The following is a 72,089-nucleotide window of genomic DNA, read 5'->3' on the forward strand; positions in this document are numbered from 1 at the left end:
TTTGAAAAAAATTTAGAGTCTACATTCAGAAGGGATATCGGTCTGTATGATGCACAATCAGTAGGATCTTTATTCTTTTTATGAATTAAGGAAATAGAGGCTTTGTAAAACGATTGTGGTAATTTACCTAAACTAATTGCTTCCTTAAATATTCTAGACAACTTAGAAGAAAGAATGGAGGAAAAAAATTTTAAAAATTCCACTGTAAACCCATCCGGACCGGGTGGTTTACCGGAATTCAATAATGAGATTGCAGTTATTATTTCTTACTCCGAAATGGAAGTTTATAATGATAGGGGCTCTTCGGGTGATAATTTCGGAAAACTCAATTTACTTAAAAAATCATGCATGAAATTAGAATCATGAGGAAAATCAGAGTGATATAAAGAGGTATAAAATTCTTGAAAGGTTTGGTTTATCCCAGCATGATCAACTGTGAAAGTATCATCCTGTTTGCGAATCTTAGTAATTTGACGTTTAACTGAATCAAATTTCAGTTGGTTAGCCAGTAATTTACCCGATTTATCGCTATGAATATAAAAATCACTTCTAGTTCTCATTAATTGATTTTCGATCGAGGATGTTAATAATAAGCTATGTTCCAATTGGAGTTCAACTCTGTGTTTGTACAGCTCCTTACTGGGAGAAATAGCATATTTTTTATTGACTTCTTTAATTTTATCAACCAACAAAAGTATTTCATTGTTAACACGTCTTTTCAAACCAGCCGAATAGGAAATAATCTGACCACGGATATAAGCTTTAAAGGCGTCCCAAACAGTTCCATTGGAAACTTCTTCCGTAGTATTAGTTGAAAAGAAGAAATCAATCTGCTCCTTTATAAATTTGACAAAGTTCTGATCTTGAAGCAAAATAGGGTTAAATCGCCATTGTCTGCTAGTACAAGAGGTGTCCATTAACTTGATGGAAAGTTTCATTGGAGCATGATCTGAAATAGCAATAATGTCATAATTACGATCAACTACGTATGGAATCAAACGAGAGTCAATCAAGAAATAATCAATTCGGGAAAAAGAACGATGAACATGTGAAAAAAAGGAGAATTCCTTATCATTTGGATGTAGAAATCTCCAAATTACTGAAATCCCAGAATCCAACATAAAAGAGTTAATAATAGTAGCCGACTTATTCGGTAAAGCCGGACTAGCTATAGATCTGTCCAACATGGGATTCAAACATAAATTAAAATCACTGCCCATTATCAACACATACTCGTTTAAGTTAGGAAAGGAAGTGAATAAGTGTTTAAAAAATTCAGGATAATCCACATTCGGAGCGTAAACATTAACCATAGCGACCTTTTTATTAAAAAGTACCCCAGTAATTAAGAGAAATCTGCCATTAGGATCTGAAATAATGTCTTGATGAATAAATGTAATTGAAGGATCAATAAAAATTGAATCGCCTTTAATTTTGGCTTGAGCATTTGAGTGGTATTGTTGGTCTTTCCAAAACTTAAAGAAGCCTTGATTGTCCTCTTTCCTTACATGAGTCTCTTGTGCAAAAATAATATGAGCATTCAGTCTTTGAAACACTTTGCAAACCTTTTTCCGTTTATTGGATGGATTAAACCATTTGTATTCCAAGAGACAAAATTAATAGTATGAGCCATAATTGAGAATTAACCCTTTGGTGAGTAAGGGGTTAACCATAATGTGAGCTCATGAAATCGGAAGAGGAATACATGATTAGAGAGGAACGGGAAATCTCGACCCTGCGGACATCTTTGTAGTTCTGAATCAGCCCAATAGAAAAAATTAGAAAAGAAAAAGACTATCCCATCCCCCAACCCCAAGAACCCCGAACTAAGCCAAAGGCGGCTGAAGAAAGCTCTAACTAAAACTAACTCTAACCCCATTTCTGCAGGGGGCAACTCTAAAAATATATGTTAAATAGGTGACCTCCCAGAGACTAATATATGTAAAAAATAACCAGTATAATAATGTCTACATAGTAAAAATTACTAAAATATATGAAATTTAAAAAACTTAGTCAACACGTATAATTAGTTATAGACGAGTAAATAAAAAATCGCTTCCAAAAGGAAAAAAAAAGGATTATGGGAAGAAGAAGCATAAGAACATGGCGTCCCGAAAAAAACAAAGGAGGTTATACAAAAAGAAAGACAAGTCGCCATTTTAATTATGCGAAAACCAAAAATAGGAAACATATAACTAAAAATGATCGTCGGATCAGATCATTAATGATAACGAAAAAGGAAAAGTTAAAACAAAAGATTAACTAAAGGGAAATGATATTATTCACGGGAGATAAGTATTCTATATAAGTTATAGAATAACAACTATAGTATTAAACAAAGAACAAAAATCTTGGACTTATAAAAAACCTTCATCACACGGTAGTAAAAGGTTTTTTTTTAAAAAAACACCAGAAAGAAAAAAAAATTGGTGCTGGAAGCACCCGACACAGATGAAGAGAGGGTGTCTGTATCAGATGGGAAATTACCATCCAAAACGCTTCGAGCGGCAGTTGTAGAGTGGAAAACACGACCATTTCCATCGGGAAGAGAGATTCTGAGTCGTGCAGGATACAATAGTGCCGGTTTGAGATTTTTTTGATAACATTCCGACATTAGAGGTTTAAAAGTCAGTCGTTCCTTCATCACTTCAGGACTGTAGTCTTGAACTATCCTGAAGGAATGCTAGCGATACTTGATCATCCCTTGTCGACGAGCAGTCTGGAGAAGTTGTTCTTTAACATTGACATAATGGAAACGAAGATTAACTGGTCTGGGTTTGGAAACAGCCGCTGCCGGCTTTATCCACGGTATACGATGGGCGCGGTCGAGTAATGGAGGATCGTTGGGAAAAACTGAACGGACCGAATCCTTTAAAAGTTGAGCAAAGAATATTGCAGGGTCTCCAACCTCAACATACTCGGGTAAGCCAACTAAACTCAACTTTTGTCTTCCCGATCGATTCTAAAGATCAATAACTTTGGATTTAAGTTGTTGGAGTTGTTTAGTAGTCGAAGCTAGATTCTTCTCTAAGATCTCAACTTTTGTATCCGTCTTCTGAGATTTAGTATCCAGTTCAGAAATTTTTGCATCGTGTTTTTGAACATCAGAATCCAGGGATTTCAAAGAGTCCGTGATTGATTTTAAATCTTCATTGAGGCTTTGGCGATGTTGTTCAAATTGAGCAGTTAAACTTTCAGATAGTTTTATCCGATGCTGCTCAAACATTTGCTCCATAACTTCGTAAGTTAATTCCGTTTGTTTGGAAGCCCCTTTCTTCTTTCCTCCGTTCCCATCAGCATCTTTCCCATCTTTAGTTCTAGATCTCAACTCATTTCTCTAAGCTCGAGAGTTACAGTTGACAAAAGGAAATCAATTAATCAGTAAATCAAGAAGATAAAGTAAATCTTCTGGTGTACTTAAAGTTGATTAAATCAAGGAGATCATAGGTTAAAAAAAAGGATAACGGGAATGGAGCGAAGCCAAAGAGACGACCTCACTCCATGAGCGCTCCCTGCAGAATCCCGAGGAAGGGCATCATCACCCTCATCTACAAGCAGAACGGGGAAAGGGAGGACATTAGAAATTGGAGACCCGTCTCTCTCCTGAATATCGCCAACAGGGTCAAGTCTGCTCTGGGACAGCTGATCCACCCGGACCAAACCTGTGCTGTTTCGGGCAGGAAGATCTCGGACAGCCTCGCGCTGCTGAGGGACACCATCGCCTACTTGCAGGACAGGGGGGTGAACACCTGCCTGGTCAGCTTGGACCAGAAGAAAGCCTTCAACAGGATCTCGCACACGTACATGGCGGACGTGCTCTCCAAAATGGAATTTGGGGAGGGAATCCGGAATTGGATTAGACTGCTCTACACAGATATACGTAGTGCAGTCCAAGTCAACGGGTGGGAAACAGACAGCTTCCCCATCAGGTCTGGAGTCAGGCAGGGCTGTCCCCTCTCCCCTGTTTTGTTTGTCTGCTGCATAGAACCCTTTGCGGAAGCCATCAGGAAGGATGAGGGCATAAGAGGGGTGACGCTGCCAGGCAGTGGAGGGACCCAAATGAAAACCTCCCTGTATATGGACGACGTCACTGTCTTCTGCTCTGATCCGAGGTCAGTTCGCAGGTTGATTGGCACCTGCGAACAGTTCGAGCTAGCGTCGGGGACCAGGGTCAACCGCACGAAGAGCGAAGCCATGCTCTTCGGCAACTGGCCCGACCGATCCAGCGTCCCCTTCACCATCAGGTCTGACCACGTGAAGGTGTTGGGGATCTGGTTCGGAGGGGCCGAGGCGTGCAACAAGAACTGGCAGGAGCGGACTGCCAAGGTGAAACAGAAACTGGGACTGTGGGGAGGGCGCTCCCTGTCGATAACGGGCAAGAACCTGGTCATCAGGTGTGAGGTGCTCTCAGGGCTGCTGTACTTGGCGCAGGTCTGGCCCGTCCCCCGCTCCTACAGCTTGGAAATCACCCGGGCTGTCTTCAGATTCGTCTGGGGATCCAAGATGGAGCGGGTGAGACGGACCGTCATGCACAAGTCCCTGGACAACGGGGGCAAGAACGTCCCCAATGTCGCCCTCACCCTGATGGCCAGCTTCGTATGTGGCTGCATCAGGTTGTGTGTAGAACCCAGGTATGTGGGCACCAAGTACCACTATGTGCCCAGGTTCTACCTGTCGCCCTGGCTACGAAGGATGCGTCTGGCCCCACTCCCGCGCAACGCCCCAGTCAGGTCGTCTTTGCCGGCATACCTATCCCACGTAGCAAAGTTCTTCCAGGAGAACGCCTTTGACCACAGGGCCATCAGGCAGTGGTCAGCACGTAATGTCCTGCAGGCACTGCAGGAGAAGGACGTGATGGACACAGTGGGGTGGTTCCCTGAGCAGACTGTCCAGTTCATCTGGCAAAATGCCTCATCGCCAGATCTCACCAACAGGCACCAAGATCTCGCCTGGCTGGCGGTGAGAGGGGCCCTCCCAGTCAGATCCCCCCTGTACGCCCGGAACGTCGTCTCCACACCCCACTGTCCACGGGAGGACTGCAGTGAGGAGGAGTCTGTGACCCACCTCTTTGCACACTGCCAGTTCGCAAAGAGGGTGTGGAGGAGGATGGACGGGCTAGTGTCACGTTTCATCCCCAGCAGCTGCGTAACAGAGGACTCTCTGATCTTCGGGCTGTTCCCGGGGACGCACACGGAGACCAACATCCGATGCTGCTGGCAGATCATCAACTCGCAGAAAGACGCTCTTTGGTCAACCCGAAACTTAATGATCTACCAGCACATGGAGATGTCCGTGGGAGAATGCTGCCGACTGGCACATTCTCGGCTGCAGGAGTACGTGCTGAGGGACGTACTGAAACTCGGTGCAGCCACCGCAAGGGCCCAGTGGGGAAGGACCACAGTATAGGTTTCTCCACCCGTGGGAGTGGTCGGGGGGCGGGGAGTATACCCCTCAACAATGCAATGATATGGTAAGCTGCACTACTGGAGTGCCACGTGGGTGGCTATAAATACGGATATGTACTGACTATAATGTGAACGTATGTAAAGGATTAAAAGTTATTGAATGGTTTATTGTATATATTTATTTTTGAATGAAGTATATTTTGAAATTTTAAAAAAATCACTCGTCCTCTGGGCACTTGTCTTCCTCGGAGGAGGAGGGCGGTGGGGGTGGCCAGAAACTCCGACAGAGGAAGAGGCGGGTTAATCGGGCGGAGGAAAGTCAGGGAAGAGCCAAAGTATGCTGGGCACCTCCCAGTCGCGGGGGGTGGGGGGGGGCGGTGGATCAGCAGTGTCCCTCAGCTCCGGGAATCCGGGAGCAGTAATACTTCTGGTGGTCTGCAGCCAGATGGAGGGGCAGTCCCGGAGGTTCCTTTTGGTGCCAAACCGGTGGTGCCCCTCCCTGGCGGGGAGTACCAGCAGTACCTGAACCCTCAGCAGGTGGAAGACTTCACCAGGACTATGGGTATGAGGCCTCTGGATGGCGAAGTGGACGAGGATTTATAAAGGGTGGTGGACCTTGAGCTGGCGTCCTTAAACGTCCGCAGTGTGAAGAGTACCAGGCGTTGCGTGTGGGGAGGGGCCACAGTTTAAGGTTCATCACCCGTGGGAGGGTGAGGGGTCGGGTGGAGAGGAGACTAACTCTCATCAGCGGTGTGGACAGATAATCAACATGGTGCCCCAGGAGTGGGTGGAATTGTTAAATTGGGAATTGTTAATTTGAGAAAGCATTAGAGCCAACACCTGGCTTTATTGTTGATAACTTTATTGTTAATAAGTCTTAACTCTCGACCAAGGGTTGAGAGTAAATGAAGGGTTTATTGTAAACATCTTTCATTTGTATATGAACAGAGAGTCAACGCATAATTTTGTTGTAAATAACTTTATTGAATAAGGACTCAGTCAACGAATGTTTTTTCTTAAATGTAAATAACTTTATTTTGGGAAAAAAGTATCTGTTCTTATTGGAAGGACCACGGTAAAGGTTTCTTCACCCGCGGGAGTGTGAGGGGTCGGGTGGGGAGGAGACTAACCCTCATCAGCGGTGTGGACAGATAATCAACATGGTGCCGCAGGAGTGGGTGGAATTGTTAATTTGGGAAAGCATTAGAGCCAACGCCTGCCTTTATTGTTAATAATTTTATTTTATTGTTAAATTATCAGAAGTGAGAGAAATCAATGTTTATGCCATCAAGATGGAGGTTACCCAGATGGTATATCAGTGTTGCTCCTCCAACCTGAGAGTGGCCTCACCATAGCAGAAATGGAGGTCATGGTCTGACATGTCGGAATGGGAATGCGGATTGGAATTAAAATGCATGGTCACCAGGAGATCCTACTGTTTTACGGATACAGGGAAGGTGCTCGATAGAGTGGTCCCCCCAATTGTCAGTGTACAGGAAGCCGCGTCGGCAGTACTGGACACATCCGACGACCCCAACAGATTTGCAAGCGAAGTGCTGCCTCACCTGGAAGGACTGTTTGTGACCGTGACTGGAGGTGAGAGGGGAAGTGAATGGGCAGGTGTAGCACTTCTGCTTGCTGTGGTAAATGCATGGAGAGAGATAAGTGAGCAGATTAACAAACCGCCAGACTGAGAATGCTGAGAGGGGGGGCGCGTTGGGATTATGATGAGGGTGACAGTAAGGGGTACAAGTTGTTGTAGGTGAGTGAACCAGGGCCAGGGTGCTTTGGGTGTCGAGGAAGAGAGCTGAGGGGATTGGAGACAGCGTGTGGGTTGTGTGGAATGTAGCCTGAGTGAGGCATTGAGGGCTGGAGAAGGAAAAGAGTGGGTGGGGGTCACAGGGGGTGTCGGGGATATACAGGTCATTGCGCCCATATAATAATAACATTTACAGAACACTCCTCATACAGGCGATGTGCTTTACAATGGATGGAAATTTATTGATTAATTTTAATTTATCATTATTTATTTAACAATCCAGTGTAGGATCGGCCCTCCGAGCCACACCATCCCAGCAAACCCGAGATGCCCAGTTTACCCTAACCTACTCGCAGATCTCAGGGTATTGTACCCCACGGTGCAGAGTCTCAGGGCGGAATACCCCACGGTGCAGAGTCTCAGGGCGGAATACCCCACGGTGCAGAGTCTCAGGGTGGTGAACCCCGCGGTGCAGAGTCTCAGGGCGGAGAACCCCACAGGGCCGAGTCTCAGATAATTATTATGTTGGAAGAGGGAGTGGGAAGGGAAAAAGAGTCTCAATTGGACCATAAGATGGAGTGACTGAAGCAAGCCAATCGGCCCATCGAATAGCTCAGCATTTCCAATATTGCCGATTGATTTTTCATCTCAACCCCATTCTGCTGCCTTCTCCTCATAACCTTTGATCTCCTGACTAACCAAGAACCTATTCATATCTACTTTAAATATACTCAGTGACTCGGACTCCATGACAGTCTGTGGAAATGAGCTCCAGAGATTCACCACCTTCTGACTCAGGAAATTTCTCCTCATCTCTGTTGCCCTTTGTCCCTCTATTCCGGGGCTGTGTCCTCTGGTCATAGACTCTCCCACAATCGGAAACATCCTCTCCACAGCCACTCTATCTGGGCCTTTCAATATTTGCTAGTTTCACTGAGATAAAACCGCCCCCACCCTCATCCTTATCATCTCCAGCGTGTACACCTCATACACTAAGCTTTTCATTTCTGGATCATTCTCGTGAACCTTCTCTGGACCATCTCCAATGCCAACGAAAGCCCGACCCTCACGGTAGCTCCTTGGCGCAGATCGGTATCTCAGGGTGCAGAGACTCAGGTATCACTAAGTTGGAAAAGTCGCCTCTCCATGAGAGTGTTACCGTGACTGGGGGGCTTCAGTAATATAGCACAGTTCAAGCTGGGAGCTGTTTTATTCTCATGAACGAAGTATTCTACACGCCAACCTTAGAGAGCTGAACTTAGCATCTGCTAGTACATTCCGTCCCGAATGGGTGAAAACAGAGTATGAGAGCGAATAACTGGAGCAATTCTCCCACCTGCTGGCCACGCAGGGAAGCGCACCTTCACCAGCAGTTTCTGTGATTTGTAAATGTTTGTCATGGCGGATTTTAGATTCACGTTCAGAGCAAAACTAAAACTAGGGGTAGAAAGATATCCTTAAGGATCAGTGATTGTGTTTGGAGTCATGGGGGATTGGCAGCGTCTGATTACATGCCTGTGTGGAAAGTGAAGATGGGTGTGGAAGTTGGGAAATTTGTCCGATCTGATGTTCTGCTATTTTGTAAAACGGTAGTTCATCTTTATAAATGTCCTGAATTCAGGATCCCGCCAATCCAGCTGATCGATGTGAGGAGGTTCAGTTTATGACAGTGCTGCATTCACTGTGAGGATGGGATGGGGAGCAGTCTGAAGATCAGTCCTGACGAAGGGTCTCGGCCCGAAACGTTGACTGTTCGTTTCCACGGATGCTGCCCGACCTGCTGAGTTCCACCAACGTTTTGTACGTCTTAGCCTGAAGATCAGTGCAGTTTCGCAGCGCGGCATCGCCACCTGCTGCTGGAAACCGGTACTGCAGGAAGGGCAGGCTCAAAGTGCAACTCTCTGCTGGAGCAAAGTCAAATTAGTCATAGTCATACTTTGTTGATCCCGGGGGAAATTAGTTTTCGTTACAGTTGCACCATAAATAATAAATAGTAATAGAAATAGTAGTAGTAATACTACTATTAGTAAATAGTAAATAGTAATAGTCATGGAAATAATAACTAGTAATAGAATAGTAATAGAAAAATAGTAATAAATAGTTAAATAGTAATATGTAAATTATGAAATAAATCCAGGACCAGCTTATCGGCTCAGGGTGTCTGACCCTCCAAGGGAGGAGTTGTAAAGTTTGATGGCCACAGGCAGGAATGACTTCCTATGACGCTCTGTGTTGCATCTCGGTGGAATGAGTCTCTGGCTGAATGTACTCCTGTGCCCACCCAGTACATTATGTAGTGGATGGGAGACCTTGACCAAGATGGCATGCAACTTAGACAGCATCCTCTTTTCAGACACCACCGTCAGAGAGTCCAGTTCCATCCCCACAACATCACTGGCCTTACGAATGAGTTTGTTGATTCTGTTGGTGTCTGCTACGCTCAGCCTGCTGCCCCAGCGCACAACAGCAAACATGATAGCACTGGCCACCACAGATTTATTATCAAAGTGCGTGCACGTCACGATGTACTAACTTAAAATTCATTTTCTTGTCAGCGTTCACAGTGAAGTAAGTAAAAACAATCCAATTTCGCTGGAAAATACACATAGACAAAGCAAGCAATCAATGTGCAAAAGAGGACAATTTCTGCAAATAGTCATCGAATCATAGAGCACTACAGCAGACAACAGACGCTGCTCTACCAACACAGACTGAAGCAAGACTTTCCAGCCGCAGATCCATGGTCTCTGCTGATGCCACCACCAACAGCAGAGAAACAGATCCTTCGGCCCATCTAGTCCGTGTTGAGCTGGTATTCTGCCGAGTCTCACTGACCCGCACCTGGATAATAGTCCACCATACCCTTCCCATGCATGAACTTACCCAAACTCAAGTATTGAAATCGAACCACTTCCACAGAGAGCTCGTTCAGCACTCGCACCACTCTCTCAGTAAACACGTTCCCCTCCAGCTTCCCATTAAATGTTTCACCCTTCACCCTTAACCTATGAACTCTAGTTGTGGTCCCATCCATAAACAGTGGGGATGCCTGCATAACTTCCCGATATATACCATTCCTCTCATAATCCTCCATCAAATCATTCCTCATTCACCTGAGCTTCAGGGAATTATGTCCCTGTCTATTCAACCTTTCCTTATGACTTAAGTCCTCACGTCTTGGCAACATCCTTCTAAATTTTCTTTATACTCTTTTGATATTATTAATATCTTTCCTGTTGGTTGGTGACCAGGAGGGTACACAATACTCCAAATTAAGCCTCACCAACATCTTATGCAAATTCAACATAATATCCCAACTCCAGAACTCAAAGGGTACTTTGATTTCTAAAAGGACACTGTGCCAAATACTTTCTTTAAAAACTTTGTACCTGAGACGCCACTTTCAGGGAATTCCGGATCTGTACTCCCAGATACCTCTGTTATACGACACTCCTCAGTGCACTAACATTCACCCTGTAAGTCCTAGTGACACACACAAAATGCTGGAAGAACTCAGCAGGCCAGGCAGCATCTATGGAAAAGAGTACAGTCGACGTGTCGGGCCTGCTGAGTTCCTCCAGCATTTTGTGTGTGGTGCCTGTGCAACACCTCACTTGTTTCCATTAAATTCCATCTGCCGTTTTCAGTCTATTTTTTCCAGCTGGACCAGATCTCGCTGTAAGCTTTGATATTCTTCCTCGCTGTCCACTGTGCCCCGATCTGATGACTCTGGTTGCCACACTATCATCCAGATCGTTGATATTGAAGACGAACAACAATGGACCCAGCACCGATCCCTGGGCCACATCACTAGTCACAGGCGTCCAGTCAGAGATACAAATAATAAATAAATGCTGGAGTGCTGGAAAGCTGGTGGAATCAGTTCAGAGCTGAGGAGAGTGACGTCATCCACACCAGTTCAGGGGGCACCATTGTAGGGTAAATTTATTGTCAAAGTATAAAAACGGGCAAGAATTCATTGTTTACGGAATGTGGGCATCGACAGCAGCACCAACATTTACTGCCCACCGATTGTCCTTGAAAAGAGTGGAATGAGCGTCTCCAGCTGCTACAGTCCGTGTAGAGTCATCCATTTAAATCAATTTCTGAACAATAATTTTAAATACTGTTTGTTAAGGTTAGTATTCTATCAACAGATGAAGTTATTGGATAATTAACGTGACTATTAATGCAATTGTCTCTGCTAACCTCCACACCCAAGAAAATTCTCACCGGCCAACCATTTTCCTCTCTCTCTTCCCTCGGAATCCTGGTTTGTGTTTCTCTCCTTGCCGATGCCCTCTGATCGGTGAAGGTCCCGGATATCGGAATCTGCCCTTGGCCAGATGGACTACATGTCAGAGTTCTGAAAGAGGTTGCTGAAGTGAGAGCAGATGCGTTGGTTATGATCTTTCAAGAATCACTTGATTCTGGCATGCCACACGAGGCTGCTAACAAGATAAAATCCGATGGCATTACTGGAAATATACTGGCATGAGTAGCAGAATGGCTGACAGGCAGGAGGCAGAGACTGGGAATAAAAGGGGCTTTTTCTGGTTGGCAGTCAGTGAATTGTGGTGTTCCTCGGGGGTGTTACGAACTGTAACGTTTTGAAACAAACCAGCAGCAAGAGATTTTACACTGAGTCTGGTTTTGATGTTAAAATCGCTCCTGACGAAGGGTCTCGGCCCGAAACGTCGACTGTACCCCTTCCTAGAGATGCTGCCTGGCCTGCTGTGTTCACCAGCGACTTTTATGCGTGTTGCTTGAAATTCCAGCATCTGCAGATTTCCTCGTGTTTGCATCTTTATCAGTAACTATTTATAATATAGTAACTTAACAAAGATAAACAAAAGTTAACAGTGTTATGTGTCTATATGTGTGTAAATATAACTCACGAACCATTGAGCTTAGTGGAACAAGGTTTAGAGACTTGAGATGGCACAGTAGGGAAGTTCAGTAATCCCCGTGATAAATGATGGGAGACAGATATTTGTAATCCACGGTGAAACGCAGAGACAAGGTAAGTACGAAGTATTCCACAGATTCCACGATGGTAAAACGAGATAACAGTTCCCGCAGATCCTCTCCGTCCTGCCGTTCCAAATCCACATCCGAATGATCACCGAAAGTGACCCGTCACGGGAATATCGTCTTCCAGTGGTTACCACACAACATACCCAGGCAAGGGCTACAAAAATGGTCCCACAAGATACTCCCAAACAGTGACAGTCACACATTCGTTATGCACTCCGTGCCGATGTTTCACCCACCCTTGTGGGCACAAGAGAGTTCCAAGCCCCAGCTGTGACAAGCTGAAGCTACCGGCTTCCTCAGTCTCTCGCTCTCTCTGTCTCTCCCTGTCTCTTTCTCTCTCTGTCTCTCTCTCTCTCTCTCTCTCTCTGTCTCCCTCTCCCTCTCTGTCTCTCTCCCTCTGTCTCTGTCTCTGTCTCTGTCTCTGTGTCTCTCTGTCTCTCTCTCGCTGTCTCTCTGTCTCTCTGTCTCTCTCTCTCTCTATGAGTTTAAGTTCGCAGCAGCCTGTGACTGACGTCATAGTCCCGCCTCACTCAGGCGCTCTTAAAGTGACAGTCCACAGTAAACGAAACCTGTGGGTTCGTAACAGGGGTCAGTATTGGGACCGCTACTTGTCGCATTGTCAGCGATTTAGATAATAGAATTAATGGCCTTGTGGCAAAATTTACAGATGATACAAAGATAGGTGGAGGGGTAGGTAGTCCTGAGAAAGCAATTCGATTGCAGCAGGACTTAGACAAATGGCAGAAAAATGGCAGATGGGATACACTCACAACACGCTGAAGGAACTCAGGAGGTCAGGCAGCATCCGTGGAAAAGATTGGTCGACGTTTCGGGCCGGAACCCTTCGTCAGGACTATAGAGGGAAGGGGTAGAGGCCCTATAAAGGAGGTGGGGGGAGGGTGGGAAGGAGAAGGTGTTGCTTTGATCCCAGCATCTGCAGGTGGAATACAGTGTTGGAAAATGTACGATACTACATTTTGGTAAAAGGAAAAAAGGTGCAGACTATTATCTAAATGGGGAGAAAATTTAAACATCACAGGCGCAAGCAGACCTAGGAGTCCACGTGCAAAACTACCAGAAGGTTAATTTTACAGGCTGAATCTGTGGTAAAGAAGGCAAATGCAATGTGAACATTAATTTCAAGGAGAATAGAATATGAAAACAATGAGTAATGCTGAGCCTTTATAAGACTCTCGTCAGGCTGCAGTTGACGTATTGGGCCCCTTATCTCAGAAAGGATGTGTTGTCATTGGAGAGAGTCCAGAGGAGGTTCACCAGGATGATTCCGGGAATGAAGCTGTTAACATATGAGGAGCGTTTGGCAGCTTTAGGCCTGTACTCACTGGGATTTAGAAGAATGCAAGGTGGGGAGGGTGGCGGGGGTCAAGGGCGGAACCTCACTGAAACCAACGGAATACGAACTCCATGGATTGTGACTGACCGGCTGAAAGCTTCCGGCATTTTACCCTCCTCACCCACCCTCTCCATCTGCCCATCACCTTTGTCACTGCCACCTCTCACCTCCCAGCTTCTGACACATTTCCTCACTCCACCCCTTCCTCAGGTGTCTATCACCCCCTCACCTGCCAGCTCTTACCCTGGCTTTCCTTCCACCGTCCTACACCGGTCATCTCCGCTCTCACTTTCAGTCCAGTGGAAGGACATCGAACCAAAACGTCAATTATCCATTTCCCTCTGCAGATGCTGCCTGACACGCTGAGATTCTCCAGCCTGTTACCACCGCCACCAGTCCCGTCTCCCCAAGAGTCACCCTGACCTCCCTCTCCCAGTCAGCACCACCACCACTTGTCCCACTTCACCTGTTCCGGTGCGGGTGGACTTTAGCACCCGGGGGAGCCGGGGAGCTCAGGACCCGCCGCCCGCGGCTGCTGCTGAATCCGCGGTGTTTCTGTCCCGTTGACGGATGCAGTGAACGAGTTAAAATTAATGGATCGATAATTCTCACCTCGTGTTTATTTCGCTCTCCGCACATTTATATTTACACTGACTTCCTCCTGACGCCGGTCCCGGGACCCGACCCGTTTACAGACCCGGAGCGGAACCGGAGCAGATTCTCAGACACTCGTTTTTATTCCCAGTCCAGAAGAAAGGATAAAGTTTCTCCGTGAATTTATTCCCAGTGAAGGTGTGGAGATGGGACTTGGTCTCCGCGTTGTAAAATGAAACTGTCCCGGACTGGTAACGGAGATAAACTCCCACCCTCCCGGGGATGGGACCAGCAGGGAGACGGGACTCAGGGGAGGTGAGAACCTTCATCTCGTCATCAAACCGCCTGATGGTCCAGAATCCGGTCTCCGGACTCAGTGTGAACAATCTCTTCCTCTCCACAGACTCTGCGGCGACTCCCAGATACCAGCGCCGACTCCCCGTCACCTCCACCTCCCAGTAATGTCTCCCCGATGTGAATCCCTCCGATCCCAGCACACAAGCCCAGTGTGTGAACCTCTTCCCGGTGTCAGGGAGATCCCTCCGGGTCCCGGTGTATCTCACACTCTTCCGATCCTCAGACACCTCGAGCAGCGGATGCGCCGTTTCCACATCCAGGGTGACAGAGACTGGGGGGAGAAGCAGAGAATTAGAGAGTCCCCGGGGATCGGGGTGAGACTCGGGCAGCGCGGCCCCGGGACAGGACCGGGGGAGAGGCCGCTCGGCCTCAGGCACAGTCGGGTGGCCGACAGGACCCTTTCCCGGGATTTTAACCCAAGCACAGCGAATGGACAACCAGCATCTTCCCGAGGTTTCTCATCCGGTATGGAGAACGGAGATTTCCCCGAACAACACACACAAAGTGAATGCTGCAGGGACTTAAAGAGACGGTCAGAGAAGCTCAACAGCCCAACTTGCTTTAAAGACCTAGTTGCATTTTCCCATTCTACCTTCACACCTTTCTTATCCAGGTACCTGACAAGATGTATTTTAAAACTGCACCCACCTCTACAGCCTCCTCGGCTTCAGGGAGAAAGTCCCAGCCTGTCCTGCCTCTGCTCTAAACCCAAGCTCTCCAGTCCCAGTCACATCCTTGTAAATCTGTTTTGCACCCTCTCCAGTTGAATGACATCCCTCCTGTAGCAAGGTAACCAGAACAGTACACATTGCTCCAAACGTGGCAGCACCAAGGTCTTGTACATTCGTAACAGGAAGTCCCAGCTCCTGTACTCAGTATTCTGACCAATAAAGAAAACCACTCACGCCGTCTCTCTCTGATTCTCATCGAGAGAAAATACAGAAAACATAGGTGCAAAGGGACTTAGGTGTCCTTGTAAAGAAAGGATGTAATGTTAAAATTTATAAAGCACTGGTGGGGCCTCACTTGAAGTACTGTGAGCAGGTTTAGTTTCAATATCTTAGAAAGGATGTGCTGAAACTGGAGTGTGTTCAAAAAGGGTTTCACAAAAATGATTCCAGAATTGAATGGCTTGTCATATGAAGAGTGTTTGATGGCTCTGGGTCTGTATTCACTAGAATTCAGAAGAATGATGAGAGGTCTCATTGAAACCTTTCGAATGGTTACAGTGGATGTGGAGAAGATGTGTCCCATGGTGGGAGAGTCTAACACCAGAAGACACAGCCTCAGAATAGAGGGGTGTCCTTTTAGAATGGCAATTAGGAGGAATTTCTACAGCCAACGAGTGGTGAATCTGTGGAATTCTTTGCCACAGATTGCTGTGGAGGCCAAATCTTTATGTATATTTAAGGCAGAGGTTGATAGATCCTGCGGAAGGGTATCAGCCTAAAACGCTGACTGTACTCTTTTCCATAGATGCTGCCTGGCCTGCTGAGTTCCTCCAGCCCTTTGTGTGTGCTGCTTGATAGACCCTTGATTGGTCAGGGCACCAAAGGATACGGGGAGAAGGCAGGAGAGTGGGTCTGAGAGGAAAATTGGGTCAGCATGCTGAAATAGTGGAGCTGACGATGGGCCAAATGGCCTAATTCTGGTCCTGTGTCTGATGCTCATATGGTCTGATCTGAGGAGTGAGTGTACTGAACAATGAGTGGTTGGTGTTGGAACTTGCTGCCAGAGGAGGTGATGGTATCAGATACAATCACTGTATTGAAGAGACACTCAGAAAGACACTTCAATAGGGATGGCACGGAAGGAGACAAACCTAATGCCAACCAATGGGATGAGTGTAGGTGGTTAAATACGTCAGCACAGAGATGATGGGCCGAAGAGCCCATTTCTGTGCGATACGATGATGACTCTGTGACATGAAATAGACTAAATGACTGAGACGCACAGTCCTCCGGTACAGAGAGTTCCAGATATACACTATCCTTTGAGGGTTCACACCATCCTGAGACAGTAACCTCTGACACTCGAACCCTCAGACCAGGGAAACTTCCTCCGTGCATCCTCCCTGTTGAGCCTGGGATGGGTTTTGTGTTTCCCTGAGATCTCCTCTCATTCCTCTAAACAGAGAACAGAGAACATAGAACAGTACAACACAGAAACCGGCCCTTCATTCAACATGACAGTGACATACCCTTGCCAGCATTAATTCTTCTTCTGTACCAGTTCACCAAAACCTTAATTCCTTGATCTTCCAACAGTTTTCTAACTGCACCTTAAATATATACGCAACAATCAGGACTCACACAATCAGCTGCAGGAACTCAGTGGGTCGAGCAGCGCCTGTGGAGGAAAGGGACTGCTGGCGTTTCATGTCGAAATCAGGACTGAGAGTGGGGAGGGTGATGGCTGGGAGAGAGAGGAGAAGGGGAGTGAAGCAACAGGAGTCTGAGGTGACTGTGGACTGAGGAGGGGTGAAGGTTGATGAGACGAGTCTGAGGTGACTGTGGACTGAGGAGGGGTGAAGGATGATGAGACGAGTCTGAGGTGACTGTGGACTGAGGAGGGGTGAAGGATGATGAGACGAGTCTGAGGTGACAGTGGACTGAGGAGGGGTGAAGGATGACGAGACGAGTCTGAGGTGACTGTGGACCGAGGAGGGGTGAAGGATGACGAGACGAGTCTGAGGTGACTGTGGATTGAGGAGGGGTGAAGGGTGATGAGACGAGTCTGAGGTGACTGTGGACCGAGGAGGGGTGAAAGATGACGAGACGAGTCTGAGGTGACTGTGGACTGAGGAGGGGTGAAGGATGATAAGACGAGTCTGAGGTGACTGTGGACTGAGGAGGGGTGAAGGATGATGAGACGAGTCTGAGGTGACTGCGGACTGAGGAGGGGTGAACGATGATGAGACGAGTCTGAGGTGACTGTGGACTGAGGAGGGATGAAGGATGATGAGACGAGTCTGAGGGGACTGTGGACTGAGGAGGGGTGAAAGATGACGAGATGAGTCTGAGGGGACTGTGGACTGAGGAGGGATGAAGGATAATGAGATGAGTCTGAGGGGACTGTGTACTGAGGAGGGGTGAAAGATGATGAGACGAGTCTGAGGGGACTGTGGACTGAGGAGGGGTGAAGGATGATGAGACGAGTCTGAGGGGACTGTGGACTGAGGAGGGGTGATGGATGATGAGACGAGTCTGAGGGGACTGTGGACTGAGGAGGGGTGAAGGATGATGAGCAGGTTGCCCCAGGTAGGGCGGGTTGAGGATGTGAGCTGGAGTTGGGAGACATTGGGAAGTGAATGATAGACAAAGACAGACACAGAGACAAAACGGTGAGTGGGAGATGGAGTGAAGTTTTGGGGGAGGGTGGGGAGTGTGAGCTGATAATGGGAACCATTGGGGGAGAGATGAATGACAGATGGAACCAGAACTAGGTGGGGGAGGGGTGGAAAGCCTGTGGGTGAACTGTGTGTTTCGGGGCAACTCGAAAGTGTTGGCGGATGAAGTTGGGTTGTGAGGGTCTCTTTGCCTCTTTCTGTAACCCCAACCCCCTCAGACACTCATTAGGATAGGGGATGAAATTACAGGGACCCTGGCAGATTTAGTTGCTTCACGTTTAGCCACAGCTGATGTCCCAGATGATTGGAAAGCGGCTGAGGTTGTGCATTTCATTAATAGGGCTGGAAGATGACTCCAGGGAACTCCAGGAAACTGAGCCTAACATCAGTTGTTGGAAAGTTTCTGAGAGACGGGATAGAGCAGCATTTGGAAAGGTGAGGACGACATTGTGCTCGCAAAATCACATCTCACAAATTTGACTGAGATTCTTGAAGAGGTGACAGAGAGGATTGACCAGGACATGGTGGTTGACATTGTCCACATGATCTTCACCAAGGCCGTTGACATCGATGGTAGACCACACTCGGAGTACTGTGTGCATTCCTGGTTGCCGGACTGTGGGATGGATGTCATTACACTGGACAGGAAACTTCAGGAGGATGTTACCAGGACTGGAGGGCTTGGTTTAAAATGAAAGACTGTATAAACTGGGGCTATTTCCCTGGAGTTTAGGGGTGACCCCTTGTCAAGGTATATAAAATCATGAGGGAGCAAAGGTAAGGTGCCATTTTTTTCCCAGAATAAGGTGTCCAAAACTGGAGGGTGTAGATTTAATGTGAGAGGGGAATGATTTATAAAGGATCTTTGTCCCCCTTCCCACAAACCCACTCTCCTCACAGCCCCTCATCACCCACACACTCCACTCTCTGTCCTGATGCAGGGTTTCCATCATTAATGATAAATTTATTGAGATACAGAGGGGAATCGGCCCTTCCAGCCCTTCGAACCACACCACCCAGCAATCCCCCGATTTAATCCTAGACGCATCATGGGACAATTTACAATGACCTACCAACGGGTACATCTCTGGACTGTGGCAGGAAACCCGAGCACACGGAGGAAACCCACACAGTCCAGGGAGAACGTACAAACTCCGTGCAGGCAGTGGTGGGAATTGAACCCTTGTCACCTGTACTGTGAAGCGTTGTGCTAACCACTACGCTACCGTGCCACTGCACCTGGAGCCACAGGAGATGGGAGAGGCCCTCAGTGTGTTTCCTAGAGATATGGGTATGGAAGATAATGAGTAATGAATAGACCATAGGACCATAAGATATAGGAGCAGAATTAGGCCATTCAGCCCATCGAGTATTCCATCATGGCTTATCCCAGATTCCATTCAAACCCACTATATCTGACTTCTGTCCATAAACTGACCAATCAGAAAACTATCAGTTTTCACTTTAAATATACCTACGGTCTTGGTCTCCACAGCTGTCTTTGGCAGAGCATTGAACAGATTCACTACTTTCTGGTTAAATAAATTCCTCCTTACTCTGTTGTAATGGCTCTCCCCTCAATGTTGAGTCTGTGCCTCTAGTTCTGGACACCCACACTATAGGAAACATCCTCTCGACCTCCACTTTATCTGGTTCTTTCAATATTCAGTAGGTTTCATGATATCTCCCCGCACTCTTCTAAATTCCAGTGAGTACAGACACAAAGCTGCCAAACATTCCTTATATGTTAACCCCTTCATTCCTGGAATGATCCTCGTGAACCTCTTCTGGACTCTCTCCAACGACAGCACATCCTTTCTGAGATATCAGGTCAAAACTGTGGACAGTACTCCAAGTGCAGCTTGACATGTGTCTTATAAAGACTCAGCATTATCTCATTGTTTTTATATTCGAATTCCTTTGAAATGAATGCCAACATTGCATTTGCCATTTTTAGCACAATTGTATTTCCACAATAAAATAACTTTGACCCTTGAATCATCCCTGATCGTGTCTCCTTCCAATCAGCTTTGGCCATTTAGTGTCTCATGCCTCTGTAATTCCCTTTACCCCACTGTCATGCCAATAGATCTGACTGTATCTCCTCCCTGTTCATCTGCAGGGTGAATTCTCTCATGTTATGATTACTAACTACTCAGGGTTCCTTTACCTTAAGCTCCCTAATCAAATTCGGTTCATTATACAACACTCAGTCCAGAACCCTGATCTCCTTGTATGCTCATGCACAAGCTGCTCTAAAAAGCCACCCTACAAATTCCATTTCTCAGGCTTCAGCTCAACCAGATTTTCCCAACTCACCTGCATATTGCAATTCCCCATAGTTATCAGAACAGTGCCCTTATTACATGCATTTTCTATCTCCCATTGTAACGTATATCCCATGTCCTGGCTACTGTTCAGAAGAATGCATCTAACTCCCAACAGGGTGTATTCACCTTTGCAGGCTCTTAGCTCTTCCCACAAGAATATAAACCTTCCAATCCTGTATCAGCTCTTTCTGAGGATTTGATTTCAATTTTTACCAACAGAGCCAATGCACCCACCCTGCCTACCTGCTGGTCCCTTCGATACCCTGAGTATCCTTGGATGTTAAGATCACAAGACAAAGGGGCAGAAGTAGGCCATTCGGCCCATCGAGTCTCCTCCGCCACTCCACCATGAGCTAAATTATTCTCCCATCTAGTTCCAATTTCCGGCTTTTTCCCCATATCCCTTGATAGCCCGACTAATTAGATACCTACCAATCTCCTCCTTAAACACCCTCAATGATCATGCCTCCACAGCTGTATGTGGCAACGAATTCCATAAATACACAACCCTCTGGCTAAAAAAATTTTTCCTTTTCTCTGTTTCAAATGGGTACCCTGTAATTCTAAGACTGTGGCCTCTTGTCCTGGACTCACCCACCAGGGGAAACAGCCTTTCCAGATCTGCTCTGTGCTCCCAACTATGATCTTCTTTCAGCCACTATTCAGTGATGCCCACGATGTCATACCTACCGGTCTCTAATTGTGCTACAAGATCAGCTACCTTATTCTGTGCACCTCGTGCATTCAAATATAGCACCTTCAGTCCTGTATTGGTCACTCTTTTAGACTTTGCCCCCTGTTGACTGCAACTCATCCCACCGACTGCATTTCAGTCCCATCATCTGTCTGTTCTTCCTCACCGTCCCACTACACAATGCATCAACTTGTATATCAACTGCCCCATCCTCAGCCCCATCACTCCGGTCCCCATCCCCTTCCAAATTAGGGATTTTCCCCAGAGAGGGTGTGTGAGGAACAAGAGTGCAAAGGTTTAAGATCAGAGCCGATGGATTTAAAAGGGACTTCAGAAATATTTTCTTCACACAAAAGGTGGTGCATATTTGGAATAAGCAACATTTAAAAGAATCTACAGTAGGTAGTACATGGATTGTAGAGTTTCATGGGGCTCTGGACCAAACGTAAGCAGATGGCACCAGCTCACTGGGCAACACAGACAGCATGGACATTGGGACAAATGTATGACAACCTGACTCGAACAGGTCATCCTCAGGATCAATGTGGTCATCGAGAAAAGGAGATGGGAGAGAGCATGTAAACTAAGGAACTAAGGAACATGAACAGTAGCGTCTTGGAACATATCACAGTGCAAAAGTGAAGGTGCTGGAAGTATCAGAGGTGAATGAGCCCCAGACCATGATCTACTCTGTCTGAGTACCTTAAGACTAGGGAACAAATTCAGGGCCCTGGCAGATATACTTGCTTCACATTTCACCACAGGTGAGCTGCTGGAAGTCAGGAGGGTGGCTCAGGTGTTGTCTTGAGTTAAGAGGGACTGGAAGGTCAAGCCAGGGAACTCCAGGCCGCTGAGTCTAACATCAGTGGTGGGGCAATTACTGGAATGGAGACTGAGAGACAGATTTACCAGCATTTGGAAAGGCAGGGACTGACTCAGGATAGTCAACTCTGTTTTATGCCTGGGAAATAGTGACTCATAAACTTAACTATCTTTTTGCTGAGGTGACAGAATGGACTGCTGAGAATAGGGTGATAGACATTGTCCACATGAACGTTAGAACTTTGACAAGCTTCCCTGTGAAAGGCTCGAAGCGAAGGTTTGATCACTTGGGATCCAGGGTGAGCTATCCAATTGGAAGTAAAATTGCCTGGTAGCAGGAGACAGAGGGTGGTGGTGGAGAGCTGCTGTCCAGACTGGAGCACTGTGACCAGTCGTGTACGTGGAGATCGGTTCAGGGTCCACTGTTCATTGGTACTAACGATTTGGAAGAAAATATAGATGGCATGGTTTGTAAGTTTGTAGATGATGGCAAAATTGGTCATATAGTGAACAGTGGAGGTGTTTATCTGGATTACTACAGGATCACTGAAGCATTTTTGATTATTTATAATGTTATTGATACTTCTCATTATTTATAATTATAGTATGGACAAGATGGACCGAAGGGCCTGATTCCCTGTTTATATCTCAATGACTCGAATGAGATATCGACAGAGGATGTGGGGGTGTTGCTGCCTTTGGTACTGCAGCTTTTCACTGAATGTCCTGTTTCTCAACTCGATAAAAGAGCCACCCGAGGGGAGGGAACGAGGATCTGACAACCGCAGAAACCCTGTGGATTCAGTGTAGGGAGGTGCCGGCTTCTGAAATGATCAAATCTCAGTGCAGTCAGATTTGTGGGGAGAGGAGAAATAAAGTGAACTAAAGCTGTAACTGGAGCCTCAGTGAACAACCACAGAATATTCACCGTTTACTGGCCACAAATGTGTGTTGAAATCCCTGTGAATAAACATCGGCGAAACCCATTCCCAGATCATCTTCCTGAGGAATCTCTCCCTGGAGCCTGGCTGTGTTGATGAATTCCATGGAAAGTTATAAACTTCTAACAAGGCTCGACAGGCTGGATGCAGGGAGGATGTTTCCCTTGGCCGATGAGTCTGGAACCAGAGCTCACAGACTCTGAATAAGGGAAATGTCAATTCGCATTGAGAAGAGGAGAACTTTCTTCTCGCAGAGGGGTGTGAATCTTTGGAACTCTCTATCCTGGTGGCTCTGGAATCTCAGTCACTGGGTTGATTCACAACTGGAATCTTGCCGGTCACACACACAAAATACCAGAGGAACTGGAGTCACGCACGGTTTACGGAGGGAAATGAAAGAGTTGACACTTCAGGCTGAGACCATTCACCCGGACTGGAAAGGAAGGCAACATAATGGAGAATAAGAATAAGGTGCAGAATAAGAAATAGGAGAGGGGGATGAGCAAGAGTTGTCGGTTGAGAGGTGAGTCCAGGTGAGGGAGAAGGCAGATGGAGGTGGAGAGGGGGAATGATCTGCCAATTGTTCTGTGTATGTATGTGAAGGAGCATTACCAGGCTGGTAATGATGTGTGAGCTTCTCCCGAGATGAAATCTTGACCGAGGTCAATGCTGGGAGGTGTGTCCGGGCTCAGTCTGACAATGTTTCAATGTGGGGGTTTGATAATAGTGAGACTCGCGAGTCCAGCAGGGGGCTGACGTGAGTCAGTCAGAGTCTGCAGTCACGGACAGGTCAGACAGGCTGAGTGACACAGATTTCCTTCTCTGAAGGACTCGTATGTATTTTCATGACAATCCCACTCACAGGACAGATACCAGCTTTTATTACCTGGTGATGTCTTTGCGTGATTGTACAGTGTGAGTTGGTTCAGGATTCAGTGGATAATCTAACAGTCCCGTGTATTGGGTGTAGTGTGTCCCAGTGCTGGTGTGTTCAGGGGTCGGACATGTCGAGGAACCAACCAGAGAGCAGGCTATTCTGGACTGGGTTTTGAGCAATGAGGAAGGGTTAATTAGCAATCTTGTTGTGAGAGGCCCCTTGGGTAAGAGTGACCACAATATGGTGGAATTCTTCATTAAGATGGAGAGTGACATAGTTAATTCAGAAACAAAGGTTCTGAACTTAAAGAGGGGTGACTTTGAAGGTATGAGACGTGAATTAGCTAAGATAGACTGGCAAATGACACTTAAAGGATTGACGGTGGATATGCAATGGCAAGCATTTAAAGGTTGCATGGATGAACTACAACAATTGTTCATCCCAGTTTGGCAAAAGAATAAATCAAGGAAGGTAGTGCACCCGTGGCTGACAAGAGAAATTAGGGATAGTATCAATTCCAAAGAAGAAGCATACAAATTAGCCAGAGGAAGTGGCTCACCTGAGGACTGGGAGAAATTCAGATTTCAGCAGAGGAGGACAAAGGGCTTAATTAGGAAGGGGAAAAAAGATTATGAGAGAAAACTGGCAGGGAACATAAAAACTGACTGTAAAAGCTTTTATAGATAAGTAAAAAGGAAAAGACTGGTAAAGAGAAATGTAGGTCCCCTACAGACAGAAACAGGTGAATTGATTATGGGGAGCAAGGACATGGCAGACCAATTGAATAATTACTTTGGTTCTGTCTTCACTTAGGAGGACATAAATAATCTTCCAGAAATAGTAGGGGACAGAGGGTCCAGTGAGATGGAGGAACTGAGCGAAATACATGTTAGTAGGGAAGTGGTGTTAGGTAAATTGAAGGGATTGAAGGCAGATAAATCCCCAGGGCCAGATTGTCTGCATCCTAGAGTGCTTAAGGAAGTAGCCCAAGAAATAGTGGATGCATTATGATAATTTTTCAAAACTCGTTAGATTCTGGACTAGTTCCTGAGGATTGGGGGGTGGCTAATGTAACCCCACTTTTTAAAAAAGGAGGGAGAGAGAAACCGGGGAATTATAGACCGGTTAGCCTAACGTCGGTGGTGGGGAAACTGCTGGAGTCAGTTATCAAAGATGTGATAACAGCACATTTGGAAAGCGGTGAAATCATCGGACAAAGTCAGCATGGATTTGTGAAAGGAAAATCATGTCTGACGAATCTCATAGAATTTTTTGAGGATGTAACTAGTAGAGTGGATAGGGGAGAACCAGTGGATGTGGTAAATTTGGATTTTCAAAAGGCTTTTGACAAGATCCCACACAGGAGATTAGTGTGCAAACTTAAAGCACACGGTATTGGGGGTAAGGTATTGATGTGGATGGAGAATTGGTTAGCAGACAGGAAGCAAAGAGTGGGAATAAATGGGACCTTTTCAGAATGGTAGGCGGTGACTAGTGGGGTACCGCAAGGCTCAGTGCTGGGACCCCAGTTGTTTACAATATATATTAATGACTTGGATGAGGGAATTAAATGCGGCATCTCCAAGTTTGCAGATGACACGAAGCTGGGTGGCAGTGTTAGCTGTGAGGAGGATGCTAAGAGGATGCAGAGTGACTTGGATAGGTTGGGTGAGTGGGCAAATTCATGGCAGATGCAATTTAATGTGGATAAATGTGAAGTTATCCACTTTGATGGCAAAAATAGGAAAACAGATTATTATCTGAATGGTGGCCAATTAGGAAAACGGGAGGTGCAACGAAACCTGGGTGTCATTATACACCGGTCATTGAAAGTGGGCATGCAGGTACAGCAGGCGGTGAAAAAGGCGTATGGTATGCTGGCATTTATAGAGAGAGGATTCGAGTACAGGAGCAGGGAGGTACTACCGCAGTTGTACAAGGCCTTGGTGAGACCACACCTGGAGTATTGTGTGCAGTTTTGGTCCCCTAATCTGAGGAAAGACATCCTTGCCATAGAGGGAGTACAAAGACAGTTCACCAGATTGATTCCTGGGATGGCAGGACTTTCATCTGAAGAAAGACTGGATGAACTGGGTTTGTACTCGTTGGAATTTAGAAGATTGAGGGGGGATCTGATTCAAACATATAAAATCCTAAAGGGATTGGACAGGCTAGATGCAGGAAGATTGTTCCCGATGTTGGGGAAGTCCAGAACAAGGGGTCACAGTTTGAGGATAGAGGGGAAGCCTTTTAGGACCGAGATTAGGAAAAACTTCTTCACACAGAGAGTGGTGAATCTGTGGAATTCTCTGCCACAGGAAACAGTTGAGGCCAGTTCATTGGCTACATTTAAGAGGGAGTTAGATATGGCCCTTGTGGCTTCAGGGATCAGGGGGTATGGAGGTAAGGCTGGGGCGGGGTTCTGAGTTGGATGATCAGCCATGATCATAATAAATGGCGGTGCAGGCTCAAAGGGCCGAATGGCCTACTCCTGCACCTATTTTCTATGTTTCTATGTTTCTATCTCCCCCTGACCATGTGACAGTGATGCCTTCACCCAGAGTTACAGACAGTCTTTGCGAGTAAGTATTGCTTAAAATTGTTCACAAACATGGAGAAAGGAAACTGTAAATGTTTACCTCGCTTAATTGTATCAGACATTTCTCTCAACGTTGTGTTCAACAAAAAGGGCTGATCGAATTTTTCGACAGGTAGGGTGCCATGTGTCACTGACAGCACATAGTCATCATCACTAGTCCTGTAAATATTACACAGCTGGTTATAAACTGAGCATCAGTGATATTTGAACTATTTTACAAATCCAACTGTGTTTCAGTAAAGACCATGTCCTACCTCCTCTTCCGACGAGCTTCCTCCTGAAATAAATAAAACACAGATCTCAATTCACTGACTGTGTACATTCTGACAGCAGGAATTTGAGCCAAGTTATTGAAATTTCCCACTTCTCAGCTCACACACGGAGAAAGGGGATACTGCAACAAGGGACACAGAACCCGGGAGAAAGTACAAGGAATGTTTCTGATAATTATCCCATAACTGAGAGGATGGAACTGATGGGAAAGACTGGACAGGCTGTCCAATTTTTATAGGGATATCATGTCAGGGAGGATCAGATGCCGAAATTTAAGATTAGTGGTGGATTGGATTGGGTGTGGGAACAGAACGTATCTCTGCTTGAAATGTAGTGAAGGGAATGCGGAACTCACTGCCACAGGAGTGGTTCAAGTGGAACAGCCGGGACTGAATGTAATGGGGAAGCTGGATAAACACATACAAACTCCAGTCCAACTCTGCGTGCTGTTCAGGAGAGTGAGAGTGAGTTAGTGTGTGCGTGAGGAAGAGGTTTGGTTGGTTTGCCCTGTAGCATTCTTTTGTTCTTTTTTAAATTACAGAAATGACTGCTTCTATAACTTGTGTTTGGTCACCTTACAGTGGCCACAAAGGATTTTTTATAGCCTATTCCTTGTTTTGAGAGGCCATTTTTCTCGCCTTTGCATAAGCCGTTTGCTAGCGCCCGCGGTAATAGAGGCACTTAGCGTATTTTGCAAAGAGAGAAAGCAAACCAATAATTAGAATAGTGATGAAGTTGTTGTCGGACCAACAAGGCTGGACTTACCGTTGCTTCATGGTATAGTTTACCGATTTTGGCTCAAGAAGCTTCTGTGAGGAAGCACAGTTGAGTATTGGGTAAAGCTTAAATATTGTGGTTGAATAAAAAGTCACCAGATTACAACTAATTGAATCAAGTAGGGATGATGCAGGATGAGATGGTGTGCTCTGCAGCAAGCGTTGGCTGCTGAGGAACTCAGGCTCAAAGCTGATGACCTGGAATCTGAGCTTCAAACACTGAGGCACATCAGGGAGGGGGGGAGTTACCTGGATTCTCTGTTTCGGGAGGTAGGCACACCCATTAGATTAGCTGCCTCAATTTCAGTCTGTGGTCCGGAACAAGAGGGTCTGACTGTGGGTGAGGTGGGTAGTGGGACCCAAGAGAGTACTGGAGGAGACTCAGTTCTTGAGTCTCAGGTCTGAGATTCTTGCTCCCTGTGTGGATGAGAGTGGGGGCTGTAGGAACAATGAGCAACCTAACTGTGGCACTGTGATTCAGGGAGACAATCGAGGGGATGGTGGGAGAGAAGAGAAATGTAGTGGTAATTGGGGATGGTATAGTCAGGGGAATAGACAGAGCTCTCTGTCGCAGGGATAGAGTGTCTCGAAGGCTGTGTTGTCTCCCTGGTGCCCGGGTTCAGGACATCTTATCTGACCTGCAGAGGAATTTGCACTGGGAGGGGAAAGATCCAGTTATCATGGTCCGTCTGGGTACCAACAACATAGGAAGAATGAGGAAAGAGGTTCTACTGAGGGAATTTGAGCAGCAAGCGACTAAATTAAAAAGCATAACCAAAAAGGTGGTCTTCTTTGGATTACTACCTAAGCCACGTGCAAATTGGCACAGGGTTAAGAAGGTTCAGAGAGTTCAATGTGTGGCACCACGATTGGTGTGGGAGAAGTGTGTTTGAATTCATAGGAAACTGGCACGAGTATTGGGGAAGGAGGGAGCTGTTCTAATGGGACGGGCTCCATCTGAACCATGATGGGACCCGGATCCTGGTGAATGGCAAAACCAGGGCTGTGGATAGGGCTCTAAACTAAATAGGTGGGGGGTGGGATCAACAGATTGGAGACGTCTGAATAAAGGAAAGGAGAAAAGCATGGATAAAAATATAGGAAAAGCAAAAGTGACGAAATAGAAAAGTAAGGGTGGAGTGTGGAAAAGACAAGTGCAAAAGACACAAAGATCACTAGATTGTAAGGGCACTTCACTTGAATGCCCGTAGTATTCATAACAAGGTCAGTGAAGTTGTGGCACCAGTCAGTAAAAAGGGGTTTGATTTCTTGGCCATTACAGAAACATGGTTGCATGGTGGAGAGGTTTGGGAATGAAATATCCAAGGATATCAGGTAATACGGAAGGATAGGCAGGAAGGTAAAGGAGGTGGTGTAACGCTGTTAATTAAGGATGAGATCCGGGCGATAGTGAGAGACGATATTAGATCTAAGGAGCAGAATGTAGTGATTAGGAATAGTAAAGGGAGAAAAATCACTGTTGGGAGTTGTCTATCAGCCACTGAATAATAACATTACAGTGGCACAGGCAATAAACAGGGAACTATCTGAGACATGAGCAGTTATAGTGGGTACTTTAACTGGGTGAATCATGTTGGTCGAGGCATTCTTGAGGAGGACTTCATATAATCATACATGATAGCTTTCTTGAATAGCATGTCACTGAACCTACAAGGGAATGTGCTAACTTAGATTGGGTCTTGTGCAATGAGACAGGTAAAATTAGTGATCCTGTAGTTAAGGATCCTTTTGAAAAGAGTGATCATGGTATGATTGAGTTTCTCATACAAATGGAGGGTGCAATAGTTTGATCTAAAACTAGTGTATTATGCCTAAACAAGGGAGACTGCAAAGGAATGAGGGAAGAGCTGGATGTGGTAGACTAGGAACACAGGGTATATGGTGGGACGGTTGAGCAACAGTGGAAGATTTTCAAAGAGATTTTTCATGGTGCTCAACAAAAGTATATTCCAGTTAAAAACAAGAACAGTAAGGGTGGGGAGAGCCATGAATAACTAAGGAAGTAAAGGAAGGCATCAAACTGAAAACTCATGCTTACAATGTTGCCAAGACTAGTGGGAAACTGGAAGACTGGGAAAACTTTAAAAAGTAACAAAGAACCACAAAGTGAACAATAAAGAAAGGTAAGATAGCTTATGAAAATAAACTAGCACAAAATATAAAAATGGATTGTAAAAGATTTTATAATTTTACAAAGTGGAAAAAGGTGGCCAAGGTGAACATAGGTCCCTTGTAGGATGAGAAAGGGGAATTGATATTCCGTAATGAGGAAATGGCCGAGGCTTTGAATGACTATTTTAATTTGGTCTTTGGGGTGGAGGACACATCTAACATGCCAAAGAGAAAGTATATGACTGCGATAAGAGGTGAGGACCTCAACACAATAGCGATCACTAAAGAGGTAGCGCTGTGCAAACATGTGAGCCTAAAGATCGGTAGGTTCTGGAATGCATCCCAGGATACTGAAAGAAGTGGCAAAGGCTTCGGCGATAATTTACCAAAACTCTCCAGATTCTGGGCAGGTCTCGGAGGATTGGAAGAAGGCGAAAGTTACACCACTGTTCAACAAAGGATGTAGGCAAAAGGCAGACAACTATACGCCAGTTAGTTTAATGTCTGTAACTGGGAAAATGCTTGAAGCTCTCAGTAAAAAAGAAATTGCGAAGCATCTGGAAAGAAATGGATCAACAAAGGCAGCTCCTGTGTGACAAACTTACTGGAGTTCTTTGAGATTATACTGTGTGCAGTGGATAGAAAACAGATAGAAGTTATTTACTTAGACTTCCAAAAGGCATTTGATAAGGTGCCACATAAAAGACTTATCCATAAGATAAGGATGCATAGAGTTGGGGTGATCTATTAGCATGGCTAGAGGATTAGTTAACCAACAAAAAGCAGAGAGTTGGGATACATGGGTGTTTCCATGGTTGGCAATCAGTGGTGAGCGGTGTGCTGCAGGGGTCAGTGCTGGGCCTGCAACTGTTCACGATATACACCCACAAACTGCAAGACAGAATTAGTGTATTTAATTTTGCTGATGACAGTAAATTGAGCGTAAAAGCAAATTGTGCAGAGGATACGGAGAGTCTGCAGAGAGATATAGATAGGTTAAGTGAATGGGCAAGGGCCTGGCAGATGGAGTACAATGTTGGTAAGTGTGAGGTCATCTACTTTAGAAGGAAAAGTGGAATATCAGCTTATAACTAAAATGGTAAAGGTTTTTAGCATGCTGCTGTGCAGAGGGACTTGGGAGTGTTTGTGCATGAGTCGCAAGAAGATTGCTTTGCAGGAGCAGCAGGCTGTAAAGAAGGCAAATGGGATGTTGGCCTTCATTGCTAGAGAGATTGAATTCAAAAGCAGGGAGGTTATGCTGCAACTGTACAGGGTAATGATGAGACCACATCTGGAGTGCAGCCTGCAGCTCTGATCTCCTCACTTGAGGAAGGATATACTGGCTTTGGAGGTGGTGCTAAGGAGACTCACCAGGTTGATTCCAGAGATGAGGGGGTTAGATATGAGGAGAGATTGAGTCACCTGGGACTGTATCGCTGTAATTCAGAAGGATGAGAGGAGATCTTATAGAAACATAAAATCATGAAAGAGATAGAGGCAGGAAAGTTGTTTCCACTGGTAGGTGAGACTAGAACTAGGGGGCACTGCCGCAAGATTCAGGGGAGTAAATTTAGGACAGAGATGAGGAGAAACTACTTTTCCCAGAGTGTGGTGAGATTGTGGAATTCTCTCCCCAATGAAACAGTAGAGGCCACCTCAATAAATATATTTAAGACAAGGTTGGATACATTTTGGCATAGTAGAGGAATAAAGGGTTATGGGGAAAAGGCAAGTAGGTGGAGATAAGTCCATGGTCAGATCAGCCATGATCCTATTGAATGGAGGAGCAGGCTCGATGGTCCAGATGGCCTACTCCTGCTCCTAATTTTTATGTTCTTATGGAGTTCTGGCCACTGTTGCTGGATGTGGTGATAGGTGGAAGGTTGCTTCTGAAGTGGGAAATTGAGATGAGAAGAAGGGTTGAAAGACCTGTCTATGATGTAAAATGGGATATAATCTGATGAAGAATATACCTGAAAAAGAAAGGTCTCTAAAACAATGAACCTGTTACAAGCTGATATGCAGTGTGTATAAAAAGTATTCACCCCCCTTGGAAGTTTTCATTTTTTATTGTTTTAAAAAATTGAATCACAGTGGAATTAATTCGGCTTGTTTGACACTGATCAAAAGAATAAGATTCTTTCTTGTCAAAGTGAAATCAGATCTCCACAAAGTGATCTAAATTAATTGCAAATATAAAACACAAAATAATTGATTGCATTAGAATTCACCTCCTTAAATATGACACACCAAATTATCACTAGTGCAGCCAATTGGTTTTAGAAGTCACCTGATTAGTTAAATGGAGATCCATTTCCAGAGACCTGTGTGCAGTCAAAATGTTTCAATTGATTGTAGTAAAAATACACTTGTAGCTGGAAGGTCCAACTGCTGGTGAGTCGGTATCCTGGCAAAAACTACACCATGAAGTCTGAAGAATACTCCAAGCAACTCCACCAAAAGGTTATTGAAAAGCACAAGTCAGGAGATGGACACAAGAAAATTTCCAAGTCACTGAATTAAGTCAACCATCAAGAAATGGAAACAATATGGCACAGCTGTAAATATGCCTGGAACAGGCCATCAACTGAATGACCGTGCAAGAAGGGGACTAGTCAGAGAGGCCACCAAGAGACCTATGACAACTCTGGAGGAGTTATAAGCCTCAGTGGCTGAGATGGGAGAGACTACATATTCAACAATTGTTCACCAGACACAGTTTAATGGGACAGTGGCAAAGAGAAAGCCACTGTTGAAAATGGCCAACATGAAATCTTGGCAAGAGTTTCCAGAAGGCATGTGGGTGACTCTGAAGTCAGCTGGAAGAAGGTTCTATGGTCTGTTGAAACCATAATGGAGCTTTTTGGCCATCAGACTAAACGCTATTTTAGGCGCAAGGGAAACACGGCACATAATCAAAAACACACCCTACCGTGAAGCATGGTGGCGGCTGCATAATGCTGTGGGGATGCTTCACTGTAACAGGCCCTGGAAGGCTTGTACAGCAGAAGAGCAAATGAATGCAGCAAAATACAGGGAAATCCTAGAGGAAAACCTGATGCAGTCTGCAAGAGAACTGCGACTTGGGAAAAGATTTATTTTCCAGACAATGACCCCAAGCATGAAGCCAAATCTACACAGGAATGGCTTAAAAACAACAAGGTTAATGTCCTGGAATGGCCAAGTCAGAGTCCAGACTGGAATCCATCTGAGAATTTGTGGCTGGAGTTGAAAAGTGCTGTTCACTCACAATCCCCATACATTCTGACTGATCTTGTGCATCTTGGTGAAGAAGAATGGGGAAAAATTATAGTGTCCAGATGTTTAAAGCTGACAGAGACCTATCCACACAGAATCAAGGCTGTAATTGCTGCCAAAGATGCATCTACTAAATACTGACTTCATTGGGGGGGGGTGAATTCTTATGCAATCAGTTATTTTGTGTTTTATATTTCTAATTAAATTAGACTAATGCCCAGATCTGTTTTATCTTTGAGACAATAAAACATGAAAAACATGAAAACTTCCAAGCTGGGGGAAGGGGTGGTGGTGAATACTTTTCATTGGCGCTGTCGATATTTAATCCTCGGGGTCAATATCACAAATGACCTGACTTGGTCCAACCAAGCATAGACCACTGTCAAGAAGGCCCTCCAGCACCTTTACTTCCTGAGAAAACTGAAGAAATTTGGCCTGTTCCCTAAAACGCACACAAATTTTTATAGATACACCGTAGAAACCATTCTTCCAGGGTGCATCACAACCTGGTATGGAAGTTGTCCTGTCCAAGACGGGAAGAAGCTGCAGAAGATCGTGAACACAGTGAAGCACATCACATAAACCAATCTTCCGTCCATGGACTCACTTTACACCGCACGCTGTCGGAGCAGTGCTGCCAGGATAATCAAGGACACAACCCACCCAACCAACACACTTTTCGTCCCTCTTCCCTCCGGGAGAAGGCTCAGGAGCTTGAAGACTTGTACGGCCAGACTTGGGAACAGCTTCTTTCCAACTGTGATAAGACTGCTGAACGGATCCTGACCCGGATCTGGGCCGTACCCTCCAAATATCCGACCTGCCTCTCGGTTTTTTTGCACTACCTTACTTTCCATTTTTCTATTTTCTATTTATAATTTATAAATTAAATTTTAATAATTACTATTGATTTGTAATCCAGGGAGCAGGAAGCGCAGAATCAAATATTGCTGTGATGATTGTACATTCTAGTAGCAATTGTTTAGCGAGCATAGAGTATAAAGTATAAAGTATAAGCAATTCAATCTCAATTCCCACTGGTAGACAGAGAGACCATGGAACCACCACACCAGACACACTCACAGCCTGTGACTGTAACTGGATGTTACTCTGATCTCAAGGAATATTATGTGGAAATCACAGAAACGATCAGCAGCTCAGTGCTCTGATCAGAGTAACTCATTCCCGAGAAGGTTGCAGACTGTCCTGTGACGTACAGATGTTGTGGGAGGCCGGTTTGGGGAACACAACAGTCCTGAACAGTCAAAACACCTGTCCGGTTTAAATCTGTTTACAATGATAGTTTCTGTAAATACCACATTGAGTTAAAATACATCATTTTGAGACTCTGCACTTTTACAGAACCAAACTGAAATCTCTCACCATGAGGAATGTGATACTTTCTTGTTGGTCCATCTGTTCCTGTAACTTTGAGATTTCCTCTTGGATGCTATTTAAATTCTCTTGGACCTCTCGAAGATTTTTCTCCATTGGATTTAGAATCCTCGCCTCTTCTGCCCTGAGATCTCTGAGTAAGCGCTGCTCTTTCTCAGTGATAATCCGGCGCAGTTCAGCAAACTGGGAAGTGATGTGGGACTGAACGCTGTGTGACTGTTCCTGTCAAATGAAAGGAGAGGCTACCTTATTATTTGGCTGTAAAGTATTTCCCTATCACCTGGAAGGAGGCCATTCAACCTGTTGACACTATGCTGATTCTCAGATATTCAATCCCATTCATTCAATCCCTGAAACCGATTCTTCCTCACTGACCCATTACCTCTCACCTGATTCACAGTCCACCCGCCTTCACAGGGTTAATTACAGAAGCGAATGATACATTCAACCTGGATTTCTTGGCAATGCCGGCCCACTGTGATCTCAAGGAGAACATGCAAACTCCACGCGAACAGCACCAGAGGTCAGAATCGAACCCGCGTCACTGGAGCTGAGATACTCTATTCGGCATTAAAAAGATCAAAACCACTCAACAATATTGGAAATTCTGCTCAGGAAATCCTCACCCGAACTCCGGAAATCTTCTCTTTCTGTTGCCGCTCCATTTCCTTGAGCTCGGATTTCTTTTCTGTGAGAGAGTCTAAGGCAGATTTCACCCGGACCTGGGAAGCAGAGAGTGAAGGAATTAGACAATGAAGGTGCATTGCCGATTCGGGTCAGTTTATTGACATAAACACCAGGGATTAGAAAATTAATATGTCATGAAAAAAAAATCAGGTGATCAAAATCGATTTGTTTTTACCTTATAGATTTCAACAGCTTCTTCAATCGGCAGGAAGCGGTGCTCTCTGTGTTCCCGCGCGTCTCTACAGACCAGACAGAGCAGTTTCTTGTCCGTCTCACAAAACAGCTTCAATTCTTCATCATGTTTCTCGCAGTGAAGTTTACTTTCCTTCCCTTTGGGATTCAGGTTTAGTTTTCGAGCTTTCTCAGACAGATTTGCTAAGGCCCGATTGACCCTGAGGGTGCGGTCTGCAAACTCCTCTCTACATTCTGGGCAGGAGTTTCTCTCCGCCTTTTCCCAACATTGTGTGACACAGGAGCGACAGAAGTTGTGCCCACATTCCAGTGTAACCGGATCGGTGAAGAAATCCAGGCAGATGGGACAAATTGCCTCCTCGGTTAAATTCTCGAACTGTCTTTTCGAAGCCATGTTAACTCCGGCACTTCCTGGTTCAGGATCCTTTCACTTTCGGGGTTCTGCTGAACGGCTGCAGTACTGCGATTGTCCACTAGGCGCGCTGCAGTCTCACGGAATGAACATTATGTTGTTGCGTGTGAAACCCCTTTTACTGGTTGTGTCTGGAGCCCCTCGCTAACAGCCACCGGAATCAGCGGTAAGAAAATCACCTTTCCCACACTCTGTATGTCTAGAGTAGATATGACTTAGTCCCGCTAAATCCATGCGGTTGGGATGTCTCGTCCACCCGAACCCCGATGTGTTTGAATGCTGTGTAACTTACTTTTTTCCCATGCAATCGCCCGGCTGCAAAAAATAACAGACCATATACAGCATACAATTATAAAGAAAGTATATTTATGAATGTTAACTTAACTGAACAGAAGAAAAGAAAAGAAAGAAGGAAACATAAGGGCCCACCATAAGGTGCACATTAGTCGGAGCTCATCCTGAGTTTGTCTTTAACTCACACATTGGACCCTCGGTCTGTGTGAAAGCGCACACCGCATTCCGAATGTCGTTCGAAATCCATCTTGAACAAACGGACTCCCCTGGGAGTATAGGTCCTTTCTTCTTGAAGTCATTCAACTGCATAAACAACATTGTGCAACGGGACGGCATCCTCAGCCAGTTTCTCTCCTGTCTTCTCCCAGCCCCCACCAAAAAGACCTCGACCCACACCAGTGTCCACACATTAACCTCTCCGTCCGGCCTTCTCTAGAACCTCCTCGCAATTCCACCATCCTGATTGGCCGACACAACATTCCTAAGTCGAATGCCCAAGCCCGTTATCTTAGCTCAAACCCAAACAGGCCAGAAAGCAGAACAGACTGCTCTAATAGAACGGCTAAAATGAAATACCTACAGACAGCAGTAAAAATTGGAACCAGGGCGTTATACTTGTGCTCAGTGGGAAGGAAACACTGCCGTTTCCGCCTCGGGGTGGGATCAAAATCACATTAAATAGGTCACGAACTTGGCCATGGACTGCCCAAGCCTGGCTGCAGGACGAGGTCATGGGGCTAACCAGCCCATCCTGTAAAAACACAATGTGACAGGAACGCCAACTGAATCTCCAAAGGCCTCATCCCTGGGATAGGAAGGACCTTCCCTTGGAAGACGATTGAAGTTGTGTGGTGAAGGGAAAAGCCACAGGGCTGATCAACCTGAGGCCCAGGACTGAGGCCTCTGGGAAGCTGCTGTTGGCAGCTGGTGCCCCAGTAGGTGTGATGGGATTAAGAAGAACATGAAGGGGCCGTTCTACGGCAGGACCAAAATAGGTAAGCTCTGAGAAGAGAGGCACAAGAAATGGAGATCTTTCATCTGGACTGTCTCAACTCAAAATGTCGATTGTCCATTCCCCCTACAGATGCTGTCTGACCCGTTCAGTTCCTCCAGCAGCTCATTTTTTAAAAAAAAATTTCTCGAGGTCTAAAGAGAGTCAGACTGGGGTGTAAAACGGTGGTTAAGTACACATTTAAAGCAAATGTTAAATTAGTTCATGCTACGAAACTGGGATAAGAGGAGAATATTGTGCTGTGGGGAGACAGCTGGTGACCTGTGGCTGCAGGAAAAAGTGCTGGACTGGATATTATATGTCACAGGATGGAAAACATTCAGTGTTTCAGAGAAGTTCTGCTTTCCTCTGCCCTTCAAGTGAAGAATCTTCCTGACTTCAGCCATGTCTGTCCTGGTTCCAATGGGAGGCCTGATCTCCCTCATTCTGGACACAGACCACAAGTTGCATTCTTTTTATCAAAATAAACTCATTCACAATTAAAAATATTCTCAAGAATAATCCGTGCAATGCCTTTACCCAATGAATTTACATTCACAGTAAATCCAATACTTAGTGTTGTTTTACATTCATTAAAACTGATCAGACTGTTGTCGCTCATGTGGCCCCTGTGATAGTTCAGTACTACAATAATAGAGAGACTTCCTCACCCAACCCGGCCTCTCCCTGTCGAGTAGCAGAGGAACCCTATCCCTTCAATGTGTCCCTCAGCACATAGGCCTGCAGCCTGGAACGTGTCAGTCGGCTACACTCCTCCACAGCAGGGGTTCACATCCCTTTTTATACCATGGACCATTACCATTAACGAGGGGTCAGTGAACCCCAGGTTAGGAACCCCTGTCTGTGGACACTCCGTTTTCCTGTGTGTCCTGGGAACAACCTGAAGATCAGTGTCACTCAGCTGCCGTGACACAGCCTCTTGCATCTTTCTCCACATCTTCTTCACAGACCCACAGTCCGTAGAGAGCTGAGCGACCGTCTCATCTCCGCTGCATCAACCCCGGGGCAGCGCGCTGAGGGAGTGATGCTCCGGGTGTGCAGCAAGGATCAGACTGGGAGGGCTCCTCTCCCTGCCAGCCGGGCGAGGTCTTGGTGACTGATGGTGAGATCTGCTGATGGTCTGGACTGTCTGCTCAGGGAACCACCACACTAGGTACATCCAATCGTTGTCCTGCAGTAACTGCAGGACATTCCACGCTGACCACTGCCTGACAGACCCGTGGTCAAAGATGCTAGTCTGAATGAATGTGACCCATTTCATTAACACAAGGTTCACGTCGAGAGTGTGATGAACCTACAAAAGGAAGTGGACAACACGCATCAAAGTTGCTGGTGAACGCAGCAGGCCAGGCAGCATCTCTAGGAAGAGGTACAGTCGACGTTTCCGGCCGAGACCCTTCGTCAGGACTGACTGAAGGAAGAGTTAGTAAGAGATTTGTAAGTGGGAGGGGGAGGGAGAGGGGGAGATACAAAATGATAGGAGAAGACAGGAGGGGGAGGGATGGAGCCAAGAGCTGGACAGGTGATTGGCAAATGGGATATGAGAGGATCATGGGACAGGAGGCCCAGGGAGAAAGACAAGGCGGCGGGGGGGGGGGGGGGGGGGAACCCAGAGGATGGGTAAGGGGTATAGACAGAGGGACCGAGGGAGAAAAAGGAGAGTGAGAGAAAGAATGTGTGTGTAAAAATAAATAATGGATGGGGTACGAGGGGGAGGTGGGGCATTAGCGGAAGTTAGAGAAGTCAATGTTCATGCCATCAGGTTGGAGGCTACCCAGATGGAATATAAGGTGTTGTTCCTCCAACCTGAGTGTGGCTTCATCTTGACAATAGATTAGGCCGTGGATAGACATATCAGAATGGGAATGGGATGTGGAATTAAAACGCGTGGCCACTGGGAGATCCTGCTTTCTCTGACGGACAGAGCGTAGGTGTTCAGCAAAGCGGTCTCCCAGTCTGCGTCGTGTCTCGTCAATATATAGAAGGCCACATCGGGAGCAGCGGACGCAGTATATCACCCCAGCCGACTCACAGGTGAAGTGTCGCCTCACCTGGAAGGACTGTGTGGGGGCCTGAATGGTGGTAAGGGAGGAAGTGTAAGGGCATGTGTAACACCTGTTCCACTTACAAGGATAAGTGCCAGGAGGGAGATCAGTGGGGAGGGATGGGAGGTACGAAAGGACAAGGGAGTCGCGTAGGGAGCGATCCCTGCGGAAAGCAGAGAGGGGGTGGGAGGGAAAGATGTGCTTAGTGGTGGGATCCCGCTGGAGGTGGCGGAAGTTACGGAGAATAATACGTTGGACCCGGAGGCTGCTGGTGGTAGGTGAGGACCAGGGGAACCCTATTCCTAGTCGGGTGGCGGGAGTATGGAGTGAGAGCAGATGTGCGTGAAATGGGGGAGATGCGTTTGAGAGCAGAGTTGAAAAAGGAAGTGGAATCGGCCCAGTACATTACAGAGAGAGCAATCCCAACCACTGAGCACTTCTACATGAAACGCTGTCAGAGGAAAGCAGCGTCGAGCATCAGAGATCCTCACCCCCCAGACCATGCTCTCTTCTTGCTGCTGCCATCAGGCAGAAGGTACAAGTGCCTCAGGACTCACAGCATCAGGTTCAAGAACAGTTACTAGCCCTCAAAGATCAGGATCTTCAGCAATAGGGGATAACTACATACACTTGCCCATCCATTGAGATGGTCCCACAACCAGTGTCACGCACTTTAAAGACTCTTTACCTTGTCATTTCACCTTCTCTGTCTTTATTTATTTATTTCTATTTACATTTGTATAGTTTGTTGTTTTCTGCACACTGGTTAATCTTTCATTGATCCTGTTACAGTTACTATTTTATAGATTATCTCAGTATGGCCGCAGGAAAATAAACCCCAGGGTTGTGTGTGGTGACATTTTGGTGCTCTGATGATAAAATGCACTTTGAGCTTTTGAGTTCAGGGGAACGTCGTTCTCGGCCGCACTCACAGCCAATCAGCGACCACTGCTGGGAGCAGCCGGCTCTCATTGGCTGCAGTCAACCCCGCCCAGTGTCAGTGGGCGGGGCGCAGAGCGCTCGGGGCGGAAGGCGGTCCGGTGTTTAGAACCGGGGGCGACCGGACCGGTGGCGAGGCCGGAGATCGGGAGTCGCTCCTCGGGGAAAGCTGCGACACCGGCCGTGGTTTTCAATCCTTGCGATTGCGGAGATGAAGAAACTGCGGGGATTGCATGACATGGTTCAGCTACACGGAGGATGCCCGGCCTTTCTCCCCGGGGGATCGGGGCCTGTTGTCTGCAGCTGCCTCCGAAACCCGCTTCCTGCTGCTGGGAGACCGGAGCTGCGCCGCAGCGGCTGCTAATGGGTCTCCTGTGCTCTCACTTCTCTCCTGTGCAATCCGACAGACTGAGGGCGAGGGTAAACGAGACACAAAGCTAAATTCGTGTTTTAGAAAATAAGAAATAGGAGCAGGCGTGGCCATTCGGCCACTTGCGCCGGCTCAGCCCTTCACTCAGACCATGGCTGATCTTTGACCTCAGTGCCTCTTTCCTCCAAAGTTCCCATCATCGCTGAGCCCCTGAATTTACCTTTTGAATTTAGAAACGTCGTGGAGAAACTTCTAAGGATTCACCGCACTCAAGGTGAGAAAATTTCTCTTCATCTCAGTCCTGCTGAGGTGATCTCTTATTTTGAGTCTCTGACCCCTAGTTCCACACCCACAGGGGGAACATCACTCCTGCCTCTAACCTGTCAATATTCTGTGAGACTGTGTCTGTGCCAGTGAGACCAGTTCTTACTTCTCTAATTTTGAGACAGTGTCAGTCAGTATAATCTCTCTGACAACACGAACTCACCCCCCAAATCAATCTGGGAAACCTTTTCATTCCCTTCATCCCACAGGCTGACTCTGGGAGGGAGACCAGACCTGTGCACAGTGTTCCATGTCCGCTCTCACCAGGACCTCAAATAACTTCAGAGGAGATCGGTATTCTTGTATTCAAACCCTCCTTCCCAGTCAATGCTCTCTGTTTAATATAGAACTCAAACAGTGAACAGATACAACCTAAAATGCTGGTGGAAGGCAGCAGGCCAGACAGCATCCATAGGAAGAGGTAGAGGCGACGTTTCGGGCCGAGACCCTTCGTCAGGACTAACTGAAAGAAGAGATAGTGAGAGATTTGAAAGGGGGAGGGATGGAGCTAAGAGCTGGAAGGTTGATTGGCAAGAGGGATAGAAGGCTGGAGAAGGGTGAGGATCATGGGACGGGAGGCCAAGGGAGAAAGAAAGGGGGAGGGGAGTGCCAGAAGAAGATGGAGAGCAGGCAAGGAGTGATTGTGAGGTGGACAGAGGGAGAAAAGAGAGAAAGAAAAGGGGGGGGAGGAATAAATAAATAAGGAATGGGATACGAGGGGGAGGAGGGGGATTAACAGAAGTTAGAGAAGTCAGTGTTAATGTCATGAGGCTGGAGGCTACCCAGATGGAATACAAGGTGTTGTTCCTCCAACCTGAGTGTGGTTTCATCTTGACAGTAGAGGAGGCCGCAGATAGACATATCAGAATGGGAATGGGACATGGAATTAAACTGTGTGGCCTATGCTCTGTCCGCCAGAGAAAGTAGGATCTCACATTTTAATTCCATGTCCCATTCCCATTCTGATATGTCTATCCACGGCCTCCTCTACTGTAAAGATGAAGCCACACTCAGGTTTGAGGAACAACACCTTATATTCCGTCTGGGTAGCCTCCAACCTCATGGCATGATCACTGACTTCTGTAACTTACGTTAATGCACCTCCTCCCGTTCTTACCACAACAGTTATTTATTTATTTATGTATATTTATATTATTTTCCTTTTTTTCTCTGTCTGCCCCTCTCACAATCACTCCTTGCCTGCTCTTCATCTTCCTCTGGCGCTCCCGTCCCCCTTTCTTTCTCCCTGGGCCTCCCGTCCCATAATCCTCTCCCTTCTCCAGCCTGGTATCCCTTTTGCCAATGAACCTTCCAGCTCTTGTCTCCATCCCTCCCCCTCCTGTCTTCTCCTATCATTTCGGATTTCCCCTCCCCCTCCCACTTTCAAATCTCTTACTAGCTCTTCTTTCAGTTAGTCCTGGCGAAGGGTCCCAGCCTGAAACGTCGACTGTACCTCTTCCTAGAGATGCTGCCTGGCCTGCAGCGTTCCACCAGCATTTTGTGTGTGTTGCTTAAATTTCCAGCACCTGCGATTTCCTTGTGCCAATGTTAGTGTATCCTTTCTAAATTAAGGAGCTCAAAACTGCACACAATAATCTAAATGTAGTCTCACGAGTGCCTTAGAAACACTGAAACATAGAAAACCTACAACATAATACGGGCCCTTCAGCTCACAAAGCTGAACCGAACATGTCCTTACCTTAGAACTTCCGAGGCTTACCCATAGCCCTCTATTTTCTGAAGATCCGTGTACCCAACCAGGAGTCTCTTAAAGGACCCGATCGTTTCCGCATCCACCACCGTCGCTGGCAGCCCATTCCACTCACTCACCACTCTCTGCGTGACATCTCCTCTGTACCTATTTCCAAGCACCTTAAAAGTATGCCCTATCGTGCTAGCCATTTCAGCCCTGGGAAAAAGTCTCTGACTAGCCACATGATCAATGCCTCTCCTTATCTTGTACTCCTCTATCAGGTCACCTCTCATCCTCCGTCACTCCGAGTTCACTCAACCTATTGTGATAAAGCATGCTCCCCAATCCAGGCAACATCCTTGTAAATCTCCTCCGTATCTTTTCTACAGTTTCCACGTCCTTCCTGCAGGGAGGCGACCAAAATTGTGGACAGTACACCAAGTGGGGTCTGACCAGGCTCCTACATAGTTGCAACAATGCACCGTATACCTTCTTAACCACAGAGTCAACCTGCGTAGCAGCCTTGAGTGTCCTATGGACTCGGACCCCAAGATCCCTCTGATCCTCCACACTGCCAAGAGTCTTACTATTAGTACTATATTCTGCCATCATATTTGACCTACCAAAATGAATGGCCTCACACTTGACTGGGTTGAACTCCATCTGCCACTTCTCAGCCCAGTTTTGCATCCTATCGATCTCCTGCTGTAAACTCTGATAGCCGTCCTCACTATCCACTACACCTCAAATCTTTGTGACATCAGCAAATTTACAAACCCATCCTTCCACTTCTTCATCCAGGTCATTCAAGTACTGGAATGTAATTTTGCAGTACTCAGGAACCATTCCAGAATATAGTGAATTCTGAATCATCGTTACTAATGCCTCCACATTCTCTTCAGCTATCTCTATCAGAATCCTGGGATTTAGTCCATCTGGTGCAGGTCACTTATCTACCTTCGGACCTTTCAGTTTCCCCCTCCTTCTCCCTAGAAATAGCAATTACACTTATTTCTGCCCCCTGATATTCTTAAGCTTCCAGCATACCGCAGGGCCTTGCACAGTGAAGAGTAATGAAAAATACAGATTCAGTTCATCCACCATTTCCGTGTCCCCCTTTACCACCTCTCCAGTGTCATTTTCCAATGATGCAAAGGTACTCTTGCCTCTTTTTACTCCTGATATTTCCAAAAAAATTTAGTATCCACTTTCATATTGTTAGCTAGCATACCTTCATATTTCATCTTTTCCCTCCTTATTGTTTTACAGTTGCTTTTTCAGTTGTTTTAAGTTTTTCCAATTACCTCCCACCAATGTTCACTCTGTTTTACACTCTCTCTTTTACTTTTTGTTGGCTTTAACTTCCCTTGTCAGCCATGGTTGAGTCATCCTGCCTTTAGAATACTTCTTTTTCTTTGGAATGTATCTATCCTGTGCCTTCCAAATTGCTCCCAGAAACTCCATCTGCAGTTATCCCTGCTCGTGTACCTTTCCAATCAAATTTGGCCAGCTCCTCTCTCAGGCCTCTGTAATTGTCTTTACACCACTGTAATACTGATATATCAGACTTTCACCTCTCCCCCTTAAATTGCAGGGTGAATTATATTAGATTCTGATCACAGTCTCCAAAGGATTCCTTTACCTCAAGCTCCCGAATCAAATCAGGTTCATTATAGAACACCCAATCTAAGAATAGCAGATTCCCCGGTGGTCTCAACCACAAGCTGTTCTTCAAAAAAATATATCTGGTGTCATTCTACAAATACTCTCAGAATTCTGAAACCATTCCTCTGACATCTTCCCTGAACTTTCCTTCAGTCACCTCAAATGGATGTCCTCTGGTATCGGCCACTTTTGCCCTGGGAAAAATAAAAACATCGAAAACCTACGAGGGGTGATTGATATGTTCGTGGCCTAAGGTAGAAGGAGTCAATTTTAGAAAACCTAGCACATTTATTTTTCAACACAGTCCCATCCTACATTTACACACTTAGTCCAGCGGTCGTGGAGCATACGAATCCCTTCTTTGTTGAAGTCGGCATCTTGGACCTCCAGTAGTGGTCCACAGCAGGGGCGATTGATACGTTCATGGCATAAGGTGGAAGGAGATGAGTTATACAGCTCTCGTTACATGCACGTGCAGTGCAACTCTTCTGATTATCCAGAAAGTTTGAAGTTTTTTTAAATTGACTGCTTCTACCTTAGGCCACGAACATATCAATCACCCCTCGTAGGTTTTCTATGTTTTTATTTTTCCCAGGGCAAAAGTGTCTGTACATAAGGTGACTCTGACAGGAAATGATAAAGTAGTGCTGGTGGGGGATGTGCAGGGGTGGGTTAGTGAGTGGAGGTGTTGTTCGGCCTTTCTGCTTGGGGAAAGTCACTGTTTCTGAGTCTGGTTGTCCTGACGTGGATGCTACATAGCCTCCTCCCTGAGGGGAGTGGGACAAACAGTTCGTGAGCAAGGAGTGTGTGTTCCTTCATGATGTTCCTGGCCCTTTTCCAGCACCTTTCTGAATATATGTCGTTGATGGCCGTGACGCATTGGGCAGTTTTGACTGTTGTGAAATCTATCTCGCTCAACCTTTCCTCATTAAACATGCTCCCTAATCGAGGCAGCGTCCTGTAAATCTCTGCACCCTCTGCACATCTTCAGCTGCACAGTGCAAATCATAATAATGATAATAAACTATTACGTTACAAGAAGAAATGTATATAAAATAAAAATTACTACCTAGTGCAAAGGGAGAAAAGAGCTGAGGAAGTGTTCTGGGGTTCACTGTCCGTACAGAAATCTGATGGTGGAAGGGGAGATATTGTTCCAAAAACACTGAGTGTGTGTCTTTAGGCTCCAGTACCTCCCCCGTGATGACAACAATCAGAAGGGGTCTGTCCTGGGTGACTGGGGGTCCTGAATGATGGGTGCCAGCTTTCTGAGGCATCACCTGCTGAAGATATACTCAAAGCTGGGGACACCAATGTCCATGATGGAGCTTGGTGAGTTTCCAACTTTCTGCAGCTTTTCCCAGTCCTGCGCAGTGACCCCTCCGTACTAGATGGTGAGGCAACCCATTAAAATGTTTCCATTTGTGATAGTCTTTGGCATCTGTGTCACTCACAATTTTATACACCTCTCTAAGGTCACCCTGCAGTCTCATTGCAAACTATCGAATGGTGAAAGGCCATTATGATAGAGTGCAAGTGTAGAGGATGTTTCCAATGGTGGGAGAGTCTAAAACCAGAAGACACAGCTTCAGAATGTAGGGGGCGTCCTTTAAGAATGATGAGGAGCCATTTCTTCAGCCAGAGGGTGGTGTATCTGTGGAATGTTTTTGCCACAGGCAGCTGTGGAGGTCAAGTCTTTATGTATATTTAAGGCCGAGGTTGATTGATTTTTGATTGGTCTGGACATGAAGGGATACAGGGAGAAGGCAGGAGATTGGGGCAAAGAGGAAAATTGGATCAGCCAGGTTGAAATAGCAGAGAGGACTCAATGGTCCATTGAGCTTCTATATGTTATAGAAGGTGGGACCTGTACAGATTGGATGGGTTGCACCTGAACTCGAGAGGGAGCAATATCCTTGCAGGTAGGTTTGCTAGCATGGTTCAGGAGGGTTTAAACTAATTTGTGAGGGGGATGGGACCCAGAGCGATAGAGCAGTGAAAGAAGTGCATGGAGTAAAGCCAGATATAACATACAGAGAGGCTTTGAGGAAAGAGAAGCAGAATAAACAGTGTAAAGACAGTAAGGTAGAAGGGCTGAAATGTGTGTACCTCAATGCAAGAAGCATCAGGAACAAAGGTGATGAACTGAGAGCTTGGATACATACATGGAATTATGATGTAGTGGCCATTACAGAGACTTGGCTGGCACCAGGGCAGGAATGGATTCTCAATATTCCTGGATTTCAGTGCTTTAAAAGGGATAGAGAAGGTGGAAAAAGGGGAGGAGGGGTGGCATTACTGGTCAGGGGTACTATTACAGCTACAGAAAGGGTGGGTAATGTAGCAGGATCCTCCTTTGAGTCAATATGGGTGGAAGTCAGGAACAGGAAGGGAGCAGTTACTCTACTGGGGGTATTCTATAGGCCCCCTGGTAGCAGCAGAGATACAGAGGAGCAGATTGGGAGGCAGATTTTGGAAAGGTGCAAAAATAACAGGGTTGTTATCATGGGTGACTTTAACTTCCCTAATATTGATTGGCACCTGATTAGTTCCAAGGGTTTAGATGGGGCAGAATTTGTTAAGTGTGTCCAGGATGGATTCCTGTCACAGTATGTGGACAGGCCGACCAGGGGGAATGCCATACTAGATCTAGTACTAGGTAATGAACCGGGTCAGGTCACAGATCTCTCAGTGGGTGAGCATCTGGGGGACAGTGACCACCGCTCCCTGACCTTTATAATTATCATGGAAAAGAATCAAAGAGGACAAGAAAATTTTTAATTGGGGAAAGGCAAATTATGAGGCTATAAGGCTAGAACTTGCGGGTGTGAATTGGGATGATGTTTTTGCAGGGAAATGTACTATGGACATGTGGTCGATGTTTAGAGATCTCTTGCGGGATGTAAGGGATAAATTTGTCCCGGTGAGGAAGATAAAGAATGGTAGGGTGAAGGAACCATGGGTGACAAGTGAGGTGGAAAATCTAGTCAGGTGGAAGAAGGCAGCATACATGAGGTTTAGGAAGCAAGGATCAGATGGAACTATTGAGGAATATAGGGAAGCAAGAAAGGAGCTTAAGAAGGGGCTGAGAAGAGCAAGAAGGGGGCATGAGAAGGCCTTGGCGAGTAGGGTAAAGGAAAACCCCAAGGCATTCTTCAATTATGTGAAGAAAAAAAGGATGACAGGAGTGAAGGTAGGACCGATTAGAGATAAAGGTGGGAGGATGTGCCTGGAGGCTGTGGAAGTGAGTGAGGTTCTCAATGAATACTTCTCTTCGGTATTCACCAATGAGAGGGAACTTGATGATGGTGAGGACAATATGAGTGAGGTTGATGTTCTGGAGCATGTTGATATTAAGGGAGAGGAGGTGTTGGAGTTGTTAAAATACATTAGGACAGATAAGTCCCCGGGGCCTGACGGAATATTCCCCAGGCTGCTCCACGAGGCGAGAGAAGAGATTGCTGAGCCTCTGGCTAGGATCTTTATGTCCTCGTTGTCCACGGGAATGGTACCGGAGGATTGGAGGGAGGCGAATGTTGTTCCCTTGTTCAAAAAAGGTAGCAGGGATAGTCTGGGTAATTATAGACCAGTGAGCCTTACGTCTGTGGTGGGAAAGCTGTTGGAAAAGATTCTTAGAGATAGGATGTATGGGCATTTGGAGAATCATGGTCTGATCAGGGACAGTCAGCATGGCTTTGTGAAGGGCAGATCGTGTCTAACAAGCCTGATAGAGTTCTTTGAGGAGGTGACCAGGCATATAGATGAGGGTAGTGCAGTGGATGTGATCTATATGGATTTTAGTAAGGCATTTGACAAGTTTCCACACAGTAGGCTTGTTCAGAATGTTAGAAGGCATGGGATCCAGGGAAGTTTGGCCAGGTGGATTCAGAATTGGCTTGCCTGCAGAAGGCAGATGGTCGCGGTGGAGGGAGTACATTCAGATTGGAGGATTATGACTTGTGGTGTCCTACAAGGATCTATTCTGGGACCTTTACTTTTCGTGATTTTTATTAATGACCTGGATGTGGGGGTAGAAGGGTGGGTTGGCAAATTTGCAGACGACACAAAGGTTGATGGTGTTGTAGATAGTGTAGAGGACTGTCAAAGATTGCAGAGAGACATTGATAGGATACCGAAGTGGGCTGAGAAGTGGCAGATGGAGTTCAACCCGGAGAAGTGTGAGGTGGTACACTTTGGAAGGACAAACTCCAAGGCAGAGTACAAAGTAAATGGCAGGATACTTGGTAGTGTGGAGGAGTAGAGGGATCTCGGGGTACATGTCCACAGATCCCTGAAAGTTGCCTCACAGGTGGATAGGGTAGTTAAGAAAGCTTATGGAGTGTTAGCTTTCATAACTCGAGGGATAGAGTTTAAGAGTTGCGATGTAATGATGCAGCTCTATAAATCTCTGGTTAGGCCACACTTGGAATATTGTGTCCAGTTCTGGTCACCTCATTATAGGAAGGATGTGGAAGCATTGGAAAGGGTACAGAGGAGATTTACCAGGATGCTGCCTGGTTTAGAAAGTATGCATTATGATCAGAGATTAAGGGAGCTAGGGCTTTACTCTTTGGAGAGAAGGAGGATGAGAGGAGACATGATAGAGGTGTACAAGATAATAAGAGGAATAGATAGAGTGGATAGCCAGTGCCTCTTCCCCAGGACACCACTGCTCAAGACAAGAGGACATGGCTTTAAGGTAAGGGTTGGGAAGTTCAAGGGGGATACTAGAGGAAGGTTTTTTTACTCAGGGAGTGGTTGGTGCGTGGAATGCACTGCCTCAGTTAGTGGTGGAGGCAGATACACTAGTGAAGTTTAAGAGACTACTAGACAGGAAAATGGAGGAATCTAAGGTGTGGGCTTATATGGGAGGCAGGGTTTGAGGGTCGGCACAACATTGTGGACCGAAGGGCCTGTACTGTGTTGTACTATTCTATGTTCTATGTTATGGTCATATGGTATGTTCAAATGATAATTAAACACCTTCACTGTCCACCATCTGCAAGTTTACTGATCAGCTCACCACATTCTCATCCAAATCATTAATGTATTAATCTATATATCAGAATATAAAAGAAATGCGATTGATTGTTTGATAATGAGGTGAATATGATTTCAGCAAGATTTCTGTTCAAATTCACATCCACTTGCAGCTTTTTCCATATTTCCCTGTGGAAAATGTTTCTCTTCAGCTCTTCTTAAATGTTTTCTACTCTCACCTCGCATCCATAAAATTACCGACCATGGCATCACCCTCTACCTCCTATCACAAACAAACGTTTATCCCCACAAGGATCTCTCTAAGTGCTGTGGTGATGTTCTCCCGAATCAACATCACAACTCCCCTCCTCTCTCACCTCCACATCTGCCACATCCTTCGCATCTGTAGCTCAGTGAGGTGGTTTAGATCTTATTCAGTGGGCGAGCAGGTGTGAGGGGCTGAACAGCCTCCTCTTGCTGCTATTTCTGATGTTCAGAGCAGTGAACAGACTGAACTGAGGGAGGATAGAAGGGGTCGGGGAATGAATAGAGGTGTAGAACGGGAGGGTGGTCCCAAGTGAACAGACATCTGGCAAGTGAGCGGCTTTAAAACTGAGTTTGTAAAGGTTCAGGATCAGCATGTCCTTGTTAGAGTGAATGGCGAGACTGGAGGGATGAGGGAACCCTGGCTGACGAGGGTCATTGAGGCTCTGGTCAGGATGGAGTCGTGTGTCAGGGGAAAGAGGCTGGGGTCCTCGAGGAGGAGAAGGGGTGTAGGAGAACACTAAAAGGAGAAAATCAGATGGTCATAAGGGGGACACGAGATAGCTTTAGCAGGTCAGATAAAGGTGATTCCAAAAATATTCTTTGAGTCTGTGGAAAACAAAAGGGTAACTGGTGATGGAATATGTCCCTTAAAGGATCAGTGTGGTCATCTATGTGTGGAAACACAGCAGATGGGTGAGGTCTGAAATAAATACTTCTCATCTCTATTTACTGTGGAGAAGGTGATGGAAGCTGGGGAATTCAGGGAGGAGAATACGAATGTCCTGAAACATACTGACATTACAAAGGAAGCTGCCCAGCTGAAACACATAAAGCTGAATAAATCCCAGGGTCTGACCCAGTGTATCCTCTGACATGGTGGGAATCCAGGGAAGAAATTGCTGGGTCCCTGGCTGTGATATTTCAAACACTGAACACAGAACAGTACAGTACAGGAACAGGCCATTCTGCCCACGCTCTCTATGCTGACCATGATGTCATCACATTTGTCTGAAAATGATCCATATCCTCCATTTCCTGTCTGTTCATTTCCCTGTTTAAATGTCTGTTAAGCATCACGATTGTATCTGCTTTCACCACTCCCCATCCTGGCCGCACATTCCAGGAAGATATCACCCATTGTGTCCGTACACATGCCTTGAACATCCCGGTTCAACTTTGACTCTCTTACTTTAAGGCTTTACCCTTTACGTAGGTCCTCAGGGAGATGACGCTGACTCAGACTGTCTCATAATTCGAAGAATAAGAGGTGGTCTCACTGGCACAGACACAGTCTCACTGAGTATTGACAGGGTAGAGGCAGGAATGATGTTTCCCCTGGATGGGGTGTGAAACCAGGGGTCACAGACTCACAATCAGAGGTTGCCTCAGCAGGACTGAGATGAGCAAAAATTCCTCTCCCAGTGTGCAGTGGAATTCTCTACAAAAGATTTCTGGATTTAAAGGGCACAGCGAAGGTGGGATGCTGCAAGAAATTGGCACAGAGGTCAATGATCAGCCAAGTTCTGAGTGAAGAGTAGAACAGGTGAAAGGGGACGAATGGCCACTTCTTGTCCTGTTTCTTACTTTCATGAAACACAAATTGATCTTTCTGTCTCTTATTAATTTTTTGTTCTTCAGTCTGTTGGATTACACAGGGGAGTGGTAACCAATGCACTCTGTGTAGAGCATCCTCTGTACCCTGTGTTGACTGTATTCAGTCCACTGTCCCCAATGCATGTAACAGTATGCAGAGTTTGTTGTATTCATTGTATTTGTATCCAGTGAGAAACACGTCTGTGTGAGCACCCGGGACACTTTACTGCATTTACACAGTGACTGTACCGAAATACCAGTTGTTGTTGACTACTGCGTACACACTGCTGAACATAGAACATTGAACAATACAACACAGGAAAAGCCATTTGGCCCATAAGTCTGTGCTGAACATTGTGCCAATTCAATCCCATCCCAACTGCTTGTACCTGGTCCACAACCCTCCATTCCATGTCTGTTCATGTGTCTGTGTAAATGTCACTGAAATGTTGTTTGTTGTATCTGTTTCCACCACCTCCCCTGACAGCACATTACAGGCACCGACCATTCTCTGTGTACCTCATCAATCTCCTCTAAACCTCTCCTCTCACCATAAAAACCATAGAAAGTACAGCACAGAAACAGGCCTTTTGGCCCTTCTTAGCTGTGCCAAACCATTTTCTGCCTAGTCCCACTGACTTGCACACGGACCATCCATACACCTCCCATCCATGTATCTGTCCAATTTATTCTTAAATGTTAAAAAAGAACCCGCATTTACCACCTCATCTGGCAGCTCATTCCCCATACTCCCTCCACGCTCTGTGTGAAGAAGCCGCCCTAATGTTCCCTTTAAACTTTTCCCCCCTCACCCTTAACCCATGTCCTCTGTTTTTTTTCTCCCCTTGCCTCAGTGGAAAAAGCCTGCTTGCATTCACTCTATCTATACCCATCATAATTTTATATACCTCTGTCAAATCACCCCTCATTCTTCTACGCTCTAGGGAATAAAGTCCTAACCTATTCAACCTTTCTCTGTAACTGAGTTTCTCAAGTCCTGGCAACATCCTTGTAAACCTTCTCTGCACTCTTTCAACCTTATTTATATCCTTCCTGTAATTTGGTGACCAAAACTGAACACCATACTCCAGATTTGGCCTCACCAGTGCCTTATACAACCTCATCATAACATTCCAGCTCTTATACTCAATACTTTGATTAATAAAGGCCAATGTACCAAAAGCTCTCTTTACGACCCTATCTACTTGTGACACCACTTTTAGGGAATTTTGAATCTGTATTCCCAGATCCCTCTCTTCTGCTGCACTCCTCAGTGCCTTACCATTAACCCTGTATGTTCTACCTTGGTTTGTCCTTCCAATGTGCAATACCTCACACTTGTCTGTATTAAAATCCATTTGCCATTTTTCAGCCCATTTTTCCAGCTGGTCCAAGTCCCTCTGCAGGCTCTGAAAACCATCCTCACTGTCTACTACACCTCCAATCTTTGTATCATCAGCAAATTTGCTGATCCAATTTACCACATTATCATCCCGATCATTGATATAGATGACAAATAACAATTGACCCAGCACTGATCCCTGTGGCACACCACTAGTCACAGGCCTCCACTCAGAGAAGCAATTCTCTACCACCACTCTTTGGCTTCTTCCATTGAGCCAACGTCTAATCCAATTTACCACCTCTCCATGCCTTCAATATCCACTGCCTTCCCTTCATCCACTTTCCTGGTAACCTCCTCGAAAAACTCCAACAGATTGGTCAAACATGACCTACCACGCACAAAGCCATGTTGACTCTCCCTAAAAAATCCCTGTCTATCCAAATGCTTGTAGATTCTGTCTCTTAGTACTTCCTCCAATAACTTACCTACTACCGACGTTAAACTCACTAGCCTATAATTTCCCAGATTACTTTTTGATCCTTTTTTAAACAACGGAACAACATGAGCCACTCTCCAATCCTCCGGCACCTCACCCGTAGACAGGGACATTTTAAGTATTTCTGCCAGGGCCCCCGCAATTTCAACACTAGTCTCCTTCAAGGTCCGAGGGAACACTCCGTCAGGTCCCGGGGATTTATCCACTTTAATTTTCCTCAAGACAGCAAGCACCTCCTCCTTTTCAATCTGTACAGTTTCCATAATCTCACTACTTGATTCCCTCAATTCCAAAGACTTCATGCCAGTTTCCTTAGTAAATACAGATGCAAAAAACTTATTTAAGATCTCCACCATTTCCTTTGGTTCCGCACATAGCCGACCACTCTGATCTTCAAGAGGACCAATTTTATCCCTTACAATCCTTTTGCCCTTAATATACTTGTAAAAGCTCTTTGGATTATCCTTCACTTTGACTGCCAAGGCAACCTCATGTCTTCTTTTAGCCCTCCTGATTACTTTCTTAAGTATTTTCTTGCACTTCTTATACTCCTCAAGCACCTGATTTACTCCCTGTTTCCTTTACATTTCATACAACTCCCTCTTCTTCTTTATCAGAGTTGCAATATCCCTTGAGAACCAAGGTTCCTTATTCCTATTCAATTTGCCTTTAATCCTGACAGGAACAGACAAACTCTGCACTCTCAAAATTTCCCCTTTGAAGGCTTCCCACCTACCAATCAATCTTTGCCAGAGAACAACCTGTCCCAATCCACGCTTTTTAGATCCTTTCTCATTTCTTCAAGTTTGGCCTCCTTCCAGTTCAGAACCTCAACCCTAGGACCAGATCTATCCTTGTCCATGATCAAATTGAAACTAATGGTGTTATGATCACTGGAACCAAAGTGCTCCCCTACACAGACTTCTGTCACTTGCCCTAACTCGTTTCCTAACAGGAGATCCAATATTGCATCCCCTCTAGTTGGTCCCTCTATATATTGATTTAGAAAACTTTCCTGAACACATTTTACAAACTCTAAACCATCTAGACCCCTAACAGTATGGGAGTCCCAATCAATGTATGGAAAATTAAAATCCCCTACCACCACAACTTTATGTTTCCTGCAGTTGCCTGTTATCTCCCTGCAGATTTGCTCTTCCAAGTCTCGTTGACTATTGGGTGGTCTGTAATACAATCCCACTAATGTGGCCATACCTTTCCTGTTTCTCAGCTCCACCCATAAGGACTCAGTAGATAAGCCCTCTAATCTGTCCTGCCTGAGCACTGCTGTAATATTTTCGCTAACAAGCAATGCTACTCCCCCACCTTTCATTCCTCTGCCCCGGTCACATCTGAAACATCGGAACTCTGGAATATTAAGCTGCCAGTCCTGCCCCTCCTGTAGCCAAGTTTCACTAATTGCTATAACCGCATAATTCCGCGTGTCAATCCACACCCTCAACTCATCCGCCTTCCCCGCAATACTCCTAGCATTGAAATAGCACCTCAGAAGATTTTTACCACCACTCGCAACCTTTCTATCTGCGGCTTTGCTTGAACTTTTAACATCATTTATTTTTCCCCAGCCCCACTGTCAGCTCTGGCACTCTGGTTCCCATCCCCCTGCAAATCTAGTTTAAAGCCTCCCCAATAGCACTATCAAACCTCCCTGAAAGGATATTGGTCCCCCTGTCATTGAAGTGTAACCCGTCTCTCTTGTACAGGTCCCACCTGCCCCAGAAGAGGTCCCAATGATCCTGAAATCTGAAACCCTGCCCCCTACTCCAGTTCCTCAGCCACTTGTTCCTCCTCCAGAGCATCCTATTCCTACCCTCACTGGCACCTAGCACAGGTAGCAATCCTGAGATTACCACCCTTGAGGTCCTGCTTTTCAACTTCCTACCAAGCTCTCTATACTCACTGTCCAGGACCTCCTCACTCTTGCTTGCTACGTCATTGGTACCGATGTGCACCACGACATCTGGCTGGTCACCCTCCCACTTCAGAATGTCATGCAAGTGATCAGAGACATCCTTGACTCTGGCACCTGGGAGGCAACAAATCATCCTGGATTCTCTGTCACGACCACAGAACCTCCTATCTGCACCTCTAACTATCGAGTCCCCTATCACTACCGCTCTCCTCTTTTTCCCTCCTCCCTTCTGCACTGCAGAGCCAGACTCAGTGCCAGAGATCCGGCTACTGCAGCTAGTCCCAGGTATGTCATCCCCCCCAACAGTATCCAATGCGGTATACTTGTTGTTGAGGGGAATGGCCACAGGGGAACCCTGCCCTGCCTGCCCTTTTCTCTTCCCTCGAGTGACAGTAACCCAATTTCCTGTCCTCTGCTCCTTTGGCGTAACTACCTCCCTGTAGCTACTATCTATAATCTCCTCATTCTCCCGAATGATCCGCAGGTCATCCAGCTCCTGCTCCAGTTCCCTAACGCGGTTTGTCAGGAGCTGCAGCTGGATGCACTTCTTGCAGGTGTCGTTGTCAGGGACATCAGAGGGCTCCCTGACTTCCCACATCCTGCAAGAGGAGCATTCCAACATCCTGCCTGGCATTCTCTCTACTCTAAACAATCTGAACAAAAAACTTACCGGAACCTACCCTGGCCTCTGCCTGTTCTCACTGAAGCCTGTTGAGCCAAAGCCGTCCCATTCTGACTCAGTCCACTCCGACGATGGCCGCTGTATATGGAGGTCTGCTTTTAAACCTTGGCGCGCTACGTCACGCGCCTGCGCAGTGCAGACCCTTCTCCCCGAGCAGTGTTTACTCCCGGTATTGACATTCCCACACTGAGAACAAGGAGAGTAATTCTCCACAACTCCTGCTGGACAGTGGGGAGCAGCGAGTGTGTACCTGGCATCTGTTGACGCACTCCGTCCCGACAGGGTGAAGGCAGAATAACTGGAGCAATTCCCCCACCTGCTGGCCGCACAGGGAAATGCACCTTCTCCGGCAGCCTCTCAGATTTGTAAAGGTGAGTCATGGAGGATTTGAAACAAAACTATAACTGGGGATAGAAAGGTCCGCTTCAGGATCGGTGTCTGTGTGTGGAGCCAAGGGTGATTGGCGAGGTCTGATTACGTGCCTGTGCTTAAGGTGAAGATGGGTGTGGAAAGTGGGAAGTTTATTGATTTTTCCAACATCCGCTTTTTGTCCCATCTGATGTTCTACAATCTGTAAAACCATGGTTCACCTTTGTGAATGTCCTGAATTCAGGACTCCGCCAATCCAGCTGATTAATGTGAGAAAGTTCTCTTCATTGCAGTGCCGCGATCACTGTGAGGATGAGGATGATGAACAGCCGGAAGATCCAGGGAACGGGAAGCGCAGAATCAAATATCGCTGTGATGATTCTACGTTCTAGTATCAATTGTTTGGCGACAATTCCCATACTGTTAGGGGTCTAGATGGTTTCGAGTTTGTAAAATGTGTTCAGGAAAGTTTTCTAAATAAATATATAGAGGGACCAACTAGAGGGGATGCAATATTGGATCTCCTGTTAGGAAACGAATTAGGGCAAGTGACAGAAGTCTGTGTAGGGGAGCACTTTGGTTCCAGTGATCATAACACCATTAGTTTCAATTTGATCATGGACAAGGATAGATCTGGTCCTAGGGTTGAGGTTCTGAACTGGAAGAAGGCCAAATTTGAAGAAATGAGAAAGGATCTAAAAAGCGTGGATTGGGACAGGTTGTTCCCTGGCAAGGATGTGATTGGTAGGTGGGAAGCCTTCAAAGGGGAAATTTTGAGAGTGCAGAGTTTGTCTGTTCCTGTCAGGATTAAAGGCATATTGAATAGGAATAAGGAACCTTGGTTCTCAAGGGAGATTGCAACTCTGATAAAGAAGAAGAGGGAGTTGTATGAAATGTAAAGGAAACAGGGAGTAAATCAGGTGCTTGAGGAGTATAAGAAGTGCAAGAAAATACTTAAGAAAGAAATCAGGAGGGCTAAAAGAAGACATGAGGTTGCCTTGGCAGTCAAAGTGAAGGATAATCCAAAGAGCTTTTACAAGTAAATGAAGAGCAAAAGGATTGTAAGGGATAAAATTGGTCCTCTTGAAGATCAGAGTGGTTGGCTTTGTGCGGAACCAAAGGAAATGGGGGAGATCTTAAATAAGTTTTTTGCATCTGTATTTACTAAGGAAACTGGCATGAAGTCTTTGGAATTGAGGGAATCAAGTAGTGAGATTATGGAAACTGTACAGATTGAAAAGGAGGAGGTGCTTGCTGTCTTGAGGAAAATTAAAGTCGATTAATCCCCGGGACCTGACAGAGTGTTCCCTCGGACCTTGAAGGAGACTAGTGTTGAAGTTGCGGGGGCCCTGGCAGAAATATTTAAAATGTCGCTGTCTACGGGTGAAGTGCCGGAGGATTGGAGAGTGGCTCATGTTTTTCTGTTGTTTAAAAAAGGATCGAAAAGTAATCTGGGAAATTATAGGCCGGTGAATTTAACGTCAGCAGTAGGTAAGTTATTGGAGGGAGTACTAAGAGACAGAGTCTACAAGCATTTGGATAGACAGGGATTTATTAGGGAGAGTCAACATGGCTTTGTGCGTGGTAGGTCATGTTTGACCAATCTATGGGAGTTTTTCGAGGAGGTTACCAGGAAAGTGGATGAAGGGAAGGCAGTGGATGTTGTCTACATGGACTTCAGTAAGGCCTTTGACAAGGTCCCGCATGGGAGGTTAGTTAGGAAAATTCAGTCGCTAGGTATACATGGAGAGGTGGTAAATTGGATTAGACATTGGCTCGATGGAAGGAGCCAGAGAGTGGTGGTAGAGAATTGCTTCTCTGAGTGGAGGCCTGTGACTAGTGGTGTGCCACAGGGATCAGTGCTGGGTCCACTGTTATTTGTCATCTATATCAATGATCTGGATGATAATGTGTTAATTGGATCAGCAAGATTGCTGATGATACAAAGATTGGAGGTGTAGTAGACAGTGAGGAAGGTTTTTAGAGTCTGCAGAGGGACTTGGACCAGCTGGAAAAATGGGTTTAAAAATGGCAGATGGAGTTTAATACTGACAAGTGTGAGGTATTGCACGTTGGAAGGACAAACCAAGGTAGAACATACAGGGTTAATGGTAAGGCACTGAGGAGTGCAGCAGAACAGAGGGATCTGGGAATACAGATACAAAATTCTCTAAAGATGTCGTCACAGGTAGATAGGGTCGTAAAGAGAGCCTTTGGTACATTAGCCTTTATTAATCGAAGTATTGAGTATAAGAGCTGGAATGTTATGATGAGGTTGTATAAGGCATTGGTGAGGCCGAATCTGGAGTATTGTGTTCAGTTTTGGTCACTAAATTACAGGAAGGATATAAATAAGGTTGAAAGAGTGCAGAGAAGGTTTACAAGGATGTTGCCGAGACTTGAGAAACTCAGTTACAGAGAAAGGATGAATAGGTTAGGACTTTATTCCCTGGAGCGTAGAAGAATGAGGGGTGATTTGACAGAGGTATATAAAATTATGATGGGTATAGATAGAGTGAATGCAAGCAGGCTTTTTCCACTGAGGCAAGGGGAGAAAAAAACCAGAGGACATGGGTTAAGGGTGAGGGGGGAAAAGTTTAAAGGGAACATTAGTGGGGGCTTCTTCACACAGAGAGTGGTGGGAGTATGGAATGAGCTGCCAGACGAGGTGGTAAATGTGGGTTCTTTTTTAACATTTAAGAATAAATTGGACAGATACATGGATGGGAGGTGTATGGAGGGATATGGTCCGTGTGCAGGTCAGTGGTACTAGGCAGAAAATGGTTCGGCACAGCCAAGAAGGGCCAAAGGGCCTGTTTCTGTGCTGTAGTTTCTATGGTTTCAAAACGGGAGATTTGTTCGTGCTATTGGGGAGGCTTTAAACTAGATTTGCAGGGGGATGGGAACCAGAGTGCCAGAGCTGACAGTGGGGCTGGGGAAAAATAAATGATGTTAAAAGTTCAAGCAAAGCCGCAGATAGAAAGGTTGCGAGTGGTGGTAAAAATCTTCTGAGGTGTATATATTTCAATGCGGGGAAGGCAGACGAGTTGAGGGCGTGGATTGACACGTGGAATTACGACGTTATAGCAATTAGTGAAACTTGGCTACAGGAGGGGCAGGACTGGCAGCTTAATATTCCAGGATTCCGATGTTTCAGATGTGATAGAGGCAGAGGAATGAAAGCTGGGGGTGTGGGGGGGGGCGCAGTATTGCCTGTCAGGGAAAATGTTACAGCAGTGCTCAGGCAGGACAGATTAGAGGGCTTGTCTACTGAGTCATTATGGGTGGAGCTGAGAAACAGGAAAGGTATGGCCACATTAGTGGGCTTGTATTATAGACCACCCAGTAGTCAGCGAGAATTGGAGGAGCAAATTTGCAGAGAGATAGCAGACAACTGCAGGAAACATAAAGTTGTGGTGGTAGGGGATTTTAATTTTCCTTATATTAATTGGGACTCCCATACTGTCAGGGGTCGAGATGGGTTAGAGTTTATAAAATGTGTTCAGGAAAGTTTTCTAAATCAATATATAGAGGTACCAACTAGAGAGGATGCAATATTAGATCTCCTGTTCGGAAACGAGTTAGGACAAGTGACGGAAGTGTGTGTAGGGGAACACTTTGGTCCAGTGATCATAATACCATTAGTTTCAACTTGATCATGGATAAAGATAGAACTGGTCCTGGGGTTGAGGTTCTAAACTGGAAGAAGGCCAAATTTGAAGAAATGAGTAAGGATCTAAAAAGCGTGGATTGGACAGGTTGTTCTCTGGCAAGGATGTGATCGGTAAGTAGGAAGCTTTCAAAGGAGAAATTTTGAGAGTGGAAGGCTTGTATGTTCCTGTCAGGATTAAAGGCAAAGTGAAAAGGAATAAGGAACCTTGGTCCTCAAGGGATATTGCAACTCTGATAAAGAAGACCAGAGAGTTGTATGACATGTATAGGAAACGGGAAGTAAATAAGGTGCTTGAGGAGTATAAAAAGTGCAAGTAAATACTTCAGAAGGAAATCAGGAGGGCTTAAAGAAGACATGAGGTTGCCTTGGCAGTCAAAGTGAAGGATAGTCCAAAGAGCTTTTACAGGTATATTAAGAGTAAAATGATTGTAAGGGATAAAATTGGTCCTCTTGAAGATCAGAGTGGTCGGCTATGTGCGGAACGAAAAGAAATGGGGGAGATCTTAAATGGGTTTTTTGCGTCTGTATTGACTGGGTGAACTAACATGAAGTCTATGGAATCAAGGGAAACAAGTAATGAGATCATGGAAACTGTACAGATTGAAAAGGAGGAGGTGCTTGCTATCTTGAGGCAAATTAAAGTGGATAAATCCCCAGGAGCTGACAGGGGTATTCCCTCAGACCTTGAAGGAGACTAGTGTTGAAATTGCATGGGCCTTGGCAGATGTATTTAAAATATTGGTATCGGTAGACAGTGAGGAAGGTTTTCAGAGCCTGCAGAGGGATTTGGACCAGCTGGGAAAATGGGCTAAAAAATGGCAGATGGAGCTTAATACAGACAAGTGTGAGGTATTGTACTTTGGAAGGGCAAACCAAGGTAGAACATACGGGGTAAATGGTAAGGCACTGAGGAGTGCAGTAGAAAAGAGGGATCTGGGAATACAGATACAAAATTCCTTAAAAGTGGCGTCACAGGTAGATAGGGTCGTAAAGAGAGCTTTTGGTACATTGGCTTTTATTAATCAAAGTTCTGGGTATAAGAGCTGGAATGTTATGATGAGGTTGCATAAGGCATTGGTGAGGCCGAATCTGGAGTATGGTGTTCAGTTTTGGTCACCAAATTACAGGAAGGATAGAAATAAGATTGAAAGAGTGCAGAGAATGTTTACAAGGATGTTGCCGGGACTTGAGAAACTCAGTTACAGAGAGAGGTTGAATAGGTTTTGGACTTTATTCCTTGGAACGTAGAAGAATGAGGGGAGATTTGATAGAGGTATATAAAATTATTATGAGTATAGATAGAGTGAATGCAAGCAGGCTTTTTCCACTGAAAAAGGCCTGTTTCTGTACTGTAGTTTTTCTATGGTTTCGATGCAGTATCGGTGCAGTTTCACGGCGCAGGATCGCCGCCTGCTGCTATGAAGCGGTACTGCAGGAACGGCAGGCTCGAAATGCCGCGACTCTGCAGGACCGGTCAATTTATTATCAAAGTGCGCAGACGTCACGATGTATCACCTTGAAATTCATTTTCTTGTCAGCGTTTACGGCGAAATAAGTAAATACAATAGAATTTTGGGTAATTTGTTTGTTATAGATAGACAAATACAATGTGTAAAAGAACAGTTTCTGTAAATAGTCATCGAATCACAGAGCACTACAGCAGAGAAACTGACCCTTCGGCCCATCTAGTCCGTGTCGAGCTGTTATTCTGCCGAGTCTCACTGACCTGCACCTGGATAATAGTCCACCATACCCTTCCCATGCATGAACTTACCCAAACTTAGATATTGAAATCGAACCACTTCCACAGGCAGCTCGTTCCGCGCTCGCCCCACTCTCTCAGTAAACACTCCAGCTTCCCCTGACATGTTTCACCCTTCACCCTTAACCTGTGAACTGCAGTTGTCGTCCCATCCAAACAGAGTAGAGAACTCTGCATGTATTTACCCGATATACACTGTTCCACTCATAATTGTGTAGATCTCTATCAAATCGGTCCTCGTGCACCTGAGCTCCAGGGAATTGTCCTCACCTATTCAACCTTTCCCTGTGGCTTAGGTCCTCACGTCCTGGCACATCCTTGTAAACTTTCACTGTATTCTTTAGATCTTATTGATACCTTTCCTGCAGGTAGATGACCAAGAGGTCAGAAAATACTCCAAATTAGGCCTCACCAACATCTTATGCAACTTCAACATAACATCCCAACTCCAGAACTCAAAGAGTACTTTGATATATAAAAGGACACTGTGCCAAACGCTTTCTTTACAACCTTTGTACCTGAGACGCCACTTTCAGGGAATTCTGGATCTGTATTCCCAGATCCCTCTGTTATACGACACTCAGTGCACTAACATTCACCCTGTAATTCCCAGTTACACACACAAAATGCTGGAGGAACTGAACAGGCCAGGCAGCATGTATTGAAAAGAGTACAGTCGACGTATCCGGCCTGCTGAGTTCCTCCAGCATTTTGTGTGTGGTGCCTGTGCAACACCTCACTTATTTCCATTAAATTACATCTGCCATTTTCAGTCTATTTTTTCCAGCTGGACCAGATCTCGCTGTAACCTTTGATATTCTTCCTCGCTGTCCACTGTGCTCCAATCTGATGACTCTGGTTGCCACACTATCATGCAGATCGTTGATATTGAAGACAAACAACAATGGACCCAGCACCGATCCCAGGGACACATCACTAGTCACAGACGTCCAGTCAGAGATACAAATAATAAATAAACGCTGGAGTGCTGGAAAGCTGGTGGAATCAGTTCAGAGCTGAGCACAGTGACGTCATCCACACCGGTTCAAGGGGCATCATTGTAGGGTAAATTTATTGTCAAAGTATAAAAATAGGGGCAAGAATTCATTGTTTACGGAATGTGGGCGTCGACTTCAGCACCAACATTTACTGCCCACCGACTGTCCTCGAAAAGAGCGAAATGAGCGTCTCCAGCTGCTACAGTCCGTGTAGAGTCATCCATTTAAATCAATCTCTGAACAATAATGTTAAATACTGTTTATTAAGGTCAGTATTCTATCAACAGATGAAGTTATTGGACAATTAACGTGAGTATGGATGGAATTGTCTCTCCTAACCTCTACATCAAGAAAATTCTCACCGACCAACCATTTTCCTCTCTCTCCCCCCGGAATCCTGGTTTGTGCTTCTCTCCTCTGATCGGTGAAGGTCCTGAATATAAGTCCCCTTGGCCAGATGGACTATATCCCAGAGTTCTCAAAGAGGTTGCTGAAGTGAGAGCAGATGCGTTGGTTATGATCTTTCAAGAATCACTTGATTCTGGCATGCCGCACATGAGGCTGCTAACAAGATAAAATCCGACGGCGTTACTGGAAATATACTGGCATGGATAGCAGAATGGCTGACAGGCAGGAGGCAGAGAGTGGGAATAAAAGGGGCTTTTTCTGGTTGCCTGTCAGTGAATTGTGGTGTTCCTCGGGGGTGTTACGAACTGTAACGTTTTGAAACAAACCAGTAGCAAGAGATTTTACACTGAGTCCGGTTTTGATGTGAAAACCACTATCTTTATTAGTAACTACTTATAATATACTAACTTAACTAAGTTAAACAAAAGTTAGCAGTGTTATGTGTCTATATGCCTGTAAATATAACTCACGAACCATTGAGCTTAGTGGAACAAGGTTTAGAGTCTTGAGATGGTACAGTAGGAAAGTTCAGTAATCCACGTGATAAATGATGGGAGAGAGATATTTGTAATCCACGGTGAAACGCAGAGACAAGGTAAGTACGAAGTATTCCACAGATTCCACGATGGTAAAACGAGATAACAGTCCCCGCAGATCTTGTCCGTCCTGCCGTTCCAAATCCACATCCGAATGATCACGGAAAGTGACCCGTCACGGGAATATCGTCTTCCAGTGGTTACCACACAACATACCCAGGCAAGGGCTACAAAAGTGGTCCCACAAGATACTCCCAAACAGTGACAGTCACACATTCATCATGCACTCCGCGCTGATGTTTAACCCACCCTTGTGGGCACAAGAGAGTTCCAAGCCCCAGCTGTGACAAGCTGAAGCTACCGGCTTCCCCAGTCTCTCTCTCTCTCTCTCTCTCTCTCTCTCTCTCTCTCTCTCTCTCTCTCTCTCTCTCTCCGTCTCTCCCTCTCTCTCTGTCTCCCTCTCTGTCTGTCTCTCTCTCTCTCTCTCTCCCCTCTCTCTCTCTCTCTCTCTCGCTCTCTCTCTCTCTCGCTCTCTCTCTCTCTCTGTTTATGAGTTTAAGTTCGCAGCAGCCTGTGACTGACGTCATAGTCCCGCCTCACTCAGGCGCTCTTAAAGTGACAGTTCACAGTAAACGAAACCTATGGGTTCGTAACAGGGGTCAGTATTGGGACCGCTACTTTTCGCATTGGCAACGATTTAGATAATAGAACTGATGGCTTTGTGGCAAAATTTACAGATGATGCAAAGATAGGTGGAGGGGTATGTAGTGCTGAGAAAGCAATGCGATTGCAGCAGGACTTGGAGAAATAGCAGAAAAATGGCAGTTGGAATACAGTGTTGGAAAATGTATGATAATACGTTTTGGTAAAAGGAAAAAAGGTATAGACTATTATCTAAATAGGGAGAAAATTTAAACATCAGAGTTGGAAACAGACTTTGGAGTCCTCGTGTCAGACTGCCAGAAGGTAATTTTACAGGTTGAATCTGTGGTAAAGAATGCAAATGCAATGCAGACATTAATTTCAAGGCAAATAGAAGATAAAAACAAGGAGTAATGTTCAGCCTTTATAAGATACTAGTCAGGCTGCACTTGACGTAACGGGCCCCTTATCTCAGAAAGGATGTGTTGTCATTGGAGAGAGTCCAGAGGAGGTTCACCAGGAAGATTCCGGGAATGAAGGTGTTAACATATGAGGAGCGTTTGGCAGCTTTAGGCCTGAACTCACTGGAACTTAGAAGAATGCAAGGTGGGGCGGGGGAATCTCATTGAAATCTACGGAATGTTGAAAGGCTGAGATAGGGTGGATGTTGAGAGGATGTTTCCTATGGTAGGGGTATCCAGATCTAGGGGGCACAGCCTCAAAATTGAGGGGAACCCTTTTGAAAAAGGGCAAAGAGGATCTTTTTTTAGCCACAGTAGTAAATCTGTGGAATACTCTGCCAGAGACTGTGGTTGAGGCCAAGTCCGTGGGAATATTTAAGACGGAAATAGCTAGTTTCTTGATCGGTCAGGGCATCAAAGGATATGGCGAGAAGACAGGTGTGTGCAGTTGAGTGAGATTCGGGATCAGTCAGGATGGACTGGTGTATCAGACTCGATGGGTTAAATGGGCTAATCCTGCTCCTCCGTCTTGTGGTCTTATGGATATCATCTGTCGCCTGGCCTCCGACGCCCGCGAGGCGACATCATAGCTTTGAGCCTCAGTCCTCGCCCCGATGCCCGACTCCTGCTGGACGAATCCGTGGCTTTGAGGCCCAGTTCTCCCATATGCAAGCACATATAAGATACTAGTAAAAACAGAAGCAGACAAATATATATTTATATAGTCCAAACTACTCAGTCCATTTTAAATCTTCAGTCGCCACAAATGCACTACGCAGCCGCAAGCGAGCCCGCGGCTTGAGGCCCCAGTCCCCTGAGTTTTTTTTCAAGTCAAGTCACATTTTATTGTCATTTCGACCTTAACTGCTCGTACAGTACACAGTAAAAATGAGAGGTTTTTCAGGACCATGGTGCTAACAATACAAAAACTACACTGAATTATGTAAAACAACACAAAAACTACCCTAGACTACAGACCTACCCAGGACTGCATAAAGTGCACAAAACAGTGCAGGCATTACAATAAATAATAAACAAGACAATATGCACAGTATCGGGCAGTAGGTTGGTGTCAGTCCAGGCTCTGGGTATTGAGGAGTCTGATGGCTTGGGGGAAGAAACCGTTACATAGTCTGGTCGTGAGAGCCCGAATGCTTCGGTCCTCTGTAGAATGTGGTGATGATGGGGAGTGGGAGATGGACTTTTCTCAGCCTTCGCAGAAAGTAGAGACGCTGCTGGGCTTTCTTTGCTATGGAGCTGGTGTTGAGGGACCAAGTGAGATTCTCCGCCAGGTCAACACCAAGAAATTTGGTGCTCTTAACGCTCTCTACGGGGGAGTCGTCGATGTTCAGCAGAGAGTGGTCGCTCCGTATCCTCCTGAAGTCAACAACCACCTCTTTTGTTTTGTTTAGTTTCGCTAAAAAATCTGCAGTCGCCAACAACTGAGCTTGTCTCTCATCCGTGGTCGGAATATGGGAGGAAACCGGTGCACACAGAGGAACTCCCCACGGTAACGGGAACAAATACCTTACAGACAATCGGTAAAGCGATTGCACTACCGCCAGGTTACAGTGCCCAACTATCATAAATGTTCACACAACAGCCGAACATCAGTTAACTATAGGGATTTCTCTCTACGCGAATCCCTTTTCCACCGTCACACTGCACAATCTCCTGCCTGCAACATTTTGTTCCGACTCTTCCTGCAGTACCGGTGTCCAGCAGCAGGTGGCGATCCTGCACCGTGAATCTGCACAGATCGTTGGGCCGCTCGCTATCGCCACCGTCTGGTTACAAACGGCAATGGAATGAACTCACCTCGGCGCTGAACCGATTCCACAACCTCTGGACTCACTTTCAATGACTCGACAACTCATGCTCTCAGGATTATTTATTTATTCATTTATTATTTTCACAATGCATCGATTGTTTACCAGGCTTTGTGTGGATTTTCATTCTATTGTGTTTCTGTGTACATACAGTGAATGCCCGCAAGAACATAAATCTCAGGTTAGGATAGAATGTGGTGACACAGACAGACTTTGTTAATGCATTTACTTTGAATGTTTGAACTTTATGGCTGACCCGACCAGAGAGGGTGATTCATCTTACAGGTTTCCCAAATATCCTTGTTAACGGAGTTTTGGTTGTGCATTATGTGTTAGCTGATGTGTAACCTTGGCTTGTGCTCAACGCTCTGACTGACAAGAGACTGCAATGAAAAACGTTTGACCCAAAGAAATTAAACTGTTGCAAGGAAGTATTTGAAAGCTGCTTTATAGAGATGGAATATGGTACAAGTTAGACGTCAGTGAGATAATGGAGGCTGAATTCAGATGGAGAAACAAGGGCCAACGGGATAATGAGATCCACAGTTTAATTAGAACGCATTCAGGATGAAGTAGGAAATTGGATCAACACTGGCTTAGCAGGAGAAGCCAGAGACGGTTCCCTCTCTGGCCGGAGGGCAGCACAAGTGAACACCACAGGGTAGGACAGCAATGAGCGAACACAGGAGGGCAGCACCGCCTCAGCGTCTCCTCCCCTGAGCGACTGCCACAGGCCACCCCGCAGCCTCGGCCTCGGCCCAGACCTTCCCGTAACCAGTGCAATGCAGCTCTCCCGCCATCAGTCTCTCCAATGGACCAGTGAACCAGTGAAGCTTCTGCTGGGATTTGGGAATGAGGATTTAACTGGAGGAGGAACGGGACATAATTAGAGATGGGTAGGAATAGTTAAAGCAGAAGTGAGAGGAAGGTGAGCATTCCACCAACTCCTGTGCCTCCGGGCCCACTGGGCGCTTCTCCACTGCCTACGCACATTTTAATTATATTGTATTACCTTATTTATGGTAATATGTGCCGTCTTATGTTCCGTGTTGTGTCATTCGGTTCTATATATGGACAGTCGGATGACAATAAACTTGAATTTGAGAGGAAATCTTTTTGAAACATTTCAGATGCTGTGCTGACCTGACAGGTTAAATACTGAGAGGATATTTGCCCTGGTGGTGTATGGTTTGGATGGAGGGGGGGGGTCGGGGTTTTGGAATAGCAGTTGGATCAGAGTCATCAGAAACTCTGCTGATGCTGGAAATCCAGAGCAACACACACAGAATGCTGGAGGAACTCAGCAGGTCAGGCAGCGTCTATGGAGAAGTGTGAACAGTCGATGTTTCAGGCTGAGACTTTTCACCAGGGCAGGAAAGGAAGGGGAAACGTCAGGATAAGAAGGTGGGAGGAGGGAAGGAAGAAGGACAAAGTGACAGGTGATAGGTGGAGATTTTGGTAGAGATAATTGGTGTGAAATACGAACTCCATGGACTGTGACTAACCGGCTGAATGCATCCGGCATTTTACCCTCCTCACCCACCCTCTCCATCTGCCCATCATCTTTGTCACTGCCACCTCTCACCTCCCAGCTTCTGACACATTTCTACACTCCACCCCTCCCACATGTGTCTATCACCCCCTCACCTGCCAGCTCTTACCCTGGCTTTCCTTCCACCGTCCTACACCGGTCATCTCCGCTCTCACTTTCAGTCCAGTGGAAGGACATCGAGCCAAAACGTCAATTATCCATTTCCCTCTGTAGATGCTGCCTGACCCGCTGAGATTCTCCAGCCTGTTACCATCACATGTCCCACCTCCGCAAGATTCACCCTGACCTTCCTCTCCCAGTCAGCACCACCACCACTTGTCCCACTTCACCTGTCTCGGTGCGGGTGGACTTTAGCACCCGGGGGAGCCGGGGAGCTCCGGACCCGCTGCCCGCGGCTGCTGCTGAATCCGCGGTGTTTCTGTCCCGTTGACGGATGCGGTGAACGAGTTAAAATTAATGGATCGATAATTCTCATGTTTATTTCACTCTCCGCTCATTTATATTTACACTGACTACTCCTGACGCCGGTCCTGGGACCAGACCCGTTTACAGACTCCGAGCGGAACCAGAGCAGATTCTCAGACACTCATATTTATATCCAATCCAGAAGAAAGGATAAAGTTTCTCCGTGAATTTATTCCCAGTGAAGGTGTGGAGATGGGACTTGGTCGCCGCGTTGTAAAATGAAACTGTCCCGGACTGGTAACTGAGATAAACTCCCACCCTCCCGGGGATGGGACCGGCAGGGAGACGGGACACAGGGGAGGTGAGAACACACATCTCATCTTCATCCCGCCCGATGGTCCAGAATCCGGTCTCCGTACTTAGTCTGACCCATCCCTTCCTCTCCACAGACTCTGCGGCGACTCCCAGATCCCACCACCGATTCTCCATCACCTCCACCTCCCAGTAATGTCTCCCCGATGTGAATCCCTCTGATCCCAGCACACAGAACCAATATGTGAACCTCTTCCCGGTGTCAGGGAGATTCCTCTGGGTCCCGGTCCGTCTCACACTCTTCCGATCCGCAGACACCTCGAGCCACGGACTCGCCGTTTCCACATCCAGGGTGACAGAGACTGGGGGGGAGAAGCAGAGAATTAGAGAGTCCCCGGGGATCGGGGGGAGACTCGGGCAGCGCGGCCCCGGGACCGGGGGAGAGGCCGCTTGGACTCAGGCAGAGTCGGGTGGCAGACAGGACCCTCTCCCGGGGTTTTACCCAAACACAGCAGATGAACAATCTATATCTTCCGAGGCTTTTCCTCCGGAATGGAGAGTGGAGTTTTCCCGAGCAACACAGGGATACTGCAGGGATGTAAAGAGATGGTCAGAGAAGCTCTTCGGCCCAACTTGTTTTAATGAGCTAGTTGCATTTTCTCATGATTCCTACACACCTTTCTTAACCAGGTACCTGGCAAGATGTACTCGGATGGTGTGCATAGTCAGGGGCTTTTTTCCCAGGGCTGAAATGCTTGCCACAAGAGGACGCAGGTTTAAGGTGCTGGGGAGTAGGTACAGAGGAGATGTCAGGGGTAAGTGTTTTTACGCAGAGAGTGGTGAGTGCGTGGAATGGGCTGCCGGCAACGGTGGTGGAGGCGGATACAATAGGGTCTTTTAAGAGACTTTTGGATAGATTAGATTAGATTAAATTCAACTATTGTCACTGTGCCGAATTCAGATACAAAGCCAATGAAATGCAGTTAACATCTGACCAGAAATTCAAAGAATAGTGTTATTTACAAAATAACTGTGAATAAAAAGTGCTACAGCACACAAATATAAAAGTACTGAGACAGTACAACATGGGTGCAATACTGCTTAGCGCTGTGATGTGAGGTTCAGCAGGGTCACAGCCTCAGGGAAGAAGCTCTTCCTGTACCTGCTGGTGTGGGAGCGGAGGCTCCTGTAGCGCCTACCGGATGGGAGGAGAGTAAAAAGTCCATGGTTAGGGTGAGATGCATCCCTGATAAAGCTTTTCGCCCTGCCCAGGCAGCGCTTATGGTAGATGGAGCTCAGAAAAATAGAGGGCTATGGATAAGCCAAGTAATTTCTGAGGTAGGGACATGTTCGGCACGAGTTTGTGGGCCAAAGGGCCGGTATTGTGCTGTAGGTTTTCTATGTTTCTATGCATTTTAAAACTGTACCCACCTCTACAGCCTCCTCAGCTTCAGGGAGAAAGTCCCAGCCTATCCTGCCACTGCTCTAAACCCAAGCTCTCCAGTCCCAGTCACATCCTTGTAAATCTGTTTTGCACCCTCTCCAGCTGAATGACATCCCTCCTGTAGCAAGGTGACCAGAACCGTACACACTGTTCAAATATGGGAGCACCAATGTCTTGTACACTCGTACAGGAAGTCCCCGCTCCTATACTCAGTATTCTGACCGATAAAGACAAGCCCTCACCCTGTCTCTGTCTGTTTCTCATGGAGAGAAAATACAAAAACTGAGGTGCAAAGGGTCTTAGAAGTCCTGTAAAGTAAGGATGTAATGTTAAAATTTATAAAGCACTGGTGGGGCCTCACTTGAAGTATTGTGAGCAGGTTTGGGTTCATTATCTTGGAAAGGATGTGCTGAAACTGGAGAGTGTTCAAAGGGGTTTCACAAAAATGATTCTGGGATTGAATGGCTTGTAAAGCGATTGCACTACCGCCAGGTTACAGTGCCCAACTATCATAAATGTTCACACAACAGCCGAACATCAGTTAACTATAGGGATTTCTCTCTACGCGAATCCCTTTTCCACCGTCACACTGCACAATCTCCTGCCTGCAACATTTTGTTCCGACTCTTCCTGCAGTACCGGTGTCCAGCAGCAGGTGGCGATCCTGCACCGTGAATCTGCACAGATCGTTGGGCCGCTCGCTATCGCCACCGTCTGGTTACAAACGGCAATGGAATGAACTCACCTCGGCGCTGAACCGATTCCACAACCTCTGGACTCACTTTCAATGACTCGACAACTCATGCTCTCAGGATTATTTATTTATTCATTTATTATTTTCACAATGCATCGATTGTTTACCAGGCTTTGTGTGGATTTTCATTCTATTGTGTTTCTGTGTACATACAGTGAATGCCCGCAAGAACATAAATCTCAGGTTAGGATAGAATGTGGTGACACAGACAGACTTTGTTAATGCATTTACTTTGAATGTTTGAACTTTATGGCTGACCCGACCAGAGAGGGTGATTCATCTTACAGGTTTCCCAAATATCCTTGTTAACGGAGTTTTGGTTGTGCATTATGTGTTAGCTGATGTGTAACCTTGGCTTGTGCTCAACGCTCTGACTGACAAGAGACTGCAATGAAAAACGTTTGACCCAAAGAAATTAAACTGTTGCAAGGAAGTATTTGAAAGCTGCTTTATAGAGATGGAATATGGTACAAGTTAGACGTCAGTGAGATAATGGAGGCTGAATTCAGATGGAGAAACAAGGGCCAACGGGATAATGAGATCCACAGTTTAATTAGAACGCATTCAGGATGAAGTAGGAAATTGGATCAACACTGGCTTAGCAGGAGAAGCCAGAGACGGTTCCCTCTCTGGCCGGAGGGCAGCACAAGTGAACACCACAGGGTAGGACAGCAATAAGCGAGCACAGGAGGGCAGCACCGCCTCAGCGTCTCCTCCCCTGAGCGACTGCCACAGGCCACCCCGCAGCCTCGGCCTCGGCCTAGACCTCCCCGTAACCAATGCAATGCAGCTGTCCCGCCATCAGACTCTCCAATGGACCAGTGAACCGGTGAAGCTTCTACTGGGATTTGGGAATGAGGATTTAACTGGAGGAGGAACGGGACAGAATTAGAGATGGGTAGGAATGGTTAAAGCAGAAGTGAGAGGAAGGTGAGCATTCCACCAACTCCTGTGCCTCCGGGCCCACTGGGCGCTTCTCCACTGCCTACGCACATTTTAATTATATTGTATTACCTTATTTATGGTAATATGTGCCGTTTTATGTTCCGTGTGTGATACATGCTTTGTGGGTGCATGTGGTCTGGAGAAATGTTGTGTCATTCGGTTCTATATATGGACAGTCGGATGACAATAAGCTTGAATTTGAGCGGAAATCTTTGTTGAAACATTTCAGATGCTGTGTTGACCTGACAGGTTAAATGCTGAGAGGATATTTGCCCTGGTGGTGTATGGTTTGGGTGGGGGGGGGGGGGGTTCGGGATTTTGGAATAGCAGTTGGATCAGAGTCATCAGAAATTCTGATGAGGCTGGAAATCCAGAGCAACACACACAAAATGCTGGAGGAATTCAGCAGGTCAGGCAGCATCCACGGAGAGGAATAATGAGTCAACGTTTCAGACTGAGATCTGAAGATTTTTTTCAGATTCAGATTGAGATTTATTTATCACATGTACAAGACAACACACAGTGAAATGCATTGTTCGTGTTAACAACCAACACAACCCCAGGATGTGCTGGGGGCAGCCCGCAAGTGTCACCACACATTCCAGCACCAACATAGCATTTGCATGTCCACAATGTTCAGTAAAGCTACACAGACCACAAAGACAACACTACACAACAAACAACAATAGGAAAACAAGCCCCTTGTTGCTCTCCTATTCACCCTCTCACACGCAAAGTCTACAACAACGGGACAGGCCTCTGGGCCTCCTGTCCAGCAGTTGGCCATCCAGTTGCAACTTCCGGACTTCCCAAAGACCATTTGGGCTTTGAACTTCAGAATCAACTCTCAGACTAATTGATGATGTGCAGCTGATTTGGTGTCATCTGCAAACTTACTAATCAGGCGATCTGCATTCTCACTCTCATCATTAATATATAGGACACGAGTAACAACAGTGACCTGGAACTGATCCCAGTGGTACAGACTTCTAGTCTGAAACTCAAACCTCCACTATCACCCTCTGAATCCTCTCAACGAGCTGATTTTAGAGTATAGAATGATTTTAGTACGGGGAGCATGGTAGCATGGTGGTTAGTGTTAATGCTTTACAGTGGC

The 72,089-nt window shown here is 46.1% G+C and overlaps 1 protein-coding gene across 1 annotated transcript; it reads right to left on the reverse strand.

The window, feature by feature from the left end:
- Positions 1 to 14,132: 14,132 nt before the first annotated feature.
- On the reverse strand, positions 14,133 to 35,262 carry LOC140198319 (zinc-binding protein A33-like). The gene is made up of 6 exons (XM_072259410.1): positions 34,816 to 35,262; positions 34,580 to 34,675; positions 33,942 to 34,175; positions 26,373 to 26,395; positions 26,159 to 26,277; positions 14,133 to 14,777 (listed from the first exon to the last, which is right to left on the reverse strand). The coding sequence occupies exons 1-6, from the start codon at positions 35,224 to 35,226 to the stop codon at positions 14,245 to 14,247; spliced, it is 1,416 nt and encodes a 471-aa protein (XP_072115511.1). The 5' UTR covers positions 35,227 to 35,262; the 3' UTR covers positions 14,133 to 14,244.
- Positions 35,263 to 72,089: the final 36,827 nt, after the last annotated feature.

This window comes from Mobula birostris, chromosome 5 (genome assembly GCF_030028105.1).
Source record: "Mobula birostris isolate sMobBir1 chromosome 5, sMobBir1.hap1, whole genome shotgun sequence".
Taxonomy (NCBI): Eukaryota; Metazoa; Chordata; class Chondrichthyes; order Myliobatiformes; family Myliobatidae; genus Mobula; species Mobula birostris.

Excerpts from the sequence above, each read along its gene's own strand:
- LOC140198319 (XM_072259410.1), bottom strand. The coding sequence starts at position 35,226 with ATGGCTTCGAAAAGACAGTTCGAGAATTTAACCGAGGAGGCAATTTGT. Across the intron at positions 34,176-34,579 it reads AGAAGATTTCCGGAGTTCGG|GAACAGTCACACAGCGTTCA; the intron begins GTGAGGATTTCC and ends TTCATTTGACAG. Across the intron at positions 26,278-26,372 it reads GAAGCTCGTCGGAAGAGGAG|GACTAGTGATGATGACTATG; the intron begins GTAGGACATGGT and ends TAATATTTACAG.